General features: G+C 39.6%; 4 protein-coding genes, 1 non-coding gene and 2 pseudogenes across 14 annotated transcripts in view; 2 read left to right on the forward strand and 5 right to left on the reverse strand.

Moving 5' to 3' along the window:
* Positions 1–27,450: 27,450 nt before the first annotated feature.
* LOC147925651 (uncharacterized) lies at positions 27,451–30,654 on the reverse strand. Its single transcript, XM_087490253.1, has 2 exons — positions 29,294–30,654; positions 27,451–28,575 (listed from the first exon to the last, which is right to left on the reverse strand). The coding sequence occupies exon 2, from the start codon at positions 28,573–28,575 to the stop codon at positions 27,832–27,834; it is 744 nt and encodes a 247-aa protein (XP_087346379.1). The 5' UTR covers positions 29,294–30,654; the 3' UTR covers positions 27,451–27,831.
* A 217-nt stretch (positions 30,655–30,871) lies between these two features.
* LOC109129614 (damage-control phosphatase At2g17340-like) lies at positions 30,872–37,074 on the forward strand. Its single transcript, XM_019238073.2, has 5 exons — positions 30,872–31,201; positions 31,323–31,451; positions 31,552–31,638; positions 31,738–31,812; positions 36,872–37,074. The coding sequence occupies exons 1-5, from the start codon at positions 31,154–31,156 to the stop codon at positions 36,950–36,952; spliced, it is 420 nt and encodes a 139-aa protein (XP_019093618.1). The 5' UTR covers positions 30,872–31,153; the 3' UTR covers positions 36,953–37,074.
* LOC104750480 (damage-control phosphatase At2g17340-like) lies at positions 36,552–43,902 on the reverse strand. 10 transcript variants are annotated; one of them, XR_015583672.1, is made up of 6 exons: positions 43,530–43,895; positions 43,280–43,408; positions 43,093–43,179; positions 42,955–43,040; positions 42,695–42,758; positions 36,552–36,918 (listed from the first exon to the last, which is right to left on the reverse strand). XR_015583672.1 is itself a non-coding variant. In XM_087490257.1 (5 exons), the coding sequence occupies exons 1-4, from the start codon at positions 43,575–43,577 to the stop codon at positions 42,714–42,716; spliced, it is 309 nt and encodes a 102-aa protein (XP_087346383.1). In that variant the 5' UTR covers positions 43,578–43,895; the 3' UTR covers positions 36,805–36,918; positions 42,695–42,713. The 10 variants fall into 10 exon arrangements, 4 of the variants coding, with proteins under 4 accessions (XP_087346383.1, XP_087346382.1, XP_087346381.1 ...); XR_015583675.1 differs by lacking the exon at positions 36,552–36,918 and adding an exon at positions 39,758–41,662 and having other exon boundaries at positions 43,605–43,902; XR_015583671.1 differs by lacking the exon at positions 36,552–36,918 and adding an exon at positions 39,758–41,662.
* Positions 43,903–46,775: 2,873 nt separating this feature from the next.
* LOC147925652 (LEAF RUST 10 DISEASE-RESISTANCE LOCUS RECEPTOR-LIKE PROTEIN KINASE-like 2.7 pseudogene) lies at positions 46,776–47,393 on the reverse strand (annotated as a pseudogene).
* Positions 47,394–47,677: 284 nt separating this feature from the next.
* LOC147925653 (glycerophosphodiester phosphodiesterase GDPDL1-like) lies at positions 47,678–51,069 on the forward strand (annotated as a pseudogene).
* Positions 51,070–62,360: 11,291 nt separating this feature from the next.
* LOC147925654 (small nucleolar RNA R71) lies at positions 62,361–62,467 on the reverse strand. The gene has a single exon (XR_015585566.1). It is a non-coding gene; the product is annotated as a small nucleolar RNA R71 (small nucleolar RNA).
* Positions 62,468–71,663: 9,196 nt separating this feature from the next.
* Positions 71,664–72,089, reverse strand: part of LOC147925655 (LEAF RUST 10 DISEASE-RESISTANCE LOCUS RECEPTOR-LIKE PROTEIN KINASE-like 2.8) — a 3,193-nt gene continuing 2,767 nt past the window's right edge. Inside the window, exon 4 of the mRNA XM_087490258.1 lies at positions 71,664–72,089. This exon is cut by the window's right edge and continues 863 nt beyond it. Coding sequence (XP_087346384.1) covers positions 71,856–72,089 — 234 coding nt within the window. The 3' untranslated portion in view covers positions 71,664–71,855.

A 72,089-nucleotide genomic window follows, 5' to 3' on the forward strand; every position in this document is an offset into this window, starting at 1 on the left:
TGTGAACCAAAATTAGAGATTTTGGGGAAGGGTGTCGATCGACACCAGGCTAGTGTCGATCGACACCAGCTTTTCTGGTATGACCAAATTGTTTAATTCGTCATTTTGGGTCGGTTTGGTTTAGGGAAAACCATTGAACCATCATATTTAAGTGGGAGAACGACCTAGGTCGTGTTATTAATGGTGTTATGCCGTTTGAGACAAAGAGAAAAGGAGAGAAAGTGTTCTTGAGGGTTTTGGGAGAGATTGTGGGATTTCTAGGCTTGTGGGGTGAGATCTGTTCCTGTGGAGTGGAGAGCTAGAGCTAAGGACGAAGGGGAAGCTTTCTAAGGTGTTGGATTCGTCATCTTTTGGTCAGAATCTTCCTGCAGAAGAGGTGAGTGCTTGACCATGGCTGACCTAAGCCTGAGATCTCTTTTGTTTGGTTGTTCCTTGTCTATTGTGTTGTTTGCTTGCTTGGTTTTGTTGTTTTAGTGTTTCCCATAAGTTCCTGAGGTGTTTGGGAGAGTTTAAGACAGTTTCGTGGTGATTCGAAACGGAGAATCTACGTTCAGATTCGTGCAGTTCGTGTCTGCAAAGTCAGTTTCGATCGACACATGTGTGGTGTCGGTCGACACCCTTTTGTGCTAGCGTCGATCGACACCAATGTGGTGTCGGTCGACACCAGGTTGTGGTAGCGTCGATCAAAACCAATCTGGTGTCAGTCGACACCACTCTTAACCGATTGTGAGTTTGTTCATTTGATGTATTGACTGTGTTTATTGGCTCAACTTAGAAATTGAATCTCAGTTGCTTGTGTGTATAGCCCAATAGATGGGAGGATGACCTCACTGAGTGTTTATTAAATACTCATGCATCTCAATTTGTGTTTGCGGTGCAGGTAAAGGCAAGTGTGAACGTGGAATCAAGGCGATGAGGAGGAGGATGATCTAGGGTCTCATTTGTGTGTTGTGGGTTATTTATGGTGATGTGTTGGAATCTTGGTTAGAGTTATGTTAGGTTGTTGGATAGAATGGTTAGGAATGTTATTGTATTATTGATATGTTGGTTTGGTATTGTTTGTACGTTTCCGCTGTGTAAGATGGTTATGGCTGGATTAAATGATGTTCTGTGGTTTGGGTTGATTTAATTAAGTAGTATGGGATGATTAATTATATATATATTGTATTATTAAAACAAAAGAACGGGTTGTTTCAATTTCAGTCTCCTTAATTTTATTTGAAAACAAAAAAATATGGTTCAGATTGCATTATAATCTTTCCATCGGATACTTTGTTTGCGGTCTACTAAGGTGTATTTTTGAAATTGACCAAATTCTTGACTTTTTAGTTATGACTGTCGGACGAAGTCTTCTTAGGATAATAAAATAGTAGACTTCTATAGTGGCTATTTTTGGGGTTGACCAAAATATAAAAGCATTGACCGTAATATTATTGATATAAAATTAATTAGTTGAGTGAAAAAAGTCTACTAGCTAAAAAATTAAAATGTTGGTCAACCCAAAAAATGACTACGGCAGACTGCAAACGAAGTCAACATTCCTGGAGACTTCGTATGTAGTCTAATTGGCGAAAGTCAAACTTGGTCAATTGCAAAACTAACCACAATGGTCTGGTCAATTGCAAAAATAACCATAATAGACTATAATCGAAGTTAACCTTAATTGCAACTAGCGTAGTAGACTTCATACGGTGTCTGCTTTGTTAAATTGTAATTGCAAAAATAGACCACACAAAATAGACTTCAAGGGAAGTATCTTCATAGAGGCTAGTTTATGTCTACAATGTTGACATCAACATGAAGTTGTCATAATTTGAAAACCAATTTATTGCAAATTGGTGAATATTTTTTAAGATTTTCTTGTTGTATTCTTTGATATATGTTATGTACTTGCTTAGGCAGTTATATCATTAACATAAACTTATTTTGGAAGTCAACGTGTTGGAGTTCTGTGTGAAGTCTGTATAATTGAAAAAAGTCTTTAATCAAAAATTTTATATAAAGAATTTTTTGTTTTTTTAGTTCGAAGATGAAACGACCTGACCCGTTTTTTTTTCTTTAAGATAAATAATAAATAATAAATACATAAATATAATATAATAATAAACTACAACTAGTGGTCTCATACCCACTAGCCACCTAATCATAACCACAATCAACAGCGGAACAACAATACCAATATCCAATAAATATAAATAACCAATATTCAACATAACCAATATCCAAATGACAGGAATCATAGAACCAGCAACCTAGCAATGTTTCTAATGACCCAACTCTAGCAACCTAGCAATGCCAGACAACAATCAATCGAGTCCCTAGAACATCCTCCTCTTCATTGCCTTGATTCCACGATCACACTTTGCCTTTATCTGCACCACAAACACAAATTGAGATGCATGAGTATTTGATAAACACTCAGTGAGGCAATCCTCCCATCTACTGGGCTATACACACAAGAACCTGAGATTCTATTTCTAAGTTGAGCCAATAAATACAGTCAACACATCAAACGAACAAACTCACAATCGGTTAAGAGTGGTGTCGACTGACACAACAAACAAACCAGGCTTGGCATCGACCGACACAAGTTATGCATCGATCGATACCAGGTTAGCTTGCATCGACCAATGCTTCCACTTTCATCGATCGACACATGCTCGACATCACGCGGAAGCCCTAATTACATCGACCGACGCATCCACATGACATCGACCGATGCTCCTAGGTCAACCGCGCCATCCTCGCACTAGCATCGACCGACGCCCATAGAGCATCGATCGATGCTCATGTCGAGCATCGTCTCCCCCGAAGCTTCTCGCTTGATCTCCACTCCTGCAACCACAAGAATCGATTCCAAGCCACAAGAAAGCTTCCTAATGCCTCAAATAACATACTAGCAAGCCTAACAACACAGAAACAAACAGATCAGAATAATCTCCAGCTTAGATAAGCCATGATCATGCACTTACCTTTGCCACAGAAGAGTATGAACCTCAAACAAGCTATAGAACACTCCTAGCAAGCTCCTACAACGATCCCAGCTACAGATCTCTACAGGAACAGCTTCAAATCTTCAAAACTCACCAAGAACGCTTAGAACTCTTTTCTCCCTTGTCTTTTCTCTCAAAAACGGCTAAAGTCGCGCAATGAGACGAAAGGAACGTCTTAAGGGTTTTCCTTTCCCTTTTGCCCAAAACGCAGAGTTTAACTTAAGTCAAAACGCAGGAAATTAGGTCAGCATCGACCGATGCTCCCCCCTGCATCGATCGATGCACATCCCAAACAGGAAATTACGGTTCGCGGATGTTACAGTTCTCCCCCACCAATTTAGATTCGTCCTCGAATCTCGACCAACACTCAGCCAAGGACTCTCGTGCTACCGTCTCCACGGCCCGCACTCCTCCGACCGATCTACAGAAGGTCACCTCTAGGCGATACACTCACGCTCCAGGCATTATTTGCTCTCGAGTTTTGGACTTTCCTTTACTCAGAGGCCTAAACCTTGAGTTTTTATTGGCTCTTCATCAGACCTAAGTCTGCATGCCATAATGTTGGCTCCTCATCGGGCCTAAACCCGCATGCCAATATATATATATATAAGGAAGTACAATACTCGTCTCTCGGGTTGCAACCCTACAGCGCGCCCCCGGATCGTCATCCGAAGTCGATATACCAACCACAGTCCCAAGCCAAAAAGTCTTAGGATATGGCGGTACTAGGAGAACCGAAGTCCCCCAAGAGTCGCAAGCAAACAATTCTGAACATGTCTGAGTCCTATCCCTATCCAAGTTTCCTTCCCGTGGCTCGCGTTAGACAACACAATGTCCTACCAACCACATATCCCCTCACTGGAATACCCCATGACCACAAAAGGATCATCTCACTGCCCCACGGGCCGCCACGAAGGCCAAACAAATGTACTAAACAGGACCGCCACAAAGCCAAACAAATGTCCTAAACATAACTGCCACAAAGGCCAAACAAATATCCTAAACAGGACCGCCACAAAGGCCAAACAAATGTCCTCAACATGACCGCCACAAAGGCCAAACAAATGTCCTCAACAGGAATGCCACCAAGGCCACTCGTCCCGAAGGACCGTCACGAAGACCATCTGTCCCGAAGGACCGCCTCAACAGGCACTCTGGCTAAACAACCCGCCACGAAGGCCGCACAATGGCTAAACAGCCCGTCACGAAGGCCACACAATGGTTAAACAGCCCGCTACGAAGGCCACACAATGGCTAAACAGCCCACCACGAAGGCCACACAATGGCTAAACAGCCCGCCACGAAGGCCACACAATGGCTAAACAGCCCGCCGCGAAGGCCACACAATGGCTAAACAGCTCGCCACAAAGGCCACACAACGGCTAAACAGCCCACCACAAAGACCACACAAGCCCTCCCCCAGGCTCTCTGCCACCAAAAATGGACAAATTCTAACTCACATAAAACTTTCCATTTTTAGCACTTACCACTTTTGGAAACTTTCCATTTATAGCAACTTCTAATTCAGGGAACTTCCCTCCAAACACTGCCTTGCGGAAATTTGGTACCCCAAACACCACCTCATCTTGTTACTGAGTCGCACAACCAACCACCCCAAGCGACCGAGTAACAAGAGAGATGGGCTGGAATACTCCATTCCCGCTCCAGCCACGGACTACAGATGGGACCAGGCTAGGCAAGCTCAAGTCGTGGCTTGCTACTCATACCACTTCTTAAACCTTGCCTTCATCCTTGCCTCAGGCTCCCAAGTCTGCTCCTCAACACCATCACAGTCCCAAAGTACTCTCATCAAAGGAATCTTCTTCTTCCGAAGTTCATTGATCCTCCTATCGAGAACCCTCACTGGTCTCGCCTCCAAAGTCATGTTAGGCTGAAGATCCTCAGGGATCTTTGCCAACAACTGGTCATCCTCACGAAGACACTTACGCAACATAGACACATGGAAAACCTTATGGAATGCACGCATAACTTTAGGTAACTCCAGCCTATATGCCACTGGTCCAACTCGCTCAATCACTCTGATCAGACCCATATACCTCAGACTCAGCTTAGTCTTAGTCAATGACCTGTTCGAACCCCGCAACATGGCCATCTTGAGGTACACTCTATCTCCAACCTGAAACTCAAGATCTCTCCTCCTCTTATCGGCATAACTCCTCTGCCGATCCTGAGCTTCCTTCATGTTCAGCTTGAGAACCCGAATCTTCTCCGAGGTCTCCTGAACAAAATCTTCCCAGTACATGCTCCTCTCCCCCACCTGAGTCCAGCATAACGGTGTACGACATGGCCTCCCAAACAAAGCCTCATAAGGAGCCATGCCAATACTTGCCTGGTAACTGTTGTTGTAAGCAAACTCTACCAAGCTCAAGTGATCTGCCCAATGGCCACCCCAATCCAACACGCACATCCTCAGCAAATCCTCCAACGTCTGGATCGTCCTCTCTGACTGTCCATCTGTCTGGGGATGATAAACTCTACTCATATGCACCTTAGTGCCCATCTTTGCCTGAAATGCCCTCGAAAACACCAAAGTGAACTTGGAATCCCTATCAGACACAATACTTGCTGGCACTCCATGCAACCTGGCTATCTCCTTCACATACTTCTTAGCCAAGACTGCTCCTCCATCAGTCTTCTTAATGGCCATAATATGTGCCGACTTAGTCAACCGGTCCACAATGACCCAGATAGCATCAAACACCCTGGACATTGGCAAACCAACCACGAAGTCCATAGTAATCATATCCCACTTCCACTCTGGAATAGGAAGACTCTTCAGCAATCCACCTGGTACCTGATGCTCAGCCTTCACTAGCTGACACACATCGCACCTCGCAACCCAACTAGCCACATCCTTTTTCATCCCGACCCAGTGATAGTACCTCTTGAGATCTCGGTACATCTTAGTCGCTCATGGATGAATAGAGAACATGCTAGCATGAGCTTCTCTCAGAATCTCCAGCCTCAACTCCTCATTCTTAGGCACACAGATCCGCCCATGCACCAAAATAATATCATTAGCCGAAACCTGATACTCTGAGTCAACATCCTTTGAGGCATTCACCAGCCCCAAATCCGACTCATGAGCCAACCGCACTCTACTCAACAAATCTGCTCTATCAGCTGCAACCAAACCCAACGGCTCCTGAGAAACCGCACAGAAGCTCAATGCACTGATCTCCCCTACCAGAGACTCCAAATCCTGCTCCTGAGCCGAAGCCGTCCGCTTCCGACTCAGAGCATCTGCAACCAAGTCAGCCTTACCAAGATGATAGGCTATCTCCAGATCATAATCCGTCACCAGCTCCATCCACCACCTCTGCCTCAAGTTCAGCTTGGGCTGAGTGAATAGGTACTTTAGGCTCTTATGATCTGTAAACACCTGTACCTTTGCACCATAAAGATAAGACCTCTAAATCTTCAGGGCAAAGACCACAACACCCATCTCCAAGTCATGAGTAGGATAGTTGTCCTCATGCTTCTGGAACTGCCGCGAAGCATAGGCAATCACCTTCCCATGCTGCAACAACACACATCCCAAACCCACTCTAGATGCATTTGTATAAACCACATAGGGTTCTCCCTGCTCACGTAAAGCCAACACCGGAGCAGTAGTCAACATCTCCTTCAGGCTTGCAAAGCCCTCCTCACACTCTTGTGACCAGACAAAAGGAACATCCTTCCCCGTCAACTTAGTCATAGGACGTGCTCTGCTCACAAACCCTGAAACTCCTGAAAATGATGACAGACACGTCCAGAAACTGCTGAAACACGTTGTTCATCAATCTTATAAACGCAGTTGGTGCTTTAGTCAACCCAAACAGCATCACAACAAACTCATAATGCCCATACCTCGTCTTGAAAGCAGTCTTCCTTACATCTGCGTCATCTATCGGGATCTGATGATAACCCGAAGCCAGATCTATCTTAGAGAACCAAGTAGCACCTCTCAACTGATCCAACAACTCATCGATTCTCGGAAAAGGGTACTTGTTCTTCACAGTGACCCGGTTGAGACCTCTGTAATCGATACACAAGCGGAAACTCCCATCCTTCTTCTTAACGAATAACACCGGCGCTCCCCACGGTGATACACTAGGACGGATGAATCCCTTGCTCAACTAATCCTCTAGCTGCTTCTTCAGCTTTGCCATCTCTACTGGAGCCATCCTGTAAGGAGCCTTGGATAACGGTGTCGTCCCTGGTTCCAGTTCAATCGTAAAAGGATCAGACCGAGAAGGTGGTAATCCCTGCAACGATTAGAACATGTCCTCAAACTCCTCTACAACCTGAATACCGCTAACCGTAGACTTCCCCACAAACCTCATGTGTTGAGAACCTAACACTTTATCACAAGACAACATAAAATCTGAACTTACTAAGAATTCACAAAGATAAAGTATCAGAGATTATACCTGTGATCGCCCCGACACTGGTCCCACTAGTCTCCACAGTCGTGTAAACTCGTGGCGCCTGCTCAATCCGTGCCACCGGCTGCTCTCCCGGCTGCAACTGCTGCAATGCCGTCACTGCTACCGGCTGCAACTTGGGACAATACGGCTTGATGTACCCTGGCTCCCTGCAATAATAGCACACACGATCTGCTGTCGACGGGGCACTCCTCTTGGGACAGCTAGCAATCTTGTGGTCCTTGCTCCCACACATGAAGCAACTCGCACCACTCGACGTCTGCCTAGCCTCCCACTTCCTCTTGGTTCCCTGCGCAGGCTTACCGCCCTTGCTAGAACCACCCTAATGTGTAGCCCTACTAGGCTGGACTGCTGGGCTAGCCGCCACTGATTGTGCCTGGGTATCCTCCTCTATCCCTGCTGCAATCTCAACCAGCTCTGCACGCGAAGCATAACTCCGCCCCTACAGTGATCCCTCAAGTCATCACGTAGGGCCCTCAAGAACCTCGTGATCTGAGCCTCCTCAGACTCCATATCCCGACCCCCATACCTCAGAAGTCGACTGAACTCAAAGTCAAGCTCCCGCACTGACCGAGTCCCCTGAGCTAGCTGAAGGAACTGTACCTCCAACCTATCCAGTGCATCCCTAGGGAAATACTTGCGGTTGAACTCCAAGATGAAGTCAGCCCAAGACATCTCCCTCTGCACTCTCCTGGCTGCCACAGAACTCCACCACAACTGAGCATCACTAGTCAAATAGTGGACCCCAATGTCCACCCAAAACCCATCAGGACACCTCAAAGTATGGAAGTTACGTTCCACACTCCTCCTCCACGCATCCGCAGCGGTAGGATCTGTACCTCCCGAAAACCGCTCGGTACCAATACGGCTAATCTCTGTCAGCATGCTGATATAACGAGAATGAGCTCCCACATTCGCAGCCACTGGCTGCTGCTCCTCCGCCACCACTGGTGGCACTACCTGAGCCTGAGCCGGTACCATAGGTGGCAACCGCTCCAACAAATGTGCCAGCAAACACGCAAGGTCGACCCTCGGGACTCCAGCCACTGGGACACCCGCACCTGAGGCCCTAACATCACCGGCTACTGGAGCATCAACACTGCCCCCTCCAGCCACACTCATGGAATCCCCCTGGACACCCTGCGACTCGCCGACACCCTCTGCTGTAACACTCTGTTCCGCAGTCTCACTAACCGCTGGGACTCTGCCCCTACCACGACCACGTCCGCGTCCACGACCACGACCAGCAACAGCATCCTCTCTAACCATTTGCACTACCATGAGCAGAAAGCTAAACACACAATAAACAGAACACAAAAACAAAAGAAAACACACTGTGGAATCACAATGTAGGCTCGAAGAAAATGTTCTAGGCCTCCATGCCACACACAATTGACTAACTCACATAATCAATCAAGATATGCAATCCCAGACAACACAACAGAAACCTAGTGGGCCCAAACCTAGAACCGTAAGGGCTCTAATACCAAACTGAAACGACCTGATCCGTTTTTTTTTCTTTAAGATAAATAATAAATAATAAATACATAAATATAATATAATAATAAACTACAACTAGTGGTTCCATACCCACTAGCCACCTAATCACAACCACAATCAACAGCGGAACAGCAATACCAATATCCAATAAATATAAATAACCAATATTCAACATAACCAATATCCAAATAACAGGAATCATAGAACCAAAAACCTAGCAATATTTTTAATGACCCAACTCTAGCAACCTAGCAATGCCAGACAACAATCAATCGAGTCCCTAGAACATCCTCCTCTTCATTGCCTTGATTCCACGATCACACTATGCCTTTACCTGCATCACAAACACACATTGCAATGCATGAGTATTTTATTAAACACTCAGTAAGGCAATCCTACCATCTACTGGGCTATACACACAAGCAATAGAGATACTCTAACCATCAAACAACAATCAACAAACAAACCAGGCTTGGCATCGACCGACACAAGGATTGCATCGACCGACACCATCAGGGACCAGCATCGACCGACACAAGTTATGCATCGATCGATACCAGGTTAGCTTGCATCGACCGATGCTTCCACTTGCATCGATCGACACATGCTCGACATCACGTGGAAGCCCTAATCGCATCGACCGACGCCTCCACAAGACATCGACCGATGCTCCTAGGTCAACCGCGCCGTCCTCGAACTAGCATCGACCGACGCCCATAGAGCATCAATCGACGCCCATAGAGCATCAATCGACGCTCATGTCGAGCATCGTCTCCCCGAAGCTTCTCGCCGGATCTCCATTCCTGCCACCACAAGAATCGATCCCAAGCCACAAGAAAACTTCCTAATGCCTCAAATAACATACTAGCAAGCCTAACAACACAGAAACAAACAGATCAGAATAATCTCCAGCTTAGATAAGCCATGATCATGCACTTACCTTTGCCACAGAAGAATATGAACCTCAAACAAGCTATAGAACACTCCTAGCAAGCTCCTACAACGATCCCAGCTACAAATCTCTACAGGAACAGCTTCAAATCTCCAAAACTCACCAAGAACGCTTAGAACTCTTTTCTCCCTTCTCGTTTCTCTCAAAAACGGCTAAAGTCGCATAATGAGACAAAAGGAACGACTTAAGGGTTTTCCTTTCCCTTTTGACCAAAACGCAGCGTTTAGCTTAAGTTTAAACGTAGGAAATTAGGTCAGCATCGACCGATGCTCCCCCTGCATCGATCGATGCATATCTCAAACTGGAAATTCCGGTTCGCGGATGTCACAGAAGATGTAACGGCGGCGAAGATGAAGAGGCGGGGTTGAAGAATACACATTTGGTGAGTTATATATTTTTAGAGTTTGAATATTTTTTCTCCCCAAATGATTGATGACATATAATTCAGCAAAAGAACTTATAAGATTAATTACAGATCAATGAATGTAGTAGACTTGCTCGTTTGTTTCGCTGATTAGTCGGGGCTGTGCTCAACATTAAGAATTTAGCATAATGAAGTAATTGACATTATTTCTTTGTTCGTTTTTGTTTAATGTTTCGAATCGTTTGGGTTTGAGTAAACCATCAAAAATAAGTAAAAATCTTTTTATCAATCAACCACAACAAGTGACTTATACTCTTCTCTATCTATTACAGCCTCCATGATCATCATAGGGTCAATCTCTCCATCATGTTCCAAAAATACTTTGATCAAATACTTCTGGCTCATGCGCACAAAACCAGATTAGGTCAAATCAGATTTTACATATTGCCTCAACATGTATAAATTTGTTTCACGGTTCCAAAGATCTACTTGCTTTGTCGGAGAATCCAGTGAAAGCATCTTCAACTGAAGAAAACTTGATCACTTTGACATCGCCGAAGAATGAGAATATTGCCTTGAACTGTAGGAGGCACGAAACAAAGTGATTACTTGATTAAGAGTAATAGATAGCTAAAGAAATTTTAGTTACCGTATCTTCATTGCTCCGCTTTGGAACTTAAGAACCCGAGAGGGGCTTGTCTTATTTGATGCCTCACATTCATCTCTTCCGTCCTGACAAAGCTGAACATCAAGCCATGACTCTTTTACATGGAAAATAATTTTGTATCTGAGGATGTTCTTTCTGAAATGAATAATTCGAAAAACAACAATATCTTCAAAGCTTAGGTTACTTGTTTCGAAAATGCAGGGTTATCTAGAAAAGAATACTCTCTGATACCAATGCAGGGTTATCCGGAAGCTCCTTAAGCTTGATATTGACCTTTAATTGTTAGTAGCAGATTAACTACTTTTTCTCTTCCCATTTTGTGAAATGTTGGAGACTGTGTAAGATTGTGAATTCGACCAGCAGCTACACAGAAAACTCATGAATAGATCAAACATAATAGGAAAACAGAAAAATTTTAACCTTTAATGAGATTGATGTATACTCAAGCAAGGACATCTAGCCTAATACAATCGAACTGAAATGTAATGTCGAAGAGTAACACACAAGAGATAGAAAAATCAAAACTTTAACAGACACTTTGAGCAATCAATTGCAGATCCAAGTACATTAGTTAATCACTTGATCAGATTCAAAAGCAGAGATGAAAAATCAACTAAAGTGATCAAAAAGTCAAAACCCATCTCAGGTTATAGCAAATACAATGCAATCAAACAATAAAGAACTGATCTTAAAACGAAACACTGAGATTTAAAGGTCAACGGTGAGCTCGAATTAAAATCAGACAGAACCAACGAATTAAATAACCTAACTTCATGTAACATCTGCGAACCGGAATTTCTGGTTTGGGATGTGCATCGATCGATGCAGGTGGAGCATCGGTCGATGATGACTTAATTTCCGGCGTTTTGACTTAAGTTAAAACGCTGCGTTTTGGACAAAGGAAAAGGGAAAAAACCTTAAGTCGTTTCTTTTGTCTCATTAGTTGTTTTGGCCGCATTTGAGAGAGAGAAAAGAGAGAAAGAGTGTTCTTGGTGTTCTTGGAAATTTTCTGTGAATTGGTGGCTTTTCTGGATAGATCTGTAGCTGGGATCGTTGTAGGAGCTTGCTAGGAGTGTTCTATTGCTTGTTTGAGGTTCAGAGTCTTCTGTGGCAAAGGTAAGTGCATGACCATGCGTCGGTCGATGCAATGGGAGCGTCGGTCGATGCAATGGGAGCGTCGGTCGATGCAGATCCTGCGTCGGTCGACGCAACCTCCAACTGGTGTCGGTCGATGCAGATCCTGCGTATCGGTCGATGTTGAGTCCTGGTTTGTTATTGTTGATTGTTGATTGTTTATTGATGGTTAGAGATGTCTCTATTGCTTGTGTGTATAGCCCAATAGATGGGAGGATTGCCTTACTGAGTGTTTATAAAATACTCATGCATTGCAATTTGTGTTTGTGATGTAGGTAAAGGCAAAATGTGATCGTGGAATCAAGGCAATGAAGAAGAGGATATTCTAGGGACTCGATTGATTGTTGTCTGGCATTGCTAGGTTGCTAGAGTTGGGTCATTAGAAACATTGCTAGATTGCTGGTTCTATGATTCCTGTTATTTGGATATTAGTTATGTTGAATATTGGTTATTTATTTTTGTTGGATATTTATTGGATATTGGTATTGCTATTCCGCTGTTGATTGTGATTGTGATTAGGTGGCTAGTGGGTATGGGACCACTAGTTGTAGTTTATTATTCTATTATATTTATGTATTTATGTATTTATTATTTATTTAAAAAATTAAAAAAAACCGGGTCAGGTCGTTTCAGTTTGGTATCAGAGCTCTTACGGTTCTAGGTTTGGGTTCACTAGGTTTCTGTTGTGTTGTCTGGGATTGCATGTCTTGATTGATTATGTGAGTTAGTCAATTGTGTGTGGCATAGAGTCCTAGAACATCTTCTTCGAGCCTTCAATGAGATTCCACGGTGAGTTATTGTTATGTTTCTTTGTGTGGTTTTGATTTGTTCTATGCTTGTTAGCATCTGTTCTTGGAAGATCAGTGGTTAAAGGTGTTTAAGTTGCTGGTCGTGGACGTGGGCGTTGTCGTGGCAGTGGTCGGGTGCGTTCCCGAGGCTAGCGAGTGTGTGGTCCAGAGTTCCACGAGGAGGTATGTCAGAGGGTCGCAAGCGTATCAGGAGGGACCATAGAGGGTTTCAGCCGGTGAGTGTGCCGGACGTGCTGGGAACCCAGGTGTGGGGTTGCAGCGGGTGAAGCCCAGGGTCGAGATGATCGCTTGGCGGATCTGTTGACGTGCTGTTGGAGCGGTGACCGTGAGGGGTACCAGTGCAGGCTCCAGTTGTATCGCATGTGGCGGGGTGCAGCTGAAGGCTGAGGAGGTTGAGGATTTTTCCATCTTATCTTAGGAGGATGGAGCAGTTGTAGATGACTGGTGCGAGATTCTTCGCGAGAGTTATTGAGCCTAAAGAGGCGGATAGGTGGACATATGTTTTTGGAGCAGATATTTTTCTGTTTGGTGGTTAATCCAGTTGGATGTTAGAAGTTGAGTGGGCAGTTATAACATTGCAATGTTATACTCGGACCACAGGAGGTACTTTTGGTCAGAAGATGTTTATAGTCGTTAATGATTGTTGCTCCTGAAGGGATGGTGGTTTTCCCAGAATACCGATAGCTCGAGGGGTTGTGGGCTCCGAGAGTGACAGAGGGGATGATTTTCTCCTGAGGGATGATGTTCACCTGAGGGGATGATTAGTTCCTCTGATACCGAGATCTTGAGGATTATGATCCAAGAGTGAGACGGTATAACTCGAAGACGGTGGTCTGAGAGTGAGATCGGTATGGCTCGAAGGTTGCGACCTAAGGGTGGAAATTTGGGAGCAAGCAATACCGAGGAAATCTTGATTATCCTCAAAAATGAGAAATGGGTCCAAGATGCTGAGCAACAAAGTTGGATTTTAGATGTAGACCTCGAGAGATTGACGGTGGTTTAATCTCGAGTTTTAGATGTGTTGACCAAAGGGCCAGGGTTTTATTGACCGGAGCGGTTATGAATGTGTGGCTGTTGCGCCAGGATTATGAGGCCGGTGGTGCTGGAGTCCCGGGAAGGGGAATTGTAGCAGGTTTGAGCCGGGAAAGGCATGTTTTCCAGATACATAAGTTCACAAGAAGCCTTCATGGCAGGATAATCTAATCGTTGCGAGGATTTTGGATTACGTTCATTGGAGATGGACAAGGTTGCTAGATTCAAGGGTTTGGTAAGCTTGCTGAGGGAAATAAGGCAAGTGGTTTGAGTTGGCGGCCTGCAAAGCAATTGATGCGGTGAATCAGAATGTGCGAACGTATGGTATTTGTTTGTTTTATTACGCTTGTATTGATGATTTGCTGTGGAGAATTGCTAAGCGAAACACTAACTTTCTAATAAGCTATCTTGTGGAAGTTTCCCTAAGAGGCAAGTTACTAGAGGTTCTTGGATGGACAAGAAGTGTGGAAATCCGGGTGGTGGTGAGTTGATGTCAGCATATTTGATTATTAGTCTAGTAGAGCTGAGGAAGAAAATTGGGGATTCTTACGCCTTACCACTTCACTGTGGGGAGCATCGGTGTTGTTCGTCAAGTAAAAGGACGTGGTATGGGTATGAGTTTGTGGCGATGCCATTTGGGTTGACTAACGCACCAGCTGCGTTTATGAGATTGATGAACAGCGAGTTTCAAGAGTTTCTGGACGTGTTTGTCATCATTTTCATCGACGACATCCTGGTTTATTCTAAGAGTCCTGAAGAGCATGCAGTGCATTTGAGATCAGTTCTGGAGAAGCTGCGTGATCAGAAGTTGTTTGCTAAGCTGAGCAAGTGTAGTTTCTGGCAGCGGGAGATGGGTTTTCTAGGGCACATTGTGTCTGCAGATGGAATTTCTGTGGATCCGGAGAAGATTCAGGCTATCAGGGATTGGCCGAAACTGCAGAATGCCACATAGATCAGGAGTTTTCTTGGGTTGGCAGGTTACTACAGGAGGTTTGTGCAGGGGTTTGCGAGCAGAGCACGACCTATGACTAAGTTGGCAGGGAAGGATGTTCCTTTTGTTTGGTCACAGGAGTGCGAGGAGGGCTTTGCAAGCCTGAAGGATATGTTGACTACTGCTCCGGCGTTGGCTTTGCTTGATGATAGACAGGTTTTCACCCAGGGTATCAATTCCCGGTGCAGTTGTAGTACAAAGGGTTATCAATCCAAATGTTTGTGTATTGCTAGAAGGAAGGATATGATCAGAACAATGCAAGTCAAGCCAAGCAATTAGGGTTTTGGTTCTAACCATTCCTAAAATAAACAAAGTAAAAGAATATATACAAGTAAACCACACGACCTAAGCACTCGATGCAAGCAATCGAGTACAAGATCGAGTGGGGTGATCGAGTATGCAAGTGAGATATGAACAGCTCGAGGTATTACTCGATACAGGTTATCGTGTACCTGATCGGGTAAGTAGTCGAGTAAGTGAAAGAAATGCAAATAAATAAATACGAAAGTTCCTAAGGATGGGGGTAATCGAATCCTAAGTGTTCTAGACCAGTACGGATGCCTTACATGCCTCAAGCAATTATTTCCTAGACAATGAACCTCTAAGACCTTGTCACCACACTTTCGCACTAGCAACAATCAACCTTGAACACATTACCACACTGTCGCACTAGCAATATGAACAAGCAGGCATTAAAAACGATTCATTATTGTCAGTAGACTTAAACTCATCTAATTTTGTTACTCAGAGTTAAGTAAACCTCTAGCATTGGCTAAATCAAGCATTTTATCTATTCTTTTCGGCCTATAGCATTTGTAAACGCCGTAGATCTAATCTCAACCTTTCGGTCTGTTGACAACATTAAGAGCACCAATCTAGAAAGAAATCTATCAATCATTTACAATCAACTAAAGCATCCTAACCGATCAAGAACACAAAATCATCTATCCCATCCCTAGAAACTTTACTACACTACTCGGACATAGACGCGAATAACAAAGCAATCAAAATGAATGAAAATGACATAGTATTAAAAGATAGAGTACAGTAGAGAAAGTAAAGGATAGAAATCTAAGAAAACTACAAAATAAAAATGCAAAACAAGAAGAAAAATGTTGAGTCGCTCAGTTCTCTCACAGAGGCTCTCGCTCTCTTGTTTGAGGGTCTGCGGCGTGCTTCCCAGACCTGCCCGATGATCTTCGGGTTGCTCTTCATGCTCTTGGATCCTCCTCGATCGTGTTGGGGTTCAGACTTGTTCTTGCAGCTCGATGGCTCCTTCGGGTACATGCTCGAGTTGTCCTTGTTTTTCCCCATTTTTGGCTCTTTAGCACCTGTTTTCATCCAAAATATGCAAATACAGAAATGCAACACCCTAAATGCTCTAAAAGTGAATTCCTACAGTAAATGACCTAAAAATGCTAAGTTAGAGGTATGAACAATGCAAAATATGGACAAAAAAGGATGCTAAAAACATGTAAATTAGAGAGTTATCACCTGAGCAGGGAGAACCCTATGTGGTTTATACAGATGCATCCAGAGTGGGTTTGGGATGTGTGTTGATGCAGCATGGAAAGGTGATTGCCTATGCTTCGCGGCAGTTGCAGAAGCATGAGGACAACTATCCTACTCATGACTTTGAGATGGGTGATGTAGTATTTGCCTCGAAAATTTGGAGATCTTATCTTTATGGTGCAAAAGTACAGGTGTTTACAGATCATAAGAGCCTGAAGTATATATTCACTCAGCCCGAGCTGAACTTGAGGCAGAGGCGATGGATGGAGCTGGTGGTGGATTATGATCTTGAGATAGCCTATCATCCCAGTAAGGCTAACTTGGTTGCAGATGCTTTGAGTCAGAAGTGGGCGGCTTCGGCTCAGGAGTAGGATATGGATTCTCTGGTAAGAGAGATCGGTGCGTTGAGCTTGTGTGCGGTTTCTTAGGAGCCGTTGGGTCTGGTTGCCGCTGATAGAGCAGATCTGTTGAACAGAGTACGGTTGGCTCAGGAGTCGGATTTGGGGCTGGTGAATGCCTCAAAGGATGTTGACTCAGAGTATCAGGTTTCGGCTATTGGTACAATTCTGGTGCATGGGCTGATATGTGTGCCCAAGGATGAGGAGTTGAGGCAGGAGATTCTGAGAGAAGCTTACGCTAGCATGTTCTCTATTCATCTAGGAGCGACTAAGATGTACCTAGATCTCAAGAGGTACTATCACTGGGTCGGGATGAAGAAGGATGTTGCTAGTTGGGTTGCGAGGTGCGTTGTGTGTCAGCAAGTGAAGGCTGAGCATCAGGTACCACGTGGTTTGCTGAAGAGTCTTCCCATTTTAGAGTGGAAGTGGGATATGATTACGATAGACTTCGTGGTTGGTTTGCCAGTGTCCAGGACGTTTGATGCTATCTGGGTCATTGTGGACCGATTGACTAAGTCGGCAGATTTTCTGGCCATTAAGAAGACGGTGTTCTGGAAGGCATTTCAGGCAGAGATGGGCACCAAGGTGCATATGAGTACAACTTATCATTCCCAGACAGATGGACAGTCAGAGAGGACGATCCAAACGTTGGAGGATTTGTTGAGGATGTGCGTGTTGGATTGGGGTGACCATTGGGCAGATCACTTGAGCTTGGTAGAGTTTGCTTACAATAACAGTTACCAGGCGAGTATTGGCATGGCTCCTTATGAGGCTTTGTATGGCAGGTCGTGTCGTACACCGTTATGCTGGACTCAGGTAGGGGAGAGGAGCATGTACGGGGCAGATTTTGTTCAGGAGACCTCGGAGAAGATTCGGGTTCTCAAGCTGAACATGAAGGAAGCTCAGAATTGGCAGAGGAGTTATGCCGATAGGAGGAGGAGAGATCTTGAGTTTCAGGTTGGAGATAGAGTGTACCTCAAGATGGCCATGTTGCGGGGACCGAACAGGTCATTGACTGAGACTAAGCTGAGTCTAAGGTATATGGGTCCGTTCAGAGTGATTGAGCGAGTTGGACCAGTGGCATATAGGCTGGAGTTACCTGAGGTTATGTGTGCATTTCATAAGGTTTTCCATGTGTCTCTGTTGCGGAAGTGTCTCCGTGAGGATGACCAGTTGTTGGCTAAGATCCCTGAGGATCTTCAGTCCAACATGACTTTGGAGGCGAGACCAGTGAGGGTTCTCGAGAGGAGGATCAAGGAACTTCGGAAGAAGAAGATTCCTTTGATGAGAGTCCTTTGGGACTGTGATGGTGTGGAGGAGCAGACTTGAGAGCCTGAGGCGAGGATGAAGGCAAGGTTTAAGAAGTGGTATGAGAAGCAAGCCACGACTTGAGCTTGCCTAGCCTGGTCCCATCTGTAGTCTGTGGCTGGAGCGGGAATGGAGTATTCCAGCCCATCTCTCTTGTTACTCAGTCGCTTGGGGTGGTTGGTTGTGCGACTCAGTAACAAGATGAGGTGGTGTTTAGGGTACAAAATTTCCGCAAGGCAGTGGTTTGGAGGAAAGTTTCCTGAATTAGAAGTTCCTATAAGTGGAAAGTTTCCAGATGTGGTAAGTGCTAAAAATGGAAAGTTTAATGTGAATTAGAATTTGTCCATTTTTGGTGGCGGAGAGCCTGGGGGAGGGCTTGTGTGGCCTTTGTGGCGGGCTGTTTAGCCATTGTGTGGCCTTCGTGGCGGGCTATTTAGCCATTGTGTAGCCTTCGTGGCGGGTTGTTTAACCAGAGTGCCTGTTGAGGCGGTCCTTCGGGACATATGTTCTTCGTGATGGTCCTTCGAGACGAGTGGTCTTTCTGGCGGTCTTGTTTAGGAAATTTGTTTGGCCTTGTTGGCGGTCCTGTTGAGGACATTTGTTTGGCCTTGGTGGCGGCCATGTTTATGACATTTGTTTGGCTTTTGTGGCGGTCCTGTTTAGGACATTTGTTTGGCCTTCGTGGCGGCCCATAGGACAGTGAGATGATCCTTGTGTGGGCATGGGGTATTCCAGTGATGGGATATGTGGTTGGTAGGACATTGTGTTGTCTTACGCGAGCCACGGGAAGGAAACTTGCTTAGGGATAAGACTAAGACGTGTTCAGAATTGTTTGCTCGCGACTCTTGAGGGACTTCGGTTCTCCTAGTACCGCCATATTCCAAGACTTTGGATGACGATCCGAAGGCGCGCTGTAGGGTGACGACCCGAGAGACGAATATTGGATTTCTTCTTATACATTATGGCATGCGGGTAGTGCCATACACTGGTAGTGCCATAGCTACAGCCTTCAGAAGTACTTCCTTACCACCTAGAGAGAGTGACTTAGCAAAACCATCCTTGAAGTCGGCTTTGTAGCTTATCACCAATGAACCCCAAAAGCGCCTGTTTCGAACCACTGAAGCACTCTGACAATCCCAGATAAGTTCCTGAGCCACCCTCTTCATAAATGTTGAGTGTCTACTTTACCATCTCTTTGGTCGCATCATTTGTTTTCTTCCCAAATGTCACAGCTGGCTTTGCGAAGTTGATCACTTGGCCAGAAGCTTTCCCATACTTATGTAGACAGAGTATAAGCTCCTCATATTCCTCCTTTGTTGCTCGACAAATGAACATGCTATCATCAGCAAACAGTAAATGCTGAATCATTGGACATGCTTCACTAAAACTAAAACCTGTGATACGATCTTGTTGTTGACTTCTCCGCAAAGCATACACCAAAGCCTCCGCACAGAGAATGAAAAGAAATGGAGACAGCGTATCTCCCTGGCGGATCCCTCGTCCCGGCTTGAATATACCGAAATCACAACCATTTATGAGAACCAAAAAGGTGACTGATCGCACACATACCATTATCCACTGTATCCACTGTGTATGAAACCCCATGTTGATGAAGAGATGCTCCAGAAAATCCCATTCCACTCGATCGTACGCTTTTGACATGTCTGTCTTCACCGCTATGAAACTTTCATCAAACTTCACATTGGTCTTTAAGGCATGCACAATCTCATGAGCTATCAGGATATTTTCTGATATCAACCGTCCTTCGAGACAATCTTTACAAAACGAGCACAGACTTATAGGCCTCATATCAGGCATTTGGCTTCTTAGGTATCAGGCAAATTTGTGTATGGTTCCATTCTTGTGGCATTACTCCTGAAGCGACCAACCCATGTACCTCTGCAATGATACCTGAACCAACCACTGACCAGTATCGTTTGAAGAAGGCTCCAGTCCACCCATCTGCACCAGGCCCACTATCTCCTTTGATGTTAAAAGCGGCTTGTTTGATTTCCTGAGGCAAAACTGGAGCAGTTAATTGCGCATTCATATCCTCTGTTACTCGCGGCTTCATCCCTTCTAAAAGCTCATCAGTACCATCCGAGTTAGATGACTGAAACAGATTAGATAAGTACTCCGCAGCAATGTTACCTTTTGAACCCTCCTCAAAGCATTCTACTCCATTTTTATCTATCAGTGATGTCAGACGATTCTTCAATCTCTTGTACTTAACACTCCCGTGAAAGTAGGCTGTGTTTTTATCGCCGTTTGAAGATGAAGTCTTTGTTAGGGAAAACGACATTGCGTCGCAGCTTCCTGAGCTGAAGAAGCTCTTGTCTGTGCTGAGAGAGAATAGAGTTAAAGGCTACAAAGGTGGTGATTGTGGACCAAGAGATGTGTATCTTGTTGGGACAGGACCAGGAGATCCTGAACTTCTGACTCTTAAAGCTGTCAGAGTTATTCAAAGTGCCGATCTTTTTCTTTACGACAGGCTTCTCTCCAATGATGTCTTGGAGTTGGTTGCTCCTGTTGCTAGGCTTCTTTATGTCGGCAAAACCGCTGGTTATCATAGCAGAAATCAGGTAATGTTCTTATTCTTGTCACTCTGTTCCAATCTAAGCAACTGCTTTTGATTCTCTAATTAATGTGGATGTTGCATTCTTTGGGAACTCAATATGATTGTGGTGACTGAAGTGGTTAATCTTACCGGAAGTTTGCAATTATATATGGTTACAGGGATTACTGCAGCATCAGGGATAGCAGCAGAGTTGGGGATTCCACTAACACATCGCGGTGTTGCAACTAGTGTGAGGTTCCTCACGGGACATTCTAGGAAAGGAGGGACCGACCCTTTGTTTGTTGCAGAGAATGCAGCTGACCCGAATACAACACTTGTCGTTTATGTGGGCTTGGGAACGTTACCTTCTCTAGCGCAATAACTGATGGACCATGGTCTCCCTTGTGATACACCAGCTGTTGCGGTTGAACGTGGAACCACTCCTCTACAACGTACGGTAAGCAACCAAACTATACTCTTTCTTTGTGATTTCCAGCAGGTCTGTTTGTTACTTGAGAGTGAGTTTTCAAGGCTTTGGAATGTTCTGCAGGTTTTTGCTGAGCTTAAAGATTTTGCAACTGAGATTCAGTCAGCTGGATTGGTTTCATCAGCGCTCGTCATCATAAGGAAAGTCGTCGAGCTCTCGCCTTTATGACCACATTGCACGAAAGAATCATCCTACCTTGTAGAGACCCGTTAGATGCTTTCATCGATATTACTATGAAATTTTAGGAGCTATGAAGATTCAGAGATGTAATAAACAAAAGGAAGGCTGATATTTTCTTGTGTCCGTGTCCTTCTATTAATTTGGGCAATACCAATGTAATAAACAAAGGCTTCAATCAGAGCCAATATAAATGTTGGGGTAAATTTTAGGAAAAGCCAAGGTGCGCCTAAATTTTTCACTAGTTCATTTGTTAATGATTAATTTGGTGTTGGGAAGAAAAAGATTAGAGAATCGATCAACAACAAGATCACAATTCATAACCAAGTTTTATGTTGTAAACTAGAGAATCGAATGAAGGAATTCTCTTGTTCTTATTCATTGATCAAACTCGAGGTTACATATATATAGTCAAAGGCAAAGCCCAATTACATTAGGAATACTAAACCGACCTAGATAAAAGGACAAGACCGATGGGCCTTATGGCCTTGGATGGATACGGGCCATGATGGGCCTGGTTATGGAGTCCATCCGTAAAGTGGTTTATAACACTCCCCCTTGGATGACATAACCATGCCGATGCTAAAGGATCGTTGCAATACGCTAGGGGGTGCTGCCTCATTAAAACTTTACCAGGAAAACCCAATGGGACAAAACCACGGTGAAAGAAAAAGAGTACAACACGCATTGCTCCCCCTGTTCCAAGCATCACTCTAAGTCCTTAAGCCTCCGAATTCCAATCTGGTGCATGAGCTTCTTGAACGTTGTTGTCGGTAATGCCTTAGTGAAGAGATCGGCTGAGTTGTCGCATGATTGCACTTGCACCACTCGAACTTCTCCGACTTTTGTAGTTCGTGTGTGAAAAAGAACTTCGGTAGGATGTGCTTTGTCCGATCTCCCTTGATGTAACCTTCCTTGAGCTGTGCGATACAGGCCGTATTGTCTTCATAGATTACAGTCAGCTCCTTGTCCTCGACCATACCGCAATTCGCCCTGATGTGTTGAGTCATCGACCTCAACCATACACTTTCTTGTCCGGCTTCATGAATTGCTAGGATTTCCGCATGGTTAGACGAAGTGGCCACAATACTTTGCTTCATAGAACGCCACGAGATCGCCATACCACCGTGTGTAAATACGTAACCTGTTTGAGACTTACCATTATGTGGATCGGATGGATAACCTGCATCAGCAAAACCAACTAAACCTCCTTTGTTATAGTTAGTATAATATAAACCAAAATCTATCGTCCCTTGTAGGTAACGCAACACATGTTTAATACCGTTCTAGTGCCTTTTAGTCGGACAAGAACTAAATCTTGCTAGGAGGTTCACGGCAAAACATATGTCCGGTCTAGTGTGGCTAGCCAAGAACATTAACGCTCTTATAGCACTAAGGTATGGCACTTCAGGTTCGAGAACTTCTTCATCGCCCTTCTTTGGACCAAATGGATCTTTATCCAAGTCTAAGCTTCTAACAACCATTGGGCTGGTCAATGGGTGAGCTTGGTCCATTTTAAACCTCTTGAGTACCTTTTCTGTGTATGCCTTTTGATGCACAAGGATTCCATTACCAATGTACTCAAGCTGTAATCCCAAACAGAATTTTGTCTTGCCTAGGTCTTTCATCTCAAATTCTTTCTTTAGATATTCGACTGTTTGGGCGATTTCCCCAGAGGTCCCCAGGATGTTTAAATCATCCACATAAACTGCTATAATTACAAACCCTTTGTTTGCAAACTTCTTTATAAATATACATGGACTGATTGGGTCATTCTTATAGCCTTCTTTAGCTAAATATTCACTTAATCGGTTATACCACATTCGACCACTTTGTTTCAGTCCATAAAGGGATTTGTTCAGCCTAATGCACTACTGTTCTCGAGAACCACTCTTATCTTTGAGCTCAAAACCCTCTGGTAATCTCATATATATTTCATTATCCAGTGGACCATATAAGTATGCGGTTACAACATCCATTAACCGCAAATCCAGTTCTTCTCTTATAGCCAGACTTATTAAGTACCTAAATATTGTTGCATCCATCACAGGGGAGTCTGTCTCCTCATAGTCTATTCCTGGTCTTTGAGAGAATCCTTGTGCTACAAGCCGTGCTTTGTATCTCACGATTTCATTCTTCTCATTTATCTTTCTGAAACAAGAACTTTTTCAAGTATTTACTTATGAATGAATGAATGATGCAATCAAACAAACAAACATAAGTATGAATGATCAGAATGTAATGCAAGGTGTTTCAATTCCCTTATGATGTTGTAGCATAAAGGATGTCAATCCATAAAGAGTGTGATATGTAAGCAGTCAAGATGTGATCAATGCATTCAAGTTAAGCTAAACATCAAGTTGATTTGTTTCTAATAACCTAATGACAATAATGAAATGCAATGAACTAAGGCAACTTAAGACAATACTAATGCTGAATTAAACAGTAGAACAAGTGCAATAAACAAGACTAAGCAGAATTAACTAATAAGCAGAAGAAAACATGAACAGAACAATGCATAAGCAAGAAAGTAAAATGGAGCTCGACTTAGCACTCGGTCGAGTGCATGGTCGAGTGGGAGGTCGAGTTGACAAGCGAATGAACAGAAACAGAGTAAATAATGAAAACATAGCAAACAGCAAGCAATTAACAATACTTAAACAGGGAAATCAATAAACAAAGAAAGTCCTAAGGATGGATTCATGGGATGGACTCAAGCTATGTCTATCTAAATTGGTCAACAAACCTCAATCAACAATGAGCTATCTCTAGACAATGATCTTCTAATACATGTTAATCCATTCTCATGACAATAACAATCAAACCAAGATACTTCTTAGACCTAGTTCTCACTAGCTATTACATATCAAAGCAGGCATTAAAACCCAGATCATCAATGTCAAAAATCACTTTAAACATCTAATCTCTTAGCATGCTTCATGATAATCTCTAGCATTAGCCTTATCTAACAACTTAGACATTGGTGTGATGCTAAGAAGCTTAAGATCTATCCTTACCCTCTCATTATAAGAATAGCATAGAGCATATCTAATCTAGAAGAGATATATAACAATCAAGCTTGACCAATCTAAACAACCATAACCTTTACCCAGCCTAATCCATCCCTAAGATCCTAAGCCACTAATAAGATCTAAAAATCATCATGAAGAACACAAACCCAGAAATTAATGAAACTATCATGATTAGAAAGATGAGATAAAGATGAACAATATTGAACAAAGAAGTGAAAGCAAATATTCAACAGATTCAAAGTTATGAAGGTTACAAATCTATGAAAATCTAGAGAAAAGATAAGAGATGATGCAATAAAGTAAAAGAAGCTAAAAATGGCAAAAACTAGGTTATGAGGTGTCTACATGGTCTCCAGGGTCTCTCTTTTTTCGGCCACAAGTGTCAGTACACATATATATAGTAAAGAGAGAGAAGCCCTAGTTAGCTAGAGGACAAAACAGAGAGGTGGCGGTCAGCTCGACCATGTGCTCGGTCGAGTGCATGGTCGAGTGGTTGGCCCGTCAAGTAGCTTCAGTCTTCGATCTGGCATGATATCTGTTCAGTAAAATCCGTATAACTCCGACACAACACCTCCGATTGACTTGAAACTACAGGCATTAGAAACATAACTCAATTTCCTACAACTATCATGAAGGATCCGGAAGCTGAATCGCAACGAAAGATATTCATTCGGATCGATCTTTGAGGAGCTCGATATGCATCCGACCGAGTACTCGACCGTGTGCATGCTCGAGTGCTGTGGTAGAGTGGACTTCCGAACCTTTCTGATATTCCCTATCCTCTTGTTTAGCTCCAAAAATAACAGCAAGTCATTCCTTACCCTTTTAGAGCTCCATAATACCTAATAAGACTCCAAATGCACAAATGTATGCAATGCATGCTTCTAAACATCCTAAGTGCATATTTGGACAGAAATGGTGATAAAAACTAAGGAATCACTTCTATATGATGCAAAACATGAACTAAACAAGGCCTAAAATATGGTAAAATATAGTGACATCACTTTCTTACAAAGACCCACTTATGTCCAACTGGCTTTATTTCAGGTGTTGTCCTTAAGATCGAACCAAACACACTTCTCTTCTTTAAAGAGTTTAACTCCACGTCAATGGCTTCATTCCACTTTAGCCAATCTTTACTTTGAGTGCACTCTAATATAAACGTGGGTTCATGATCCTCATTTATCTCAAGTGCTACCTTGTATGCAAATATTTCATCGATGTCGACATCTTTACGATTCCATTGAATTCCAGACATGATATAACTTATTGAGATCTCATTATTATCAATACCTTCAGGACCTTGAGGTTCAGCGTTCCAAACCTCATTTGGTACCTTAGGATTTGCCGCGGCTATGTTTGTATTTTCTGTAACTCCCTTAACATCGGTCTGTTTTGCACCTTTAGACTTCAAAGGGTTCTTATCTTTGGAACCTAATGGTCTACCTCGTTTTAAACGTGGCTTAGACTCTGTAGCAACTTGATTATTTTGTTCCTTCTGAACATCAATACGTACTGGTGCATTACAAGCTGGTATGTACGATTTTGTTACTCTCTTTGGGTCAGCAAAGGAATCTGGCAATTGTATAGCTAGCTTTTGCAAATGTATAATTTTCTGGACCTCTGCATCACAGGCTAGAGTCCGAGGATCTTGCCAATTCAAGGATGTTTGATTCCATGTTATTTCTTTAACCAGCTTGCTAGTCTCTCCACCCAACATAGGGAATTCGGATTCTGTAAATTGACAGTCCGCGTATCTGGCCTTAAATAAATCTCCTGTGGTTGGCTCAAGATACTTTATAATGGTGGGACACTCATATCCAACATATATTCCCATTCCCCTTTGAGGTCACATCTTAGTTCTCTGTGGTGGAGCAATAGATACATAAACGGCACAACCAAATGTTTTGAGATGGGATATGTCTGGCTCATGGCCCGTTAATAATTGGGATGGTGAATATTTGCGTTGACTAGATGGCCTGATGCGTATAAGTTCTGCTGCATGTAAAACTGCGTGTCCCCAAGCCGACACAGGGATTTTCGATCTCATTAACAATGGTCGAGCTATCAATTGTATTCGTTTAATGAAGGATTCAGCTAATCCGTATTGTGTATGGACATGTGCCACAAGATGTTCCACACTCACCCCCATGGACATACAGTAATCATTAAACGCTTGGGATGTAAATTCACCAGCATTGTCTAGACGTATAGTCTTAAGTGGAAAATCTGGAAAATGTGCTCTTAGTCTTATAATTTGAGCTAACATCCTAGCAAATGCTAGGTTCCTGGTGGATAACAAGCAAACATGTGACCATCTGGTTGATGCATCGATCATAACCATAAAATATCTAAACGTCCCACAAGGTGGGTGTATTGGTCCACATATATCACCTTGTATCCTTTCCAGAAAGTTTAAAGTCTCTTGATGAACTTTGGCTGGTGATGGCCGTATAATAAGTTTCCCTTGTGCACATGCTACACACGTGAGATTTTTAGGGATAACTTTTCTTTCTTTAAGGTTGTGCCCATTTGAACTATTAATCAGTTTACGCATTATGTTCGTACCCGGATGGCCAAGCCGGTCGTGCCATAGAGTGAACTGTTCATTGAACATTTTGTGCTTTGCCAAGTTAGCTTCTATCATGTTGATCTTAGCATGGTATAAACCAGTGGCTAGTGCAGATATAGTCTCTAGGACCTTCTTATTTCCATTTACAATTTCGGTAATGTATAGAAATTCTTTGCTACCTTCACCCTTTGTTTCAATATGATAACCATTCAACTGAATGTCTTTAAAGCTCAATAAGCTTCTCTTAGAGCTGGGTGAGTACAAGGCATCACTTAGTTCAATATGTGTGCCATTAGGTAATAATATATGAGTTTGGTCGTAGCCTTCTATTAAGCTTGCTATACCCGTAATTGTACTAACATTGTCACTTTTCATTATGAGGTTTATGAAATATCTTTTGTCTTTCAATATTGTGTGGCTGGATCCACTGTCCACCACTAGTACACTCATATCCTCAGCCATTTCTATAATGACAATAATTTTGTTTTAAACTTTAATAAAACAAGCAAATAAATATTGAAATAAAATCATTGAATTTAAACCAAAATAATTATCCAATACATTACCATAAAATCATAAAATTAAACCAAAGTAAAACCGAAATTTAGTCATCATCTTTAAGGCAATCGGAAGTCTCATATGCTAGTGAATCATCATTCTCATGGTCGAAGTCATCTTCACCATCGAGATGCACATAGTTGGCTTCTGGGTTCTTCTTCAAGACTTCTTGATATGCATCAATAAGATGCTTAGGTGTTCTGCAATTCTTGGCCCAATGGTTGGACATACAACATCGGTGACAAACAGATTTAGCCTTGTTTTATGGGTTAAAGGACCCTCGGCCCCTACCACCACGTCCACGGCCTCCACGGCCATTACCGTCAAAGCGGCTAGCCTAGAACTGTCCACGACCACCACGTCCTCTACCACCACGTCCTCTACCACCACGGCCACGGCCATAATGTCTTTCTCTGTGGACATAGTTGGTCTCTTTGGGCTCCTTAGGCTCATTCGGATTTTGCTTTACCACATCCACCTTGTGTGCTTCTGGTAATGGGGCTGTACCAGGAGGTCTCATAGCACTGTTCATCAACAACAATTCATTGTTCTGCTCAGCTAGCAGTAGACACAAGATTAGGTCCACATAGGTTTCAAAACCCTTTTCTTGGTATTGTTGTTGAAACAATATGTTGTTAGGGCTAAAAGTGGACAATGTCTTCTCTAGTAGCTCTTTCTCGGTGACCTTAGTACCACACAACCTAAGGAGTGAGACAATCCTAAAAAGCTCTGAGTTATACTCATCCACGGATTTGTAATCCTGGATCCTTAGGTTTTTCCAATCGAATTGAGCCTTTGGTAGGAGCACCATTCGTTGGTGTCCGTATCTGCGGTTAAGCTCTGTCCAAAGGTCAAAATGATCTTTTATGATGAGGTACTGGTTCTTAAGACTCTCAGCAAGGTGATGGCGCATATGCATAATGGCCTTGTACTTTTGTTTGTCAGATGGTTCAAAACCTTCCTCAATACACTCAAATAAGTCCTTTGACTTTAGCATGATTTTAGTGTCCAATGCCCATTGCAGGTAGTTGTCTCCAAAAGCATTCAAAGCAGCATAGTCTAGGTTGTTAAGCCTTGCCATCTTCATAAAACAGAAATAGACAACCGATCATTAGCATGCGGTGTTTGAGACCGAACCGTGCCTTGCCTTTCACTTATTATTTTCGGCTTTTGGTATGCATGAAAAACAAACAAAACTAGATAGAAACTAGCATGCAACAATTTCCTTTTCTTAGATGTTTTTAGAAATTTCCTTTTCTTAAATAGTTTTGAGTTTTAGAAAATTTTCCTTTTTCTTAATCATTGGATAATAATAAATTTTAGGAAATAATTCTTTAAACCTTTAAGTTAATAATTATAATTAATTTAGAAATTATCCAAATTTATTTTATGTAAACACATAATAATTTTCGATTTTCTTAAACCTTTTGGTTTAGGGTTTGAATTTCTCAAACACCTAAATCGATTTTAATTCTTAGAATCATTAGGTTAAATTTTCTTTTAACTTAGCAAAATTTCCTACTCCTAATAGGAACTAGGTTCGAATTTTAGCAACCCTAAAACAAGTCTACCAAATTCGATTTTAGGGTTCATGCATCAATAAACAATTTATGCAATAACCGATTTTATACTTATGATGCATGCAATAAACAAACAATCCATGACAAGCAAATCCGATTTTAGAGTCATAGAAATCATAGCTTTTAACCTTTTTATTAGTTTGTGCAGTTGCAGGATTTTAGGGTTCAATAGTTTTAGATTCAAGTTTGATTATATGGTCCCATAAGTTTCGATATTACCTTAACACCTAAAGGGGGCTGACCGGTTTTGATCTGGGAGCTAAAGACCTCAGATATCTCTCACGAACCTCGAACTTGGATGGACCATGAACCTTGAACAGAACCGCAAACAGATCTCGAACCGCTCCTTGCACCGCTCACGTACTGCACTCACCCCGGAACCGCGAACCAACTTCGAACTGGTTTCGGATAGAACTTGATCACGAGCACATGTTTGCTCGTGAATAGGAGTTAGTTTCGAACAAAGACAAGAAGGATGGCAGTTTAGGGTTTTGGTGGAAGAAGAAGGATGAATGGCGGCGGTTAGGGTTTTAGGGTTTTACTCAGCTGGATCTTTAGAAACGATCGTGCTGATAACGTGTTGTAAACTAGAGAATCGAATGAAGGAATTCTCTTGTTCTTATTCATTGATCAAACTCGAGGTTACATATATATAGTCAAAGGCAAAGCCCAATTACATTAGGAATACTAAACCGACCTAGATAAAAGGATAAGACCGATGGGCCTTAAGGCCTTGGACGGACACGGGCCATGTACGGGCCGTGTATGGGCCTGGTTATGGAGTCCATCCGTAAAGTGGTTTATAACATTTTACACATTCTATACTTAGATTAAAAAAAGGTTAACATAGTTCTCTAAGAATATCTAAAAACTAGAATTAAAGGAAATAAGCACGAAGTTATTAAAGTCCGAAAGAGCAGAAGATGCAGTCGTTTCAGGCCTCAGATCGTTGTCAAAGGTAGAATTTTCGGTATGAGATAGAGATTATGTGAATCAAAAGGACATTAGATTGATATTGTACGGTTAGGAGGGTGAATCATATTATGATAAAAAAAAATTGTTTAAAATTGTTTTACACCAATTAAATAGCATCAAAAATATATATGATACTAGTTTAAATTACTTATTAGCAAATGATACAAAATGAATAATTTTTGGGGCAATTGCATTTTATATACCTTTATTTGGTGGTGAATGCAAAAGTAGGCCCTATGTTCAATATTTGAGAAACATAACCACTAAGGGTACTGAAATTACAGTTGACTCCCTTACGACCAAATAAAAAACAGAAGCCAAAATGACATATATAATCCGAGGAAGTCTGCAACAGATTTCTTAAGGTGGATTACAAATTGACGTCAACAAGAAGACATAAAAAGACGTCTACTCCTTAATTATAATTTAAATTCTTATTTAAAAATATAAAAATGAATTTGTTAAAACTATTAATCAAATAATAACCATATAGAATTCTTTCATTGAAATAAAATAAATTTAGATAGAAACGAGTCAAATTAAACAAGGAAAAGTTGATTAGGCTAAAATTATTTGATTTAAGTTTGTTTAAGTAGACTTCTCTGTATACTATTGGCGGTTGACTTTGTTATGCCATCAACCAGTAATAATTTAATATCATATTATCTTAATTTCACCGATAATTTAACCAAACCGATAGCTGAACCTAACCAAATGCGTACCAATTCCTTGATTTTAAGCTAACCGGATAATTTAACCATATATATACTTCTCTCCAAGTCAAACCTAGTTTTTTATGTGATCTCTCAGCTGTCGCGGCCTGAGTGGACATTAACATCACAAAAAGACTAACATCACAAATTTTCTTTTCATTTTCTCTCTAATCTTCAACATTCTTATTCCCCTTTTGTTTTCTCTTTGGATTTGTGTTCTTCCTTCTCTCATCAACACCAATCTTTGTTAGAACCTTAAACTCTCGCATATGTTGTCTCATGAATCTCACAGTCATGGAAAAAACCTCGCCGCCGAGAAAGGAATTCCCCAAATGCGAAACCATAATGGATCTGGAGAAAGTAGGTATGATGTATTTCATCTCAAACAGATATGTCGATCCTTGTTAGATGTTCGTCCTTAGAAGGTTACTCAAAAAGGGTAATAAATAGATCCATTATCTTGAACAACTCTGGTTTCTTCAGTTGCCTCTTTGTTGTTTGCCACATGAAGCTTGTCCTAATTACGGGTTCTTTTCTGTTTTTTTTTTTTCATCTTGAAGCTTGCTGAGGTTTTCTCAAAGGATGTCATATCTTTCTTGGCTAGCTGTCAAAAATTGGTTCCACGACCGTGGGTCATTGATGACTTGGACAACTTCCAAGCCAAATGGATCAAGAAGCCTTGGAAGAAGGTAACTCATTTGTTTCCTTCTTTATCTAATACATTGTTTAGACTTCAGAGGTCCACCACTTCACCAAAATTCATTGTTTATATTCTCGTACTCATTACAGGCAGTGATTTTTGTTGATAATTATGGTACCGACATAATTTTGGGTATTTTGTCGTTTGCAAGAGAGTTGCTCCTTCGTGGAACTCAGGTAGGTACTTTTGACAATGACCGAGTCTTTCTCCACAATCTACTGAGTGATGCAGAGTATACTCTAAGTTGTTCTTTCTCTTTTTATTTCATCTTGAAGGTGCTTCTAGCTGCTAACGAGCTGCCAGCTATCAACGATGTAACATATACAGAGCTTACTGATATCGTGTCTCAGGTGATGAATGAAGTAATTCTTGATTTTAACTAGTTTAAAAAAAAGTGAATCTGATTCATTAGACTTAATCTACCAGTTGAAGGATGAGAATGGCCAATTGTTAGGTGTTGATACTTCAAAGCTTATTAGTGAAGCGCAATCAAACGAAGTATTTAACTAATCTTGGCTTAGTTAACTTAGCAGCCGTTTTATTCAGGGTTGAGGAATCGAGACAAACCTTTATGCTCAGTTTCAAGTGTGATTCTCTCAATATTAGAATAAGATCTCACCTTATCCAAGATCTTTATTGTATAGATTGTATGCTTGAGTATATTCGGTAGTTTAGATTCTCTTGTACACACTATATATATTGACATATCAATGAGACTAACTCCTCACGGAGATTTCATAGAATCTTACATGGTATCAGAAGCAGCGACCTAAAACCCTTCATTCTTCTTTGGTTTTACGCCGCTCTGTTTCGATCCTGCTCCGCCCTTTCTCTCTTCTTCGTTTTTCTCCTTCCTCTGTTTTGCTCTCCTCTGTTTCTTTCTTCTTCTCTTGCTAACAATGGCCACCACGTCTCCTCCAAAGAACGACAAGACATTTGGCATATCCCAGTCCGTCATATTGATGGCTCCTCCTCTCCGCCGACGTCAGACAAAGCTCAATGGCAGGAACATGACGGACTGGTCAAGATGTGGATTTTCGGAACCATCTCTGAATCCATACTTGACACAGTTCTCAAAACCAAGTGTTCTGCACGAGATCTGTGGCTGGCAATCGAGAACCTCTTTCGTGACAATAAGGAGGCTCGTGCCTTGCAGCTTGACAATAAGCTGCGCAATCTCTCTGTTGGTGATCTCACCATTCACGAGTATTGCAAGAAACTAAAGTCTCTCTCGGATCTCCTTGCTAATGTGGAATCTCTGGTACATGAGAGAATTCTGGTCATGCACATGCTCAACGGACTCAATGACAAGTTTGATTCCATTATCAATGTAATCAAACACAAGAGTCCCTTTCCATCATTCTCTGTTGCTCGATCCATGTTGATCATGAAAGAAGAACGTCTCAAGAAGATGATCCGACCTGCACCCGCCAATCCTCATCACCACTCTGCTCCTGACGTGTTGTACACGTCTTCTGATCCAGCCCTGCGCTACACCAACAACAACAACAACTACAACCGTGGTGGCCGAGGACGAGGACGTGGCGGTCGCCACAACAACAACAATCTCAACCGCGGCGGACGATACAACAACAGTGGCGGTTCCAACACGTGGTCCTCACCTCCTCAGCCACAACCATCGTGGTCATATGGGGCACCGTACCCTTACCCATACGCGTATGCTCCACCACATCCCCCTCAGCCTAGCTACTATCATGGACAGTCGTACGTGCCACCACCTCTGCATCATCACCAGCACAACCCTCCATCTGGTGGTCTCCTTGGTCCCCCTCCACGACATAAGAGTGAGACTCACCTTGCGCACACGACGTCATCTACGGCTGCAGCGGAGCATATCCCAACGGCTCTCGCCAATGCATTCAACACAATGAGCCTGCAAGACCCCTATGATCCGAATTGGGTGATGGACACCGGTGCAACAAGCCACGTCACCGCTCAACAAGGTAACCATCATTCTGTTTTTAGTTCGAACTCTCTTCCTCTGATCAAGGTCGGTAATGGCTCTGTCGCACCTGTTGTTAAAGTTGGTCATGGGGGCATTCCCTCATCTTCTCGTTCCTTTCACTTAAATGACGTTCTTGTATGCCCATCTATGATTAAAAATCTTATCTCTGTTCGCCGGTTTGTAACGGATAATCAATGTTCTGTTGAGTTTGACCCTTTTGGCTTTTGTGTTAAGGATCTACCAACTCGAACTCCCCTGCTCCGGTGTAACAGTCCTGGACCTCTTTACTCGGTGTCACCGTCTGTCAACCAAACTCCGTTTATGGCTCTCGCAACCGGTGATGTTTGGCACAGGCGTCTGGAAGATCTCAGTAATCAATCTCTTCGTCGTTTAGCAGCTTCTTCTTCTTCGATTTCCAGCAATAAAGGCGTCAATAGTCCTCTGTGTCACGCCTGTCAACTAGGCAAACACACAAGACTGCCATTCTTTTCCTCTTCTACTGTTGTTTCCTCTCCTTTTGATATTATTCATTCAGATTTGTGGACCTCTCCTGTGACAAGTTCTAGTGGAATAAAATATTATTTGCTTTTTCTTGATCACTTTTCTCAATTTGTATGGGTTTATCCTCTTAAACGCAAAAGCGATGTGTTCAACCAATACTTGCACTTCGCGGGTTATGTTAAAACACAAGTCAATCGATCCATCAAAGCTCTTCAATGCGATAATGGTGGCTAGTACAACAACCATCCCATGCTGGACTTTCTTGCTGCTGAAGGAACAGCCATTCGGTTCTCTTGTCCTCACACGTCGCAGCAAAATGGCAAAGCAGAGCGGATGATCCGCACAATAAACAACATTGTCCGCACCCTGATGGTTGAAGCCTCCATGCCGCTGCACTTTTGGGTTGAAGCGCTTCACACAGCCGTGTATCTGCTGAACATTGTCCCTTCTGCGGCGATAAACAATGAGGTTCCTCTGTCTTGTCTTTTTAACATTCCCGTTTCGTACTCTCACTTGCGTATCTTTGGTTGCCTCTGTTATCCAAATCTACTTCCGGTAACACCTCACAAACTCGCACCTAGATCAACAGCATGTGTCTTTCTTGGATATCCACATGATCATCGTGGTTATCGTTGCCTCGACCTCTCCACTCGCAAAATTATTTTTTCTCGACATGTCATTTTTGATGAAACAGTGTTTCCGTTTTCCTCACCTACGCAGCCTAATGAACAGCCACAGACCGTGCCTTCTGTGCTACCATCACCAATACCTCAGATCATTCCTCTCCCACCTCCTCAGCCAAATATGCATCCTCCCGTTCCCGTCACTGCTCCTCCACCTCCTCCATCAAATACACAGCCCACTCCAACCCCATCACACCCCATGACCACTAGAAGCCGGAGTGGAATAACGAAACCGATACATCGACTTAATCTCAATGTATCGACGATATCTCCACTTCCCTTCTCTCATATTCAGGCTGCCAAAGATTCTAACTGGAACAGAGCCATGACCTCAGAGCATGGAGCTCAGATTAAAAACAGGACGTGGGACCTTGTTCCGCGGCCAGTGGCTACTAATATTATTCGATGTCTGTGGCTTTTCAGGTACAAGTACGATGCACATGGAAATCTCGCACGGTACAAAGCTCGCCTGGTCGCCAACGGTCGTTCTCAACAAATTGGCGTGGACTGTGATGAAACATTCAGCCCTGTGGTTGAACCGGCGACGATACGCGCAGTTCTTGGCATTGCATTGTCTCGTGACTGCCCTCTACATCAACTCGATGTCAAAAATGCTTTCCTTAATGGCGATCTTGACGAGACGGTCTACATGCATCAACCTCCCGGGTTTGTTGATCCTCTGAAACCCAATCACGTTTGCTTACTGCGCAAGTCATTGTACGACCTTAAACAGGCTCCGCGTGCCTGGTACAATCAGTTTGCCACATATGCTAAACGGATTGGATTCACGCAAAGCAAGTGTGATCAGTCTCCGTTTGTCTACAATCGCAACAAGGAGCTTGCGTATCTTCTGCTCTACGTTGACGATATTGTACTCACGGCGTCTTCCTCTCGCCTCCTTCAATCAATCATCTCTTCCCTCCATACCGAATTCAAAATGACGGACCTTGGCAAACTACACTACTTCCTTGGCATTGCGGTCTCACGAGATGACTCGGGACTGTTTCTGCAGCAACGACAGTACGCCACTGAAATTCTTGCTAGAGCATCCATGTCTAACTGTAGTCCTTGTCTTACTCCGGTGGACTCTAAGCTGAAGTTACCGGCTGATGCTGGACCACCGGTTGCTGATGCGACATTGTACCGCAGTCTCGCGGCCGCTCTCCGACCGGATATTGCATATGCCGTTCAACAAATTTGTCTCTACATGCACGATCCTCGCGAGCACCATTTCACCGCGTTAAAACGTATTCTACGTTATATCAAGGGCACCCTCACACATGGTGTACGTATGTATCTCTCTAAGGTGGACAGTCTTGTCGCTTATTCGGATGCGGATTGGGCTGGTTGCTTCGACACAAGACGCTCCACCTCAGGCTACCGTGTTTTTCTTGGTGATAATCTGATTTCCTGGTCGCCTAACCGTCAACAAACAACTTCTCGGTCTAGTGCTGAAGCAGAGTACCGCGGTGTCGCTAATGCCGTGGCAGAAACTTCATGGCTACGCAATCTATTCCTGGAGCTCCACATACTGATGTCCAAGGCCACAATCGTGTATTGTGATAATGTCAGTGCTGTTTACCTCTCCTCCAACCCGGTTCAACATCAGCGCACCAAACACATAGAGATTCACATCCACTTTGTGCGGGAACGTGTTGCTCTTGGTCAGGTTCGTGTGCTTCATGTTCCGTCTGCCTACCAGTATGCTGACATCTTCACCAAAGGATTGCCGTCTCCCTTGTTTCTCGACTTTCGTTCCAGCCTGAGCGTTTGTCAACCTCCCGCTCTGACTGCGGGGGCGTGTTAGAATAAGATCTCACCTTATCCAAGATCTTTATTGTATAGATTGTATGCTTGAGTATATTCGGTAGTTTAGACTCTCTTGTACACACTATATATATTGATATATCAATGAGACTAACTCCTCACGGAGATTTCATAGTTACATCTCTAAGTCACGTTACTCTCTTTCTTTCTTTATTGGATTAATGAAAAACATTTGTTTGTCACTGAACAAAAGAAAACAATTTTAATGGATACCCATTTAGCTTATATAAAAATCAATTTACTAAGTGGGTTTAGTTGGATAAATCCATTTTATTCCATTAAACTATTTTTGATATATGGGTTTATATGGGTAAAAAATTTTACACTTACCCATATATTAAATGGGGGTTTAATACCCAAATTAACATCCCTAGTTCTGTGTTTAATGCTTCTTTCTTCTGACTTCTCATGAACATCCTTTTTGTTATGCAGGTGAAGTATGTTGAAGTAGCACAGTTTCTCCGAGGACGACTTTACGACTGTGTATTTAAATACAATGAAGTTCAGAGTTGATTATATTCCAATAAACTTCACTCTTGACTTCTCCGCAACTACGATTTTGTACTGAATCATCCATACTATATACTGTATCATCATGCTTTATAAAAAGGAGAGACTTAAACCTTCCAAATCAATATAGATTCCTGATAAATACAAAACAAGAAAACAAAACAAAAAAAATGATAGGGGAAAGCCCCCGAAGAAAAAGACTTGCAGTTCACTCAATCGAACCTCAAAATAAAGGAAGTGGGATCAAACTGGGAGTATAAACACAGTGACAACATTGACCAAGTCTAGAACCTATATGAATCTTCGTGCATCTTCCCTGGCAATATAGATGCAAGCCACTTCACTTTTATTGCCGCTATTAATATTTGAATTTTAATAACATATACAAAAACTGCTATCTAAAGTGACCGACCTATTTCCTCTTTTGTTTTCGTGTTAAACTTAAATCTCCATTTATCAGATTATCTTTTTAGCTTACTTCGCTTATACAGACTTCACACAGAAGTCCAACACGTTGACTTCCAAAATAACTCTAAGTTAATGACCTAACTGCCTAAGAAAACCAAAAACTTGATTTCTCCATATGTATAATATATAATCATGTCAAAAACATATAGAAGCAAATACATAACATATATCAAAGAATACAACAAAAAAATCTTAAAAATTATTTACCAATTTGCAATAAATTGGTTTACAAATTTTGCCGACTTCATGTTGATGTCAAACGAGTAGACATCAACTAGCCTCTATGAAGAGACTTCCCTTGAAGTCTATTTTGTGTGGTCGATTTTTGCAATTACAATTTAATAAAGCAGACACCATATGAAGTCTACTAGGATAGTTGACTTCTTTGTTGTCTTTCTTTGTTAACTTTTTGGTCAGTTTTGCAATTAAAAGGATATAACAGAGTAGACTTCTTAGAAAGTTTCAACAATATAACTTCGATTATAGTCTAATCTGGTTATTTTTGCAATTGACCAAACCATTGACTTTGTAGTACACTTCTATCAAACAAGTAGACTTCATCTATCCGTCAACTAAAAAAAGTAAACTTCGTTGTGGTTAGTTTTGTAATTGACCAAGTTTGACTTTCGCCAATTAGACTACATACGAAGTCTCCATGAATGTTGACTTCGTTTGCAGTCTGCCATGGTCATTTTTGGGGTTGACCAACATTTTAATTTTTTAACTAGTAGACTTCTTTTGTAGTCAACTAATTAATTTTATATCAATAATATTACGGTCAATGCTTTTATTTTGGTCAACCCCAAAAATAGCCACTATAGAAGTCTACTATTTTATTATCCTAAGAAGACTTCGTCCGACAGTCATAAGTACAAAGTCAAGAATTTGGTCAATTACAAAAATACACCTTAGTAGTCTGAAAACAAAATATCCGACAGAAAGATTATAATGCAGTCTGAACCATATTTTTTTTGTTTTCAAATGAAATTAAGGAGACTGAAATTTCAGTCTACAGGCTCGAAACTCAATAAATTTTTAATTGCAAAATTGACCACATAGTAGACTTTACATGATATTATGACGGTTATACTAACAAATGAAGTCTAATTTCGCATAAAATCAAAGAAAATCATGAAATCTACCGGAAAATAACCTTATCAGTGGTTGTTTCGCAATGTCAAGCACCGAGGACATCGCCTTTAGTCACCATGGAAGGAAACCCAGCACCGATTTAATCAATATCCAAGAATCATGACATATAACAAGATGAATGCAATTGCAAATTTTCTTGGATTAAAATGGAGAGGAGATGGAAGAAAATGAAGTTCTCATAGCATTGGTGTTATTTAAGCTTACAAATTCAGGTTGTTGAAGCTTTAAGAGCTTCAAATTTGGTTGTTCATGGTTGTTGGAAAATTGATGGCGGTGGCACAACCGTAAATAAAAAAAAGAAGATGAGGATATGGATGTAATAAACATTTTCGCAAGAAATTCAAATAAATCAGAAATAATGACATTTTTGTAAATGTAATGAATGGTTAAGGATTTAATAGGAGAAAGTGGCAAATGTTGGAGAGAGATAAAAAGAGGTCTAGCATTGCAATTGACTCAAGTTAGGAGTCTAATTTTGCAAGTCTCCCCATAATCTTCTAATAAGTAAAATGAACAAAAAAAATATTTAAATCCCCCATCTTTGAAAATATAAAATTAAAAAAAAAAAGATTCTTAAAAGGAAAAAGGTATATTTTGTTATAGTTTTATGAAAAAAATATACTACACATAAAATTTGGTGGTATATTTTTATTATATTATTTTGATATATTTTCTGTAATAACAAAATTATTTAACTTGGTGGTATATAATTTTCTTGTATTTTTTATCTTATAAATTTTTGTTGCTATATTTTCTTTTTGTAAAATTATAAAAATCATTTATCACTTTTATTTATTTATCAGAAATACAGAAAAACAAAAACAAATATTATTTTAGTAAAAAATTAAAAAAAAATTAAAAAAAAAATTAAAAAAAAGCCAGTCAATGCCGGTCAACATTGGTCAACGTCGGATTCTAACCAACAAAACACTGAAGTTAAATGTTTATGGTGTACACATAACCTATATTTGTTTATGCATGTCCTTATGTGATCTCAATAGTTCATGTAGTTAATAAGAAATTTATATTGTTTGCATGTGTGACCATGTGTTGGCGTATACTTCACGTAGCTTGCAATCATTTTTCTTATATTTTTCTAACAATGTTGAAATTCAAAAAGCAAACTATACAACAATTTTTTTTAATGAAATATATTTGATGCTAAAACAAAAAAATGGAAGGAATATATTTTTGTAACAATGTTGAAATTCAAAAAGCAAACTATACAACAATTTTTTTTTAACAAACTATACACTATATAAGAAAAAAATAAAATAAAGTAAAAAAAAATAGAATGTTAAATTTGAAATTAATAAGAATGGCATGTGTCACAAAAGTACAGTGTCAAATGTCACATTGTGAGACAATATTAGAAAAAACCTTCTCTTATTATATAAGATGTGTTCTTCGAATTTTAAAGCATAGAGTTTTCTTAGGGATGGCTTTGTCACAAAGCCTTTGTGTGATCTCAAATTGTTCTTTTTAATCAGCTTATGAGCATTACGAACGCTCCAGTCAACCATTTCGATGCGGGGATCAGGCCAGTCTCTTGTACCCATTCTTGGTACGTGGGAGAGAAGACTGTGGCCATCCCTATTTCAAGCTTGATTGTAGCAAAGAATTCGCAGAGCTAACCATCTCCTTAGCGACGTACAGAATCTTAGAAGCCAATTATGACTCTGGTATCATAAGACTCGCAAGATTGGATTACATAAACAATATGTGTCCCCTAGACGCAGTGAATGCAACATTCCTTGACAGTGTACTTCCATTCGCTCCTCAGATCGAGATGCTAACAATTTATTACGGCTGCTAAAAACTTTCATCTCTTGATGCTTCTTACTTAGGAGAGCTTCATTGTGGAAGTGATAAAAGAGCTTCAACAAACTACTGTGACGAGAAACGTCTCCTCTCCTTCACTATACGACAGTAACGACCTTCAATCTGACAACTTGAGGGAAAATTGCAAAAAAGGTGTCAGTATACCAGTGTATGCATCGGCCTTGAACACATCGCGTCTAGATAATCTACAGAAGACTCTTCAAAAGGGTTTCCAGGTTGAGCATAATGGAAACTGTTCAAGGTGCATTGAATCTAAGGGTGCTTGTGGATGCAATCAGACTTCAGGAAATTTGTCTGCTATTGTAAGGATGGGTCCTATGGAAGTAAATCAGCTCATATAAGCTAATTAGGTGAGAAAAGATTCACAGACAAGACATTATGTGGAGATGTACGCACTTGGCGTGCCAAAAAAATCTGTAGTTAATATTTTGTTGATCCACCTCTGTCTCCTTTAACCCCGCAGAAACCGACAGCCGGACTAGATCGGATCGCTGCCTTGTCTGACCCTGATATACACCATGTTTCTCCTGATGCTCCTGATGGAATCCTAGATTGGAAGATCCCTTAGGACCAGACGAGGATTCTCGTCCAAACTAGTATGTCCCTAGACTTGGGAGACCCTTTATGACTGCCCTTAATCGCCCCAACATTACTAGCACCCCTCCTCGTATCTCCCAAAACAGCACCCTTCTAGCTCATATGTTGACCCTTCCCCTGATCCTCCTCCGAGCAAACCAAGTTACCTCCTTAAGCAAACCCTAGAGACTGTGGGCACATCGTCTCATCATGACACAAGTTGAAACAAACTTTACAGCAACCATATAACCGCTCAAAAAAGAGCTTAACAATCGTTTCCTCACCTTTAAAAACTCAATTTGTTTCAAAACATAGAGGCCTTAGACCATCAATGGTGACCTGCACACACCCTCTATCTATATCCACATCTTAGACGGTACCCAAATAAGATCCAATATCTCTAAAAGTAGGATCTGCTAAGAACTGAATAGGAACATCAGTAACACGGATCCAAAACTCAAGAGACAACGAATAAGCTGGATCCACCACTGGTGTCCACCGAACCAAAGAAACTATCCAACAGTCGAAATATAATGGTTCTATCTTCAAAACTTCAATAATATAAGCCTCCACATCAAAATCAAATTGAAATTTTCTAGATCCCAAATCAACACCAGCAACCCTCCCCTCCACTTGCCAAATACGTGGCAACATGATCAACATAGACTTCATATCCTGCATTTGAGGATTAAAGCATCACCCAATCACTGTCTTTGAATACCCATCAATGAGAGCAGAGTTATCAAAATAATAGATTTTGATCTTCATATTAAAGTGTGCATTAAAGTTATCAAACCATTTATTTGACACAAGTGCCAAGTGAGATAATGTAAAAATATTTTATATTCTATGTGGTCTATGTGTCTTTCTGTTTAATAATAAAGTTTAAATTTATATTTAACGATGTGGATTCTAATATTAAAGATGATACCGCGATGAATCGTTTTCAATAAGTAAATTAGAATTCGGGTGTATTGATAAACCCTCTTCCCTTCTTTATTTATATTATATAAGTAATATATATATATATACATATATATATGTTGTCTATGTATTATAAAGTGGTGCTATTACGAACATTACGACCCTTCAAAGGTGATTGTATATATATGTATATATATGTGTAGTTGTTGAATCTCTATGGTAACATTTGTGTTCTCATACAGAAACACTATCAAACCAAATACACACCAGAAAAAAAAAGAGATTAGTGATCTTCATCAAAGACAGAGCCGGCCCAAGACACACTTCATCAGCTTGCGGCCGCAAATTATATAGTTTCAATTAGGTCTTCTTTCACAGAAATTTTGTTTAGCCTAGTGGTATAAGCAGTGGAAGGGAGAGTAAGATGTCACTAGTTCGACTACCAAAACTCATACTTATTTTTGTTTTCATTAATTTTTTTTAACAAGCCTAAAAATGTTTTTGGGCTTGTGGCCTCATAATTTTCTGCTAAGGCTCTGATCAAAGATCACGTGAAAGGTTAGTTTAATGGATTCATTCTCAAGTATAATCAAGCAATGAATCAAGGTTAGTTTAATGGAATAAAATGGGTTTATCCAACTAAACCCACTTAGTAAATTGATTTTTATATAAGCTAAATGGGTATCCATTAAGATTGTTTTCTTTTGTTCAGTGACAAACAAATGTTTTTCATTAATCCAATAAAGAAAGAAAGAGAGTAACGTGACTTAGAGAAAGTATTACCATTCCAATATTGAGAGAATCACACTTGAAACTGAGCATAAAGGTTTGTCTCGATTCCACAACCCTGAATAAAACGGCTGCTAAGTTAACTAAGCCAAGATTAGTTAAATACTTTGTTTGATTGCGCTTCACTAATAAGCTTTGAAGTATCAACACCTAACAATTGGCCATTCTCATCCTTCAACTGGTAGATTAAGTCTAATAAACCAGATTCACTTTTCTTTAAACTAGTTAAAATCAAGAATTACTTCATTCATCACCTGAGACACGATATCAGTAAGCTTTGTATATGTTACATCGTTGATAGCTGGCAGCTCGCTGGCAGCTCGTTAGCAGCTAGAAGCACCTTCAAGGTGAAATAAAAAGAGAAAGACTCGGTCATTGTCAAAAGTACATACCTGAGTTCCACGAAGGAGCAACTCTCTTGCAAACGACAAAATACCCAAAATTATGTCGGCACCAGAATTATCAACAAAAATCACTGCCTGTAATGAGTACGAGAATATAAACAATGAATTTTGGTGAAGTGGTGGACCTCTGAAGTCTAAACAAAGTATTAGATAAAGAAGGAAACAAATGAGTTACCTTCTTCCAAGGCTTCTTGATCCATTTGGCTTGGAAGTTGTCCAAGTCATCAATGACCCACGGTCGTGGAACCAAGTTTTGACAGCTAGCCAAGAAAGATATGACATCCTTTGAGAAAACCTCAGCAAGCTTCAAGATGAAAAAAAAAAAACAGAAAAGAACCCGTAATTAGGACAAGCTTCCTGTGGGAGACAACAAAGAGGCAACTGAAGAAACCAGAGTTGTTCAAGATAATGGATCTATTTATTACCCTTTTTGAGTATCCTTTTAAGGACGAACATCTAACAAGGATCGACATATCTGCTTGAGATGAAACACATCGTACCTGCTTTCTCCAGATCCATTATGGTTTCGAATTTGGGAAATTCATTTCTCGGCGGCGAGGTTTTTTCCCATGACTGTGAGATTCACGAGACAGCATATGCGAGAGTTTTAACAAAGATTGGTGTTGGTGAGAGAAGGGAGCTGTCAGATCCTAAGAGAAAACAAAAGGGGAATAAGAATGTTGAAGATTAGAGAGAAAATGAAAAGAAAATTAGGTCGAATCAGATCCCAGATTTTAGTCATGTTTGTGATGTTAATGTCCGCTCAGGCTGCGGCAGCTGACAGATCACATAAAAAACTAGGTTTGACTTGGAGAGAAGTATATATATGGTAATTGATACGCATTCAGTTAGGTTCAGCTATCGGTTTGGTTAAATTATCGGTGAAATTAAAATAATATAATATTAAATTATTAATGGTTGATGGCATAACAAAGTCAACCGCCAATAGTATACAGAGAAGTCTACTTAAACAAAATTAAATCAAATAATTTTAGCCTAATCAACCTTTTCTTGTTTAATTTGACTCGTTTATATCTAAATTTATTTTATTTCAATGCAAGAATTCTATATGGTTATTATTTGATTAATAGTTTTATCAAATTCATTTTTATATTTTTAAATAAAAATTTAAATTATAATTAAGGAGTAGACGTCTTTTTATGTCTTCTTGTTGACGTCAATTTGTAATCCACCTTAAAAAATATGGTGCAGACTTCCTCGGGTTATATATGTCATTTTGGCTTTTGTTTTTTGTTTGGTCGTAAGAGAGTCAACTGTAATTTCAGTACCATTAGTGGTTATGTTTCTCAAATATCGAATATAGGGTCTACTTTTGCATTCACCACCAAATAAAGGTATATGAAATGCAATTGCCCCAAAAATTATTCATTTTGTATCATTTGCTAATAAGTAATTTAAACTAGTATCATATATATTTTTGATGCTATTTAATTGGTGTAAAACAATTTTAAACAATTTTTTTTTTATCATAATATGATTCACCCTCCTAACCGTACAATATCAATCTAATGTCCTTTTGATTCACATAATATCTATCTCATACCGAAAATTCTACCTTTGACAACGATCTGAGGCCTGAAACGACTGCATCTTCTGCTCTTTCGGACTTTGATAACTTCGTGCTTATTTCCTTTAATTCTAGTTTTTAGATATTCTTAGAGAACTATGTTAACCTTTTTTTAATCAAGTATAGAATGTGTAAAATTTGGTTATGAATTGTGATCTTGTTGTTGATCGATTCTCTAATCTTTTTCTTCCCAACACAAAATTAATCATTAACAAATGAACTAGTGAAAAATTTAGGCGCACCTTGGCTTTTCCTAAAATTTACCCTAACATTTATATTGGCTCTGTTTGAAGCCTTTGTTTATTACATTGGTATTGCCCAAATTAATAGAAGGACACGGACATAAGAAAATATCAGCCTTCCTTTTGTTTATTACATCTCTGAATCTTCATAGCTCCTAAAATTTCACAGTAATTCTATATGGTTATTATTTGATTAATAGTTTTATCAAATTCATTTTTACAAAACCAACTTTTGGTTTTTAATTATCTTCTAGATATATGCCCTTTCATGTAAATAAATTGAATTTTCATTATTTTCTTTCTTTCATTTTCTTATTAAAAAAAGAAATAGTTGGCAATGTCTTGTATATATTTCAAATGACATAATCTTATAAACCTATAACAAAATATACATTTTCCTTTATTATTATTTTTTTTGTATCTTCAAATGTGGGAGTTTAAACATTTACTTATTTATAAGATTATGTCTTGGATATATATCAAATGACATAATAAGTAAAAAATTACAAAAAAGTAAAAAGAAAAAAAATATTTAAAACCCCCGCCTTTGAAAATACAAAATAAAAAATGATTTTTAAAAACAAAAGGTAGATTTTGCTATAGTTTTATGACAAAATCTACAACACATAAAATTTGGTGTGTAAGTTTATTATATTATTTTAGGTATATTATCTGTAATAACAAAATTATTTAACTAGCTATACCACAAATTTTGTTTGTTATATAATTTTTAATGTTTTGTTTGGTATAGAATTTTCTTGTATTTTTTATCTTATAACTTTTTGTTGCTATATTTTGTTTTTGTAAAATTATACAAATCATTTATCACGTTATTTTTAGGAAAAAAAAACAAAAAATATAACAGAAAACAATAATTTCATAACAAAATTACTTTATCACCCTATGATATAACAGAAAACAATAATTTCAAAATTCAATTTATTGTAATCATGCTATTTATATTCAAATGATTAGAAATACAGACAATATATAGAAAATAAAAATTATATTAAATTTCACACACATTTATTTTCATGAATTTTTATAAAAACTGGTTAAACTTATAGTATAAGATATTTGTTTTTTGATATTGTTTTAATAAATTATTTTAAAATCGACTTATCATATATAAAACTATTTTTTGTTAACTATTACTTTTAGATGATGATAAGAAAATTAATATATAGGACAACATAAAATTATTTATCAAAAGAATTAAGTAAGATCTTACACTTTTCTTTCTAGACTACTTATCAGTTTTTTATTTTCAAAAAAAAAGAAAAAAAATATAAAAAATAGAATTAATCTTAACTATTTAACAAAAATACCAAAAATAAGTTGAGTTTGCTATAAGTAATGATTTTTTATTATAGTAACATACTGTTTAAATAATTTCAACAATACATTGGAATCAAAAATATTTAGTCATATTTACTTTAACTTTCCTCTTTTTCATGAATCTTTTATGAAACACTATATAACATATATAAATTATAAATTTTAGTTGAACCGTAGTATTATGAATATTATAATTGAATAAAAAAAATTGGCAAGAAAATGTAATCATATATGTATTCATATAAAAAAAATTGGCAAGAAAATGTATTCATATATAATTGAATAAAAAAATTATTTAATATTTCAAGTTAATATTGCATACGTAAACCACACATCGCGTGTGGTATTTTCTAGTATGCATATATTGTATATTAAACAGAGTTTTTTACAAACAAAAAAAAAAAAGTAAAAAGAAAATGTAACAATCAATGCTTTACTTGGTGAAAAAAAAAAATACTTAGTGAAACTTACTTGAGGATGAACATTCTTCACACGTTATCTCATCAGTATTCACTATTCACCATCACGTCAACTCCTTCTCTTAGAACAGTTTCCAGATGAGTTAGATTCAGTTCTTTATCTTCTGGAAAATATGTCTGAGGAAAACTCAAAGTGAAACTATCTTGGCAGAATCTTTGATAAATAGGGTTTTGATACGCTGAGACAACACCTCTCCCAGGACATGTATAATTCGAAATGTAATGAAGATGAGGGTTGCAGTTATATAAAATGGTGAGGTTCTTGTAGTTTGGAAGCTCAGAGATTTCGGGAGAGAAGATCGTGGTTTTGAATGAAGCAGAGCAAAAAGAACCTAAAAAATCAGCTATGACAAGTCTAAGAGTATTATTAGATGTTTGATTTATATGGAAAACATTGTACTCATGGTTTAATATGTTTAAAGAGGTGATGTTTTTGCTGTTGCAGCGAAGCTCCAGCGACGCATGACCGCAAGGTTCAGGACGGTTCCCACCCCAGAAGGGGAAACCCGCGGTAATGTTCCCACACTGAAACTGGATAGTCTCACACCACGCAAGCCCTTCTTTTCTTGAAGCACAAGGAATATTGTAGAATAAGGAGGAGAGAAAGAAAAAGACCAAACAAGAATTGGGGACGTGGTACATGATTTTGGTTGAGATTTGAGAATTTGTGTTCAGAGGTATCAAGAAAGAGAGACCAAGAGTATAACGTCTGGTCGTGAGACAATAATGAGGCAAAACATGAAAATTTTTATCTTGATTAGAGATGAGAGGGACTAGTTGGAAAAAAATATCTATTCGTCTTCATCCTCTGAATACATCGACCACGAGAATTGTCGGAAACTTCTTTAACCTATCAATATAGGTATCGACGACCATAGAGAATTTATAAGTCAACCTGTTTTAAAGTTTACCGTGACAGGTGAACTAAAATTGATATCCCTTCTACTGTCGTATTAACCAGTTTTAGATTTTTTTTCTTTCTCGAATCTTGCTCTGAGAAGAAAGTAGCTGTGAAGTTACAAAATGAGTTCAGCCTCTCAAGGCAATAAAAAAATTATAGGGTTACAAGCTTCATGGCGTTTATGTTGTGGTATTGTTCTGATTCTGCTGTTCGCTGCTCAAATCGATGCTCAGAGATCTACAAGTCTTTGGCAAACACTCAGTGGTGAGAGCGCTCTCACTTCTTTCTCTCTTTTTATTTATTTATTTATTATTAGTATTTTTTTCTTATGCGCTTGCTTGGCTTCGAAGAAATTAGTACTCAGAATCGGTGATCTCTTTTATGATGTATGGTAACGAATGTGGGATAATCATAGATGGGAACTTCACTTTAATTTCTTCATTGAAATTTTCAGGAAAGAAATAGTAATGCAAAATTTGTATTTTTTTGGTCATTAAAGGGGCGCTTGCTATAAGTATCGATCGAAGTCCAGTTTTAACTTTTTGTCTTAAGGTAAATTATGATTACTTTTTTCTTTATTTAAACTTAGTGGTAAGAGTTGTTCTCATTTACTCTCCTTCTTTTGTGCATTGTTTTCAAGAAACTTTTGATTTAGTACTCAAGTAACTTTCTTTCTTTATCAATATATGTGTATTAGAGTTGGGATTGATTATAGATAGTTCCCAAATATTAAAAGTCAAATAATTACTTTGATTATGGGAACATAATACTGTCACACGTATTAAAAGTAACTTAGGATCACGTTTTATTTATTTATTTACCAGGTGATGCTCCACGTGTGATTGCTCGTGGTGGGTTTTCTGGATTGTTACAAGATTCGAGTCTTGATGCTTACAATCTTGCAATCCAGACAAGTGTAGCCGATGTTGTTCTATGGTGTGATGTTCAGCTACCCAAAGATGGAGTTGGGATTTGCTTCCCCGATTTAAATCTGGCCAATGCTTTAACTGTTCAATTTGATTACCCAAACGGTCAAAAATCTTACCCGGTTAATGGAGTCATTACTCAGGGTTGGTTCACCATTGATTCCACCTTGAGAGATCTCCAGAACGTAACCTGTAAGTGTTTATGACTCAGGATCACGAAAAAAAGTTTGGTATTTCTTGTAATATTTGACACGTTACTTTTCACCATAGTGATTCGAGGAATATTCACGCGATCAGAGATATTGGATGGAAATGGATATACGATTCCCACGATTCAAAATGTAGCCGAGCAGATTAAGCCACAAGGAGGTTTTTGGTTGCATGTTCAGCACGATGCATTCTACGAGCAACACAATTTAAGCATGAGCAGTTTTCTAGTATCAGTTTCAAGAACTGTTTCCATTGACTTCATCTCTTCTCCTGAAGTGAATTTCTTTAAGAAAATTACTGGCCGTTTCAAACGTAATGGGCCAAGTTTTGTGTTTCAGTTTCTTGGGAAAGAAGATTTCGAGCCGACAACAAACCGAACCTACGGTTCCATCTTGAGTAACTTAGCTTTTGTCAAGACGTTTGCTTCAAAGATTCTTATTCCTAAGTCTTTCATATTTCCACTCGATGACAAGCAGTACTTGCTTCCTCCTACATCATTAGTTCAAGATGCTCACAAAGCAGGATTAGAAGTATATGTGTCAGGTTTCGCAAATGATGTTGATCTCGCTTATAACTATAGTTACGATCCAGTGTCGGAGTATCTATATTTTGTGGACAATGGTGATTTCTCTGTGGATGGTGTGATCTCTGATTTTCCCATGACTACATCTGCATCAATTGGTAAGCAAAATCTCTTCTACAGATCATTTTGTCCTTAAAACGTTGTTGGAAATACTTAGAAGTTCAAAAAATTCCTTTTCAAATTGTCCTCAGACTGCTTCTCCCACATTGGCAAAAACGCTACAAAAGAAGGTATTGAAAGTAAGTACTTAACAAACCTTATAATTGACTTTTATCATCATCTTTTTAATGGTTCATTGGTTCATGCTGCAGTGGATTTTCTAATTATATCAAAAAATGGTGCGAGTGGGGACTATCCTGGATGTACAAACTTGGCATATGAGAAGGCAATCAAAGATGGTGCTGATGTTATTGATTGCTCGGTCCAAATGTCCAGCGACGGTACACCCTTTTGCTTAAGTTCAATAAATCTCGAGGACAGCACAATGGTCACCCTATCTCCCTTTATGAACCGTGCCACAACTATTCCTGAGTTTAGCTCAGTTTATGGAATATACACTTTTAGTCTCACATGGCCTGAGATCAAGAATTTGACTTGTAAGTTTCCCTTCTAATTTTCCAATTGCTTCAAGCCTTCAACAAATGCTAGTCTGTTACTACTAATCATGGCCGGACATCTTCTAATGTCTTTTTGCATCCCTCAGAATACAGCATACTTGAGAGTCACGCAAGGGCTCGACGTGGTTAAAGCGGTTCTCGATACACTCATAGAAGCTGGTTACAACAAGGGAACAACAACATCAAAGGTTATTATTCCGTCTACGGACAGCTCGGTTCTACTTGACTTCAAGAAGCAGAGCAAGTACAAGACTGTTTACAAAATTCAAGAAGTCATCCGTGATATAAGCTTATCGAAGAAATAAAAGAATTCGCTAATGCTGTTGTCATCTATAAAGATTCTGTCTTTCATTCCTCTGATTCGTTCCTAAATGATGGGCAAACCAATGTTGTGAGGAGACTGCAGAAATCTCAGCTCCCGGTTTATGTGGAATTGTTTCCTAATGAGTTTGTCTCTCAACCATGGGACTTCTATTCAGATGCAACTATTGAGATAAACACATACATCTCTTTAGCCGGTATCAATGGAATCATCACCGAGTTCCCTTTCACAACTGCAAGATACAAAAGTAAGTTTCCTACAATATTTGTCACCAAAATGCCTCACAAATGATTACCATTAACATCAATGTCTAAACATTTTGTTTTGTCTCTTCTGCAGGGAATCAATGTATGGGAAGAAAAGAAACGCCACCTTACATGGAACCTGTTAAACCCGGAGCCCTCTTAGCCTTTATGAGTCCTCAGTCCTTACCTCCAGCCGAAGCTCCAAACCTAATTATCACAGATGCTGATGTAATTGAGCCACCACTGCCTCCAGTTACAGAAAAAGCCCCAACCTTACTTCCAGGAGCCTCAACCTTAGCTCCAGGAGCCCCATCAACCAATGCACAAGCTCCTAGCGGACAAATCCGACTCACTACATCTCTTGTCCTCTTTGTCTTTTTCCCTTTTTCTTCTACTTATTTGATGTCATCTCCTCTCTGTTCATAATTCTTCATCCCTCGTAAATATATTCCTGTGTGACTTAGTTAAATTTTAACAGTCACAACTATAATGAGAATTCTCTATGTATTATCAATTCCAAATTTAAAAACAACCTGACGATGAAATGTTGTAGAAAAACATATCATATTCTAACAAAAATAAGAATCCCGTATCCCACAAGTTAAGAATATTTGACAATTTTTCAACTTTTGGAAATTAGATATTATTTTGGGAACTTTACCCAGATGTTATACATTTTAGGTAATATTACCAGAATCTACAAAAATAGATTTTATTACTAGAATATTTCGGTTATTTTCAGAATACACACCCTTATTTTATGTTACCGGAAAAACGTTTTTACAAAAATATCATTGACACGTCAGATGCCATGTGAGAAATCGTTGACGTGTATTAAATAACTCAGCCGTAACGCGTTATAGAGGTAATGACGGCTGAGTTATAGGTATGTTGCGGTTGATTTATGGAAAAAACATTTGAGTAAGAGCGGACGGCTGACTTAGAGCATAACTCAGCCACACGTTATGGCTGAGTTATCAAAATTTGGCTGAGTTTTCACCCGATGGTTGAGTTGTCAAAATTTTGGCTCAGTTATCAATACAACAAGGCTGCGTTATCGTATTTCTGGCTGGCTGAGTTATGAAAAATGGCTGACGTATGAGATGTAGTTACGGCTGAGTTATGGTTAAAAACTATAACTCAGCTGTTATAGGCTGACTTATCGCACAACTCGGCCATTTGACAGCTGGCTTAGTAGCAAAAGATTAATTACTAGAATGTTATTCAGTTACGGCTGACTTATTAAACGATACGACTGAGTTGCATATTTTCAGTTGATGAAGCGGCTGAATTTGGCAGCCATTTTTCTGTTTTTATTACTGTAATGTTATTCATGTTGTGACTGAGTTATAAATTGTTTGATAACTGAGTTATATTAAGGCTGAGTTATTATTTGTTTGATGGCTGACTTGCCACGTCGGACGCATCATCTATGTCAGCATTCCATGTCATCATCTTTCTTATCTGGAAATACGAAACGTCGTTCCTTTGATTCTTCAACTGGTTATTAAATGAACTATTTACATAGTTTTTACCTTCTTCACCTTGTTCTTATACTTCTTCTTCACTTTCTTCTTCACCTTCTTCTTCACCTTTCATGGATCCAGTTCCGGTACTAGTGGTTTCCAGATAGTTGTATTTAACACCGACGATAAAGGGTGTATAGTTGTGCAGATAGATAGAGGCACAACACAAGACAAGCTTGTGTAGCTTGTTCTTGAAGACTACGGATTGGACGCGTTTAGCCATGAGCTAAAGCTGAGCTACATGTTCTCGAACAAGGCACTGAAACTAATGGCGCATGATACTCCACCAGTTTATGTCTCAAATGATCGACAATTGCAATGTTTTTTGGGGTTATGGAAAATCGATCAGCTACGTCTCTATGTGGAGTTTTCGGCTAAAGAGTCTACAGAAACTAGTGGAGCTAGAGGAAGTATGATACGGCCAAGCAGTTCTGACTAAAAAGTAGAATCTACATATGAAGTGGACGGTGGACGATTTGAAGGCACTTGTTATGATTATAGTGATGACAAAGAAAACGAAGAAGAAGAAGAAGAACATGTCGAAGAAGCAGCTGACGAAGAAGAAGACGATGAATTTTCAACCTGATTTGAGGTTTTCGACAACTCCGATGGTGCGTCATCTGACTATGATAACTTTTCTGTCTTGGTGATGTAGTATATTTCAGTCAATTAAATTATCAATCCACAATCTGCATTAATCAACTCACTAAGAGTACACAAAGTTGCTTAATCTATTCTTAACAGGAATTGGTTTGTTGTAACAGTCTTAACTAGCAAAACAAATTAAAGAAAAGAAACAGAACACAACTAACAACAAACTTTAAATCAAGATTAAACAAGTGAACCTTGGGCAAGGTAATTGACTTGGGAGATAGCTAACCAATCCTAGATGTCCAGACAACAATAAAGAACAATCCTATGGCTAAGAACACTAATGCAAATCAATCCATTTCCATGGTAGAGATTCCTATGCTAATCAAGTGATAATCAACTTTTTCCAAAGGCAATCACAAAGCTAGCATGCATTAAGAACAGATCTTAATACCACTAAGCACCCTAATCATCAATTTCCTTTGGTTAGAAGTGCAAAGCCCTTGAATAGTTTGGTTCAGAAATTTCATCAAACACCTTCTGGGCAATGGAAATCCTAATGTCTAGATTCAAGCTTGATCAAGGCTTTTTAGCATTATTAACACTAAACAAGATAGGAAATACATAAATAAGGCTCTAGACATCAAAGATCAATCATCAATCTCTCTAATCTACCTAACCCAAAGTTCTAATGATCTACTCACTCATCATCATGATCACACAAAGGAAAGAGTGTGGCTTTGTGAAATCATAATCAGAGATTATAGATTAAGAAATTTGAAAGAGAAATTGCTATTAAAAACTTAGAAGTACTCAATCATTCAACAAACCAAGAGTAAACAATCTTAAAAACTCTCAATGGCTGCTAAACAAGAGATAAACAAAAGATAAGAGATAAGAGATAAGAGACCAGTCTCCCCTTAATAGGGTTAGAGTATTTATAGCAAAATAAAAGGGAGTCGGGTCAACCCAGTTAAAACCGGGTCAAACCCGGATCAAAACTAAAACAAGTGTGGTGATGGTCTCACACGGCCATGCTTTGGCTGCTGGTCCTGACCGCTGGTCTCACACAGTCATGCTTTGGCCGCTGGTCTATGCCGCTGGTCCAAACGATCAGTGCACGTCTACTCTTCACTCGGCCACCGTTTGGCCGCTGCTCTTGGCCGCTGCTCCAAACAATCTTCCTCTTACTGAACTCCATCGGCGACCTCTTGACCGATTGGGATGGCCGCTGGTCTTCACTCGGCCACCGTTTGGCCGCTGCTCTTGGCCGCGTGTGGCTCCTGTCTTCACTCTGGCTGTATATACGTTCACTCAAATAGGTATAACTCTTTACACACACATCTGATTGGCCTGAAATCACCTCCATTGCAAAGCTTACTCAATCTCAAATAACTTAGATGAATAACTCTGGAGCTAAATCCCAAGGAAAGGTCTTCATACGAGTCGATCTTTGAGGGACTGCAAACTGGTTCCGAATCATCAATCATCTTGTGTGCATCCAAATGTGTGTCTTACATTATATTGCTAATTATTAACTTATTTGGCTCCAAAGCACACTTTCCTTCTACATCTCTACTTCATCATCTGAGATAACAAACTTGATGCAAAATGCAACCTAAAAGTGTTGGAGTCATTCTCAACAAGCAATTTAGTATGAAGGTAATTAATCTGTCTCGGCTGACTTATTGACATAATGGCTGACATATCATTACTTTATGGCTGGATTATTAATAAATACCGGTTGACTTAATGATTTTATAAGGCTGATTGATATGAATGGCTTGACTGAGTTATTTACGTATTATGGCTGTTTTTTTTATTCTCTATGGATGACTTATATGAATGTCTTGATTGCATTATTTATATTTTACGGCTGATTTATTAATTTGTTGGTGTCAATAGATGGGTTATCGGAAGGCATATCGGTTTCTGCGGTTTACAAGGGAGATCGATCAGGGAACTCCTGAGGATAGTTTTAATGAATTGCCTTCTTACCTATACATGGTAAGAAGGGAAAATTCAGGTACAATCACGCGTCTCCAAATAGATGATGAAGAAAGATTCAAATATGTTTTTATTGCTTTTGGTGTGAGTGTTGTGGGTTTGCTTTCATGTGCAAAGTTATTGTTGTCGACGGTACGTTTCTCTATGGTAGTTACAAAGGGACGCTTCTAACAGCCTTAGCTCAGGATGGTAACTTTCAAATTTTCCCAATAGCTTTCGCTATTGTTGACACTGAAAATGATGAGTCTTGACGTTGGTTTTTATCACAACTCAAGATTGTCAATCCTGACGAAAAGAATCTTGCGATAATCTCCGACAGACATAAGTCAATTGGGAAAGCGATTTGCGAAGTGTATCTGTTGGCTTCCCGTGGAATTTGCACTTACCATTTGTATAAGAACATTTTGGTGAAGTTCAGAGGAAAACATTTGTTCCCTCTGGTTAAAAAAGCGGCAAGGTGTTTTAGGCTGTCTGATTTTATTGAGGCTTTCAATGAGATTGAAGCAGTTCATCCCGAACTACATGGATACCTCCAAAGAGTTGGTGTCCAAATGTGGGCGCATGTTCATTTCCCGGGTTAAAGGTACAATTTAATGACAGCGAATATCGCCGAATCAATGAACAAAGCATTGTCAAATGCTAGAAGTCTTCCCATAGTTCGACTGCTAGAATCAATACGGAATATGATGACCAGATTGTTTTCTGAACGGAGAGAGGATGCGCAATCGCAGCTAACAACGCTCACTCGAGGTGTTGAGAAACTGTTACAGGTAAGTTTACATAAGTCAGTCGTCAATGTTGATAACTCAGCCATAATAGTTTCCGTATCTCAGCCGTAACTGTTTCATATATCAGACATAACAGTTTTCATATCTCAGCCCTTACCATAATAATTTCCATATCTCATCCATTATTGATTTCATAGCTCAGTCGTAATGGTTTTCATAACTCAGCCTAAAACGTTTTTTTTTTGTTCTACTCCCTACTAGGACCGTGTCACTGCAACAAGACTTATGCAGGTACAAACGATTGATGTTGTACGTGTGCAAGTGACATATGGAACATCTTTGCATGTTGTAAATTTGGAACTAAAAAAATGCACATGCCGTCGCTTCGACCATGAGAAAATACCATGCATCCATGCAATCACAGCTGCAAAGCATAAGGATGTGTCTTGTACATCCCTGTGCGATCCGAAATTTAGGAGTGTCGATTTGGTTAATGGATGGGGTTATTCAATCATGCCTCCAGATGAATCAGTCCTGGTTCTTGTTCCTGTGGATAATCAACCGTGCTTGCCTCCGATTATTGTGAACCCGCCAGGAAGGCCCAAGAAGCGTAGGATTAAATCATCTTTGGAAGTGGCCATTGGAAATAAACGGCCTGGCAAGTTGGGCACAATGTGAAAACTTGTCGGATGTAGTTATGGAGATTTGTTTTATTGTGTGTAATAACTCAGCCGTCAAGTCGTATAAATCGGTCGTTTGCTTTCAGATTGTTTCTTTCGATAACTCAGCCGTCAAGTCATATATATCAGCTATCTACTTTCAGATTGTTTATTGTGATAACTCAGCCATCACTTACTATAACTCAGCCATCAACGAGACCTTTCGTTTTCCCGTAAAACTATAACTCAACCATTAAGCAATATTTTGGCGGGAAACCATAAGTTAACCTAATAATAGACGCGACCTTTCTTTTGATAACTCAGCCATTATAGATTGTTCATTTTTGATAACTCAGCCGTTATTCACTATAACTCAGCCGTCACATGAATTGACGAGACCTTTCATTTTCCCGTAAAACTATAACTCAGCCGTCAAGCAATATTTTGGCGGGAAACCATAAGTTAACCTAATAATAGACGCGACATTTCCTTTATATTCATATAATTCATTGTATCATTTTGGTTTATTCTTCTCCGCTCATCCAACTATAAATATTGCATCTTCGTCGATCAGTTCACCTTCAAATCTCATGTATCATTATATTTCATTTCCTTCGATCATTGCACATGTAAGTCTCCTCTCCATGCCCTCTCAATCTATGGCATATTTTCCGATCATTTCACCTATCAGTTGGTGACGGTTGTTTTTATTTTGATAGCCGAGCTATGGACGGAGAGGGTTCCAGTAGAGGTCAAAAACGCTAGGCACAGTGGGGAGACGAAGACAATCAGCAGTCCATCCGCATGGCCGGAGCAAGTTCCAGTAAACGTAAAAAAAATGCAGATTTCGAGTGGGAAGAGGAAGCACTATTGGCCGCATCCAAAGCTTTTACTCAGACGAGAGTCGAGGCCGAGGCGGAGACAACTGATCGCTACACAGCAATTCTGCGTATGATGGATGATCATATGAAGAAGAAGGAAGAGAAGACGGCCCTCGAGCATCAAGTGGAACTAATCGACGCTCAAATATCCCAACTGAATCAAATCTTGGGTGGACAACTTGTCGACTTAGAGACAGAGCACAAAAGGTTAGAGGTTATGACACAGATTGCGGAAGCCGATGTCGAACAGTGTGTGGTCCCTCATCCTCTTGATTGGGATAAACTAAAAGTTTGTGGTTCCTCCTCCTCTTAATCGGTTTTAAAAAGTGAATTCCATTGTACTGTCGTCTCGTCTTCTTTATGAACTCTGAACCCTTTTTTAATATTTCTTTTTGTAATGTTTAATATTAATATAATTTAGCCGCTATTACGTTATCCTTTCGTTTTCCGTAAAACTATAACAAGTCGTATAAATCAATTGTTTGCTTTCAGATTGTTTCTTGTGATAACGCAGCCATAACTTACAATAACTCAGCCGTCACATGAATCGACGAGACCTTTCGTTTTCATATTAATTTTATAACTCAGTCGTGAAGTCATATAAATTCACCATTTATTTTCAGATTATTTCTTGTGATAACTCAGCCATAACTTACAATAACTCAGCCGTCACATGAATCGACGAGACCTTTCGTTTTCATATAAATATTATAACTCAGCCGTGAAGTCATATAAATCAGTCATTTATTTTCAGATTGTTTCTTGTGATAACTCAGCCATAACTTTACTATAACGAAAGGATTGGAAATGCTCAATACAAATATTCCCATTTAATGGATAATACCAAAAGAAGAAATGATCTTGAATATGGACAAGAAATATGACGCGCTGGAGAAGAAGTTTGAGAGCTTGAACAAGTATCTGTGAGATTAGTCAAGCTCCGTTGTTTTATTTTTTATTTGGAATTGATATGAACTTTCTATGTTGTGGTGTTTTATCAATCTATTTTAATAATTCAGTCATGATTAATAATAACCCAGCCGTTATAAACGATATCTCAACCAACCCTCAAATTTGAATGACTAAATAACCGACCAAACCGAACCGAACCGATAAAATAATTTTTTCCAATTTGGTATTTTTGTATTGGTATGTTTGGTTAATTTCAGTTATATTCGGCTTACTTTCGGTTATATTAGGCTAATCTACTTAATTACAATATATTTTGGGTTATTTATGGTTATATATTAATCTAACCGACCCATAACCGGAAATAACCAAAAAATATTAAAAAATATTCAAATGGTAATTATATTAGTATATCCATATTACCACCTTAAACCTAACAAATTAAAACATATTAGAACCAAAACCAAAAAAAAAATAATGTTACTCATCTGAACCCTACATCTCAAACCCTAAACCCCAACCCTAACCCTAACCCCTAAACGTCATTTGTTGTATGTTTTACACATTCTGATGAGAATGTGTAAAAATCAATCTTTCTCTATAATTATTAGTTTTTATTGGTTATAATAATTGTAATATTCATATTTTAATTGTACATTTAAATTTTGAGTTATAATAATGTAAATTTACAAATATTTCATAAGTCAGCCGTATAAGTCAATAACTCAGCCATCACTTAGTCACTTTGTCGGAATTTTTTTATTTTATATTCGAATTTTGAGTTTAATTTTTTAATTATTTTGTATAATATATTGTGAAAAGCTAACTTTATGAATTTATTACGCCAGTGGATCTGAGTAGACACATAATTGTTGTTTCGGTTTCCCCAACAACACTTTTTGTAATATCGAGGCACAACACGAAAGACCAAACGAAGCCGTACCAAGTACATAACTCAGCCATAATTCAGCCATACGAAGTACATAACTCAGCCATAACTCAGCTGTACGAAGTACATAACTCAGCCATAACATATATGTTTATTTAATATTTACTTATAACTCAGCCTTGTGAAGTACATAACTCAGCCGTAACATTGAAAAGATACTAAACAAAGAAATCCAAATGTTTTTACATATCCAAGTACAAGTCCTACCAAAAAGAAATACAAATGTTTTTTAGTTAAACTGATTTATAAATTCAGGTGCCTCATCGTAGTTTTCTGCTGCCATTTTGAAACGTATAGCCTGGGTATTTTGATCACAGATTCCATCTAAAGACACACCAAGCGCTAGACATTCAATAAACTTTAAATCGTACACGCCACAGTCACCAACCTGTACGTTTTGCGGGACCTTGGCTTTACTCCTCCTCCTGAAGGTAAACTGTTTGAAAGTAGGTGTACAATATTCGTGAGGAACGTTCTCGTTCATCATTGCTGGAATCATCCGCGTAAACGCCCTACAAGCATTCAACATTTTACCCTCACTTTCTTTGGTTACTTGTCCAACGATGCTATCATAGCAATCAATATGCCCCTAACCAGATCCACGTGCAGCGCCACCCAGCGATCGCCTCCAGTTTGTGGAGCAGTTCAGGTGAACAGTTCTTCCTCATGCACATCAGTCCGTTTTCTCCAATATAGGGGAAAATCCTGCTTGGATGAACTTGTTGTGTATTCAATGCACTCCCATCCGCTGACAGCTTAACACTATCCAGCCTTAAAACTTTACTTCTATCAAGCCTAATCTGTTCCTCTGCATCTTCCTCAGATTCAGGTTCAAGTATGTTGGCTTCAGCAATAAAATGGTCTGTAATATCACATACACTGCTTTCATCAGCTTCTGCACCAGCTTCTCCCTTATTCAAACCTCCAGGTTTTACAATAGACAACGACCTAACAGCAGTAGGACTTTTAGGCTTTCTACCTCTTTTCTTTGCTGAATGTCTCTAGCCGCTAATTCTTTGGCCTTCTCAGCCGCAGCTACTTCTTTTGCCTTCTTTGCCGCAGCTACTTCTTTGGCCTTCTTTGCCACAGCTACTTCTTTGGCCTTCTTTGCCGCAGCTACTTCTTTGGCCTTCTTTGCCGCCTCTAACTCTTTGGCCTTCTCTGCCACCTCTAACTCTTTGGCCTTCTCTGCCGCCTCAAACTCTTTGGCATTTCTCCTCGTGGAAGGCCGTGTTTTCGTATCAGCTGGTTTCTTAGCAGCTGGAGACTTCTGAAGGAAATCAAGAGGATTATCAAAATCATCCATCAGAGTCTTTCTAATCCCATCCAAACCACTGCCATCAACAGATTTCTTTTCATGTATAGCATAACGAAGACAATTAACGATAATGATCAGTGATCAATATTCCCTCGGTGAGACCACACATTTTCACTAATCTGATTTATAGAGATAACAATGGGGATGCTGAAGGTTCTTTAAGGTTGTGGAGTTCGGAGTAGGGAGTATTGATCCTAATCATGGACAGAGTACAAAAAGTAGTTCTTAATTTGATTTGATGAAGAGTGCAAAGAAGAGGTTCCCAAGAATATGTGAGTTTCCACTTTCAAACATTTTCTCTGATCCTGAGTTTTTGTCTGTTCTTGCTTGAGGACAAGCAAAGTTTCAAGTCCGGATGTGACTGTATTTTATAGGTTTTAACCATAGTTTTTAGGTTTGCTTTGAGTATTTTATTGAGTCAAAGTGTGCTTTTAGAGTTTTTTAGTCTTTTATGAGTTTGTACAGGTTCTAGGTTGCTTTTGAAGGAAATTGAGTGTTTTGGGGATGAAAACAAGCATCTGGAGCCAATTAGGTGAAGACTGATCGGACTAGCAAGCAGATGAAGCAAACACAGAAAAAAGCATCCTGGATCGGCTGATCCACATTTTGGATCGACCAATCCCGTACCCGAAGCAACTTTTCCTTTTTTGTTTTAAAGCAACTTTTAAGGTTTTATTTTACTATCTAAGCACGAGGCTCGACCTCTAAAAAGACAACTTTTATTTTACGCAGCCTTTGAGCACTTGTGAGCTTTGGGAGAAAATCTCTAATCCTCTTTAACACTTTGGAGAAGAATTCTGAACCCTTTATATTTCTTTTCTTTTGCAATTCAATTTTGTCTTCTTCATATTTGATTTGTTGTTTCTCTTTCTCTATGGCTGAGTAGTTTCAAAGGGGTTTATGATTCTCTAACGATGGTGTTTTAGATTGGGGATTGATTTATTTTGTTCTTCATCTATTGTTGTTCTTAAAGCCTAAACTAGATTAACTACCTAGTTTATGATCATAGGTTTAATTCATCGTGGCACCGAAAGTGTTGTTGAGTTGTTAGAAAAGAACTTAGGTGAGCAAGGTGGACCTTAGCCAACGGAAGTTGAAGTTGAGGCACCTTGTGAACTAATCAAACCTGAACTTGTTAATGCTTGCTTGGTTTGCTGGATCCAAACGACGGTTTAGGGTTTAGTGAATTCATTGCTTAGATAGTTATCGCTGTGGAAGTAGGTTAGCTTTACAACCGTGATTTGAGTTCTAGAACGGTGTTTAACGCATCCCCATCTAACCACCTTAGTCCAAGATTATATTCCCTATAGATCCCCTATGCCAAATATTTCCTTTTTGATTCAAAACAACTTATTTACTTTCCGTTTTTTAATTATTACTTCTTTCACAAAACTTCCTCTTTTTTTCTTAGCTATATTTAATCTTCATAATTTCACTGTGGATTCGATCCTGAAGTGTTACGACGACACCACTAGATCGTGGTTGAGTACACATTAGGTTTTAATTGACTTGTTGATCAATTTGGCGCCGTTGTCAAGGACCAAACGTTGCCTTCGGAATTCTAGAATTGAATTTAGTCTAAGATATATTTTATTTTTATCTACTAATTAGTTCTTGAGCTCTTTCTCTTGTGTTTCAGGTTTATGCAAACAAGAAGCCACAAGCCTACTGATTTGCAAAATCTGCGAAACGAGGAGTTAGCACAGCTTGAACGAGAGAACCAAAAAGCAAAAGCCCAGTCCAACGCTATTGCCGACGGAAACAACAGGGAGACTCGTCAACCCAACCCCCAATGGATTGTTGTTCAGCCTCAGCAAATATAGGTCCCACAAGAGCGAAATGAACCTGATCCGAATCCACCAGCAAGACGTGCTACTTTGAGGGATGAAGAAGCTCACAACAGGTTGTTTCTGAATCGATCTGCGATTCAACCTCCTACTCCTGCGAGACAAGACTACGAGATTAAGCATAGTCTCATCAATTTGGTCCTGAATCGTGTGTTTAATGGATTAGCATCAGAGAGCCCTCTGGACCATATTGAAGCTTTTGAGAGATTAGCTAGTACAACGAGGTCTAATGGAGTTCCGTATGATTATCTCATGTTGACTTTGTTCCAATTCTCCCTAGGAGATAAGGCTTTGAGATTGCTAAATCTCTTGGACCGAGGATCACTTACCACTTGGGAGCAATGTAGAGCAGCATTTTTAAACCACTTCTACACTAAGTCACGATCAGCTATGTTAATGAGCAAGATTACTACCTTCTCAAAAGGTGGTACAAAGTGTTTTTGTGAAGCGTGGGAGAGATTCAAGGAGTATATGAGGGACTGTCCTCGTCATGGCTTTTCACAAGAGAATCTTATGAACATCTTCTATGGAGAAATTGACCAGAAGTACCAGATGGCACTCGATAATGCCAGCAGAGGAGATTTTTCTACTAAAACTGTTGTTTAGGCAAACCTCTTGATCGAAAACCTTGCAGCGAGTCACATCAATCATAGTCATGAGTATGATCGTTCTTTGCATGTTGTTAGCTCTGTGGATACAAATGTTATTAAGAATCTCGCTGCTAAGGTAGACCTTCTTTTGAAGAGAGATCAACAAGCTGTCAACATGTGCGACGGGCAGACAAGTGTTTATCAGCAAGTTGGAGTAAATTCAGGTTTTGAGCGGACAGAGGAGTTGAACTATGTAGGAGGACAAGGGAACTATAAGAATCATGGATTTAACCAGAATTATAGAAATCATCCTAATCTCTCTTACAGAAGCACCAATGTCGAGAATCCTCAAGATCAAGTGTATCCTGGATTTAATAGCTCAAATTTCCAAGGATACCACGCTCCATCTGCAGCTCTACAAGATGACAAACTCGAATTGATGATGCAAGCACTGTTGGACGGCCATAAGAAAAGTTCTGCTGAGATTAATGTCAAGATTGATAGCATGTACAATGATTTGAATGGGAAATTTGAGAGGTTGAGTTCACGTGTTGATTCAATTGATAAGAGAGTCTCTGCTATTTCTTCTAGCTCTAAGAACAAAGAGTCATGCAATGCTATAACACTCCATGATGGGATTGAAGATGAGCTGAGTTGTGCTGTGATCAACTCATGTTTGGCTTCCGCAGAGCGAGGATCGATCAGTCTTGAGCGTAGATTGACCAGCCCGATTTATCCTGATAATTCGAGTTTGATCCCCAGAGAAGTTGGATCGACCGATCCCCCCTATAGAGCCCGTTGTTGTTGTAGAGCCCGTCTCAGAAAATTTCACTCCTTCTGTTGAACGACCGTTCCATGCAAGAATGGGGAATTACGATTCATCTGCTCCTAATATGAATACCAAGGAATCACTTCTTGTGGAACCAAAGCCCTATAGGCCACAAATTCCTTTTCCAAGAAGACATGTGAAGAAACCTCTGGATGAAAAGAAGTATGATCGGTATAAAGAATTTATGAGTGAGTTCACCGCTGACATTCCATTTACAGAGGCAGTAAAGCATATCTCTTTGTTTAAGAAGGTTTACAATGATGTTTTGGTTGAAGAAAAGGATTGGTGGAAGTTAAGGCGTTTTTGTCTCTAGAGAAGAAGAACATTCCTTCTCCATCTTTGAAAAGATTACCGAAGTTAGAGGATCCAAGAAAATTTGTTGTTCCATGGTCCATCTTAGGAGTTGATGTTCACATATTTTACCTTGTCTTACCTTAGTTTATTTACACATTTTGCATGTTTTACTAGCTTGTTAGGTCATCATTGAGTAGTTTTAGGGCTGTTTATGCATTATGGTAGATTTGCATTGCATTGCATTGTTTCTTGCATAAACAAGTGATTTAGGACCCAATGGAGCATGGATAAGTGCTGAGGGAGAGTGAAGCCATCAAGAGAAGCAGACAAAGGAGCTAGAGCAGAAGAGAATCAAGGTCTGGGAGTTCACTCGACCACTACACTCGACCAGACACTCGACCATGTGCTGAGAGGGACTCGACCGACTGAAAGGAGCAGAAGAAGAGGTCACTCGACCATGCACTCGACCGACCACCTGGTCGAGTCAACCGAGCCGCCTCTCTATTTTGTCTTGTAACCATTTTAGGGCTTTCCTACTTTTCTATATATACCCTTTGTACTCTATGGCCGCTGACAAGCCACTTTACAGAGGAAGAATATCACAAAAACCTAGTTTTTACCCTTTTTGGGATTTTAGCTTTTAAGTTTACATCATCAACACTTTTAAGCTTTTTCCTTAGATTTATGTACCTTGTTGCTTCTGTAACTTTTTGGGTATTGAGAATCTAAGTTTATTTCCTTGAACAAAGTTGTAGATCTTCATCTTATCTTTCTAATCATGCAAGTTTCATTGATTTCTGGGTTTATGATTTTGTTCATCATGTGTTATTCATCTGAGTAGTGTGTTAGGATCTTAGGGATGGATTAGGCTGGATGAGAGTTATGGTAGTTTAGACTGACCAAGATTGATTGTTTAAATATCTCTTCTGGATTAGGCATGCTCTATGCTGTTCTTATATCTAAGAGGGTAAGAACAGATCCAAGGTTGTTTAGAATCATACCAATGTTTAAGCTTTTGGATAATACTAATGCTAGAGATTACTGCTCCTATCCCAAGATATTGGTTGTGTAGGAAGGTTTTTGACATGTGATGATCTGGATCTTTATGCCTGCTTTTATATGCAATAGCTAGTAAGAACTAGATCTAGGAGTATTTAAGCTTGATTGTTATTGTCATGAGAATGGATTAACAAGTACTGGAAGATCATTGTCTAGAGATAGCTCACTGTTGATTGAGATTTGTTGGTCAGTTTAGATTAGTATAGCTCAAGTCCAGCCCATGAATCTATCCCTAGGACGTTATGTGTTTATTGATTTCTCTAGTTGATTACTGTTACCCGCTTTCTGTTTGATTTACTTTCAACCAGCTATGTTTGATTGTTAAGTTCTGTTTCTGTTCTTCGTAGCTTCCCACTCGACCTAGTACTTGATCGAGCATACGATCGAGTGCCTACTCGAGTCCGTTTCCCAGTTCTTGCTTTATGACCTGCATCCTTCTAGTTTCATTCCTGTTTCATTGCATAACTTAGTGTCGGTTATTACCTTGCATTTAAACCATCATCTTAGTAGTTTTACATTCTGCATTTACATTTTTGTCATCAAACAGTTACACCAGAACAATTTCATATTTCGCTTAACTTAGATAAGTGTCTACATCTTGACTGCTTGCATCATACTCATTATGGATTGACATCTCTTATACTGCAACTGCATAAGAGAAATTGAAACCTCTTGCATTCCACCTTATTATATATCTTTGGTTTTAGCTTGTGTCTGTTGTGTGATTGCATCATTCATACATTCATAAGTATTTCAAAACCACACAAAAAGATATATTTCAGGAGTGAACTTTGAGGATTCCCTTTGCGACACTGGATCTAGTGTGAACGTAATGTTTAAAGCTGTCGCAGAGAGGTTGGGGATTGACGATATGAAGGCTTCTAAGGTCCATCTTAAGTTTGCAAATGCTGTCACCACGACTCCACAAGGCTTCATTAGTAATGTAGATGTTCAAGTTGGGAGTTGCTTGGTTACTACAGATTTTCATGTTGTGGAAATGAGCGAGGGTTCTGTTATGCCTTTGATTCTTGGAAGACCTTTCCTAGCAACAATGGGAATAATTGTTGACTTGCCTAATAAGAGGATCACTTTCTCTAACATTGATGATAAAGTCTTCTACAACGCAATCACTACAAATGAAGCTACAAGACATTGTCTAACTGTAGAAAATGAGAAGAAGGTTGATGTCATGATAATGGGAGAAAATGGTGATAAGAATGAGGTCAACGAAGTCCTGGATGGAGACACTCATTTTTCTAAGAGGAGTTCTAAGAAGGTTAAGAAGAGAGAAAAGCGAAGATAGAGAGAGTAATAGAAATATGTTATAGAAACCATTGAGTACAAGGTGAAGTGTAAAGGAGTATCTCGGCCTTTCTCTAAGGTTACAGCCATCCTCACTCCGGAGGTTAAAGATAAAGGCCAAGAAGCAATGGATGATATGATGAAAAATATTCTCGAGCTTAAGATGACGAATGGGAGAGCTTGTTTTGACACAAGTTCTCATCCTCCCATCACTTGAAACCTGAAACCACGGTCAAGCTATAGACCTTAAGCAAGCGCTTATGGGAGGCAACCCATGGGATTTGTGCTGGCTTACCCTTTATTTTATTTTTTTTTGTCTTAGGATTTTGGTTTTGTTTTTAGGATTTATTACTGTGAAATCACGTCTGATGTTAAGTATTTTCAGGAACAGGTTCCAAACGCAGAAGATGCGAAATTTTATTTTTGTTCTAGGAGCTTTGGATCGATCGATCCTCCTTACAGATCGGTCGATCCCGTTGGTTTGCTACGGGTATCTCCAAGTTCAATAATGTTTCAGATCAGTTGATCCCATTCCGAGACCGATTGATATCCACTCTTGCCAACACAACTCCGACACCAGCTGCGAAATCACCGGTTTTTGTTTCTTTTCCTTTCTTTTTCTTTTTCATTTTTCTTATTTTCTTTGAGGGATTCGTTCTTTCCTTGGTTTTGCTTTCACACCGGGACGGTGTGAAGTCCGGGGGAGGGATGTCTCCAAGTTACTAATGTCGTTTTTTTTGGTTGTTTTACTTGGATTTTTTTTTCTTTGAGTCTTTTTATTTTCTAAAAAACAAAAATAATAATAACAGAAACAATTGGGTAACTATGATCATTTCTAGGAGTCTTTGCCTTGAACTAACACTCTTATGATTGCTTTAGTACTTTTGATTTTTGAATGAAGCTTGGAAAGAACATGAGCAGAATCAACACGCCCCAAAAGACCCTCACTAACGAGAACTAGAAGTTGATCATGCGTTGTCTCTTGCTTTGAAAGGACTTAACCGGATTTAACTTCTTGCCTTGGGATTTGGTATACATCGGACAAGACTCCTCCCTTCAAGCGTCACAAGACATGCATCTCCTCACAAAGTATGCTTCCCCTCTCTATTCCCTTCAATACTCAATAAAAAAAAAGAGAAAAGAAGAAGAAGAGGATATTGGTAATAAAGAAGTGAACCAAGGGTTGTGCGTAAACCCGTGCATCCTTCGGAATTCATGGAAACCTGTCCAAAAGAAAAGAGCAAAGGATCGATAAAAAAATACAATGATACCCTAGAAAATTAGGAAAAATCGATCCTTTGTAAGTGAGAAAAGAGAGAGGAAAGGAAGCATATGTAGGAAATCTTGGGCATTAAAAGGTTGAGGGAGTCTAAAAGTTCAGTGATCAATATTCCCTCGGTGAGACCACACATTTTCACTAATCTGATTTACAGAGACAACAATGGGGATGTTGAAGGTTCTTTAAGATTGTGGAGTTCGGAGTAGGGAGTATTGATCCTAATCATCGGCAGAGTACAGAAAGTAGTACTTAATTTGATTTGATGAAGAGTGCAAAGAAGAGGTTCCCAAGAATATGTGAGTTTCCACTTTCAAACATTTTCTCTGATCCCGAGTTTTTGTCTGTTCTTGCTTGAGGACAAGCAAAGATTCAATTCTGGGAGAATTGATGTGTCTGTATTTTATAGGTTTTAACCATAGTTTTTAGGTTTGCTTTGAGTCTTTTATTGAGTCAAAGTGTGCTTTTAGAGTCTTTTTAGTCTTTTATGAGTTTGTACAGGTTCTAGGTTGCTTTTGAAGGAAACTGAGTGTTTTGGGGATGAAAACAAGCATCTGGAGCCGATTTGGTGAAGACTGATCGAACTAGCAAGCAGATGAAGCAAACACAGAAAAAAGCATCCTGGATCGGCTGATCCACATTTTGGATCGACCAATCCCGTACCCGAAGCAACTTTTCCTTTTTCGTTTTAAACTCACTTTTAGGGTTTTATTTTACTATTTAAGCACGACGCTTGACCTCTAAAAAGACAACTTTTATTTTACGCTGCCTTTGAGCACTTGTGAGCTTTGGGAGAAGATCTCTAATCCTCTTTAACACTTTGGAGAAGAATTCTGAACCCTTTTTATTTCTTTTCTTTTGCAATTCAATTATGTCTTATTCATCTTTGATTTGCTGTTTCTCTTTCTCTATGGCTGAGTAGTTTCTCTATTGGGTTTCGGGTTTCAAAGGGGTTTATGATTCTCTAATGATGGTTTTTTAGATTGGGGATTGATTTATTTTGTTCTTCATCTATTCTTGTTCTTAAAGCCTAAACTAGATTAGCTACCTACTTTATGATCATAGGTTTAATTCATCGTGGCACCTAAAGTGTTGTTGAGTTGCTAGAAAAGAACTTAGGTGAGCAAGGTGGACCTTAGCCAACGGAAGTTGAAGTTGAGGCACCTTGTGAACTAATCAAACCTGAACTTGTTAATGCTTGCTTGGTTTGCTGGATCCAAACGACGTTCTAGAGTTTAGTGAATTCATTGCTTAGATAGTTATCGTTGCGGAAGTAGGTTAGCTTTACAACCATGATTTGAGTTCTAGAATGGTGTTTAACGCATCCCCATCTAACCACCTTAGTCCGAGATTATATTCCCTATAGATTCCCTATGCCCAATATTTCCTTTTTGATTCAAAACAACTTATTTACTTTCCGTTTTTTAATTATTACTTGTTTCACAAAACTTCCTCTTTTGTCTTAGCTATATTTAATCTTCATAATTTCATAGTGCATAGTTTGGTCTCTGTGGATTCGATCCTAAAGTGTTACAATGACAGCACTAGATCGTGGTTGAGTACACATTAGGTTTTAATTGACCTGTTGATCAATGAAACCCATCAGTAAGTTTTAACTCAGCCATCAATAAACCATATCTCAGCCATCATTTAAAACAATAACTCAGCCAGTAACTATCAGTCTTACCTCACCAAGGGCTCTTATCTCTTCAGAAATAACTGTTTCCATCGTTGAACGTGTACGGTTTCCATGCCATCAAAGAAATGGTATGGCACCATCTTCAGCTGATGCATTCCCAAACCGATCTCCAAAGCATTTGATGGACTCATACTCCCAAGCCTATAACACGGTGTAAACCCACTAAGGGTGTAAGATTTCCCCGTAGGCCTCAACAAATTTATGCCATCAACAAGGGCTTCAAATGCTGACCGACCCCAAGGATAAGTCTTCATTGCTTCATCATCAAAAACTCTTTTGGCACTTTCATATGGAATTCTAGAGTTATGATGCAAACCATAAAGTCCAATGTGTTGAAGAAGCAACAGACCCAACCATTTACGATGATCACGGTTTAGCCATTGCCGGCACACTTTCAGTCCTTCCCTAAGTTCATTTAATGATGGACCTTCCCCACCAGGCACTTTCAAAAGTCTGAAGAACTCTTTGTGTTCCTCTTCAAGTTCAAACCACTCTGTCGGCATTGGGTCTATGTTTAACCCCGTCACTTTAGCAAATTCATTCAACCCAAACCTGATCGGTTGACCACCGACGACAAACCAAAGCTCCTTCTTATGTACCCTTAACTGGTTACATAACAGGAAATGTACTATCTTACCAGACCAGACGAATTGGCTATCAACTACCTTAGAGATTATTCCAATAGGTACATCCTTTGTTTTATCCCAAGCATCCTGTCCTATTGATTCCCTAATCGCAGGGAATTCTCCCATCCTGAAATTGGTATTAATATCTCTAGACTCTAGATTAGAGTTTCCTTCAGCGTATAGTCTTGGGGGGGGGGGGTAATCCCTTGCTTGTTCTTCAGGAATAATCACCATCGACATCTTATAAATAATATAATTCATAAGTAAATCATAAAAAAAATCAGCCATAACATAAAACAAACTCATATACAAAGCATAACATAACTCAGCCACAAATAAATAACTCAGATCTAAAGCACAAGAAAACTCAGTCATCAATACAAAACTCAGCCGTAAAGCATAATATAACTCAGCCGCAAAATAAAACAAACAGTAAATCAGCCATCGAATCGAATATATCTAACAAAACTCAGCCGTAATGCATAATATAACCCAGCCGCAACATAAAATAAACAGTAAATCAGCCATCAAATCGAATAGATCTAACAACAAATCAGCCATAAACCATAAAATAACTCAGCCGCAACATAAAACAAATAGTAAATCAGCCATCGAATCGAATATATCTAACAAATCAGTCGTCATTAACGACAGCGACAATCAGCCGTAAACCATCGAAAAAACCCACATTCAGCCGGAAAACTCAAAAATAAACATTCGACACATACCGGAACGAGTAAACGAAGACCTCTTTAGACGAAAACGAATACGACGAAGAGAGAGAGCGAGGACGAAGAAAGAGAGTGCGACGACGAAGAGAGAGAGAGAGAGCAAAGACGGCGAGAGATGACAGCGAGAGAGTGGACGAAGAGAGAGAGAGCGAGCAAAGACGACGAGAGATGATGGCGATGAGAGACGGCGACGAGAGACGACGACGAGAGACGACGACAGAGTTTTTTTTTCGGATTATGAACAGTAGAACCTTTACAGTTTCCCTCTCTTTGATATAAATAAGAACTGTCGATTGATTCTGAAAAAACTGCTTAGTGACGTGGTAAAACAAAAATGATGTGTATTTTAATTTGCTGATGTGTATTTTTGTTTTATTTTTTTAGGATAATATTTGAGTAATTCTTTCTAATATTTTTTCGTTTGAATCCACAATATCACCAATTTATTGTCTTCTTCTTTCTCTCTCACCAATTAAAAATAGTAAATATACTAAATCTCTTATAAGTTTCCAAAATGTAATAAATAGCCAACAAACCTAGAATTAAACTAGTAGCTTTATTAGTTGACTATTAGTGGACCAATGCAGAAACATAAAAGGCAAAAGGATTTGTTAATTTATAGCCGACTCACAAAGACTAGCTCGTCTCTTCATTAATTTATAAGCTAGAACACAAATTTGAGATAGAAAAATACTGTTAATGATTTAGAAGGTCGTGAAGTAGAAAAAAAAACCTATGAATAGTTCCTGTCATTTGCTAGATCAAGTATGATAAATATTGTTGCCCTTACATATGTAGTAACACTTCTATCACCTAAAGGATTTTGGAAAATGAGGTAAAACATTGGAAAAGAATCTTCAGAGGGCCTTGGAGCATTTGTCCCCTGTGCAAAACATGAATATAAATCATTAGTGGGACTGGCATAGGGGACTTGCTGGTTAACCATTACCATACTATCTCTTATATCCTATCTCTTAAAGACTTGAGAAGTCAATAACTAATTTTATCAGCACTTTACCGCTACCGGCCAAAGACTTCGGACAAAATACATCAAACGGTCGAGTTTCTTTTCAGACTAAATTATGTTTAAGATAAGTAGATGTTTGAGCAAGAAATATTGGATGTTAATGTTATTGGACGTTCCTTTTTTTTTTGTCCCAAGAAAAAAATTACATACGAATTATAGTATTGGTGATTTATACTATTTCTTAAAATCTTGTGGCTTTGTTGATTGATATCACCTAAACGTCTATTCCTGAAAAATTTCTTGGGAAATGAGATCAAACATGGAAAATAAACTTTCAGTTGGAGTGTAATTAGAAACTTCTTTGTAAACATTTACTACACTTTATCCTAATTACTTTGTCTTCATCCTTCTAACTTATCCACCAAACACCAAAGAGCATTTACAAGAATTTTTTTTTGAATATATGTATAGCTGCTTTCGTGCTTTAGTAGTTTCCAAGGAGGCTTCCTGGATCATTCTTGAGTGTAAACAGAGGTATCCGCTGAAAATGTTGAAGATTCTTGAAAAGCCACTGTGGGGATTTGGAAAACAGGCCTAGGAGGGACTTCAAGAGCATCCAAGCTTCCTTCCATCATTTCTACAACTCTGTTCATCGGTGGGCGATCTAGTGGAGAAGGCTGAATACACCACAAGCCCACCAATGTCATCTTTTTTGCTAGCTCGTCTTCCTCGTTGTTGATTCCATT

This window comes from Camelina sativa, chromosome 16 (genome assembly GCF_030686135.1).
Source record: "Camelina sativa cultivar CO46 ecotype springtype chromosome 16, ASM3068613v1".
NCBI lineage: Eukaryota > Viridiplantae > Streptophyta > Magnoliopsida > Brassicales > Brassicaceae > Camelina > Camelina sativa.

Excerpts from the sequence above, each read along its gene's own strand:
- LOC147925651 (XM_087490253.1), bottom strand. The coding sequence starts at position 28,575 with ATGGCAAGGCTTAACAACCTAGACTATGCTGCTTTGAATGCTTTTGGA.
- LOC109129614 (XM_019238073.2), top strand. The coding sequence starts at position 31,154 with ATGTCGATCCTTGTTAGATGTTCGTCCTTAGAAGGTTACTCAAAAAGG. Across the intron at positions 31,202-31,322 it reads TAGAAGGTTACTCAAAAAGG|CTTGCTGAGGTTTTCTCAAA; the intron begins GTAATAAATAGA and ends TTCATCTTGAAG. Across the intron at positions 31,639-31,737 it reads TGCTCCTTCGTGGAACTCAG|GTGCTTCTAGCTGCTAACGA; the intron begins GTAGGTACTTTT and ends TTCATCTTGAAG.
- LOC104750480 (XM_087490255.1), bottom strand. The coding sequence starts at position 43,577 with ATGTCGATCCTTGTTAGATGTTCGTCCTTAAAAGGATACTCAAAAAGG. Across the intron at positions 43,180-43,279 it reads TCAAGAAGCCTTGGAAGAAG|GCAGTGATTTTTGTTGATAA; the intron begins GTAACTCATTTG and ends TACTCATTACAG. Across the intron at positions 43,041-43,092 it reads TGCTCCTTCGTGGAACTCAG|GTGCTTCTAGCTGCTAACGA; the intron begins GTATGTACTTTT and ends TTCACCTTGAAG.